A 65,416-nucleotide genomic window follows, 5' to 3' on the forward strand; every position below is an offset into this window, starting at 1 on the left:
CTTCCTTCCTTCCTTCCTTCCTTCCTTCCTTCCTTCCTTCCTGCCTTCCTTCCTTCCGGCCTTCCTTCTTTCCTTTCCCTTACTTAGGGTTGTATTATATTATTGTATTATATGTTGTATTATACTATTATATTAATGTATACAATATGTATACACTAATGTATACAATACAATAATAATGTATACAATATACTATTCCAAGGCAGAAGAGCAATAAGGTCTTGGCAATGAAAGTTAAATTACTTTGTCTAGGGCACATAATTAGTAAATGTCTGAGGCCATATTTGAACCCCAAACCTCCTATTTCCGGGCTTGATTCTCAATCCACTGAGCCACCTAGCTGCCCCTTCCCTTCCAGTTCTAAGTGGATGACTCCAAGACACAAGAATAATAAATAGAATCATTTACATTTACATTAGATTCAGTTTAATGAGTCAGTGCCCACTATTGAAATATTTATTTTTATTTTTTGCCAATTACATGCAATATGGAATTTCCACACAAGTTTTCCTAAGTTATATGATTGAACTTATCTCCCTCCTTTCCTCCCCTCCCTCTTCCCAGTGCTGGCAGGTGATTCAATCTGAGTTATCCATGTATTATTATGATGCAAAACATGCTTCCATATTATTCATTTTTGTAAGTAAATAATCTTATAAAACCTAAACCCCCAAACCCAGACCCAAATGAACAATTGAAAAATCACATGCTTTTATCTGCATTCTGACTCCAACAGTTCTTTCTCTGGAGGTGGAGAGCATTCTTTGTCCTATGTCCACCAGAATTGTCCTGAATCATTGCATTGCTAGAGTAGCTAAGTCTATCACAGTTGACCATCCCACAATACTGCTGTTACTGTGTATGATGTTTTCCTGATTCTGCTCATTTCACTCTGCATCAGTTCACATAGGTCTTTCCAGTTCTTTCTGAAATCAGCCTGTTCATCATTTCTTATAGCATAATAATATTCTGTAACCATTATATCCCACAATTTGTTCGGTCATTCACCAATTGATAGACATCCCTTCAATTTCCAATTCTTTGCCACCACAAAAAGAACAGTTATAAATATTTTTATTTCCTTTTTTTTTTTTAATCTCCTTGGGATACAGACCTAGTCATGGTATTACTGGATCAAAGTGCCTACTATTTAAGAGTGGACAGTATGGCATAATAGAGAGCAAGTTGAAGTCAGGAGACCTGGGTTCAAATCCTACCCATGAGCTGTTCTAGCTGTGTGTTTTTGTTTTTCAATCATGTCTGAATCTTCACAAGCCCATTTTGGATTTTCCTGACAAAGATACTGGAGGACAAATCACTTAATTTCTCCTTATCTCAACTTTTCTAATACTGCCTTTTGGATAGTATTATCCAAATAAAACTCTACCAGAGGAGGGCAGATGCCAATGAAATCCAAGACTTGTCAAGAAAATGACAGCCCTGGCTGAACAAAGCTAAAAAATGACCCAGGTTTTGCTTTCTAGGAGCTTGTGAACCTCTAGTACTTTCCCATCCCTTATTTCATTTAATCTTTACCTTAGCCCAGTAATGCTATTATTACCCCCACCCCACCCCCATTTTACAGTGGAGGAAACTAAGGCATAGAGAGACTAAAATGGTTTATCATATACATTTAGTTAGCGGTAGAGCTAAGATTAGAACCTGTTTCTCCTGAAGTTGAGGCCAGTTTTATTTCCATCTTAATATAATGGCTAGGGTGTGCCTCTAGCAATTACCCTTATGCATATGGGATAGGGGCCAGCTCCATAGTACAGTGGATAGAGCATCAGGCCTAGATTTGAGAGGACCTGGGTTCAAATTTAGCTGTGTGACCCTGGGTAAGTCACTTAAAAAAAAACTTCCATATTGGTCATTGGGTAACTCACTTAACCTCTAATAAGAAGATACCTTCGATCCATTGGAGAAGGAAATGGCAAATCACTCGTATCCTTGCCAAGAAAATCCCCTGGATAGCTGTGGTACGTACAGGAGGTCAAGAAGAGTTGGACAAGGATACAACTGAACAGCATCAATAAAGGGCTAGTCAGGGTTGTGGTCTTTAACCCTTTTCTTTCCTCTAGTTGGGGAAGGGGAACAATCATAAAACATATTGGACCTGAAAGGGTGCCTTGAAGTCGTCTCATTCTCTAGGCTTACTCTCCATCGGAAGATGAAAAAATGGACATAGAAATAGATGAAGTGATTTGTACAAGGTCAGACTTTGGAAGGAAGGGTCCCCACAATTCCCACTAGCCCTGATTCTCTCCTTGAAATTCATTAGACACACTTTTCAGGTGTCTAGCTGATATAGTGCCGGGCCTGGAGTTAAGGAGACTCATCTTCTTCAAATCCAGCCTCAGACATTATAAATATAGACTAGCTATATGACCCTGGGCAAGTCACTTAACCCTGTTTGCCTAGGTTTCTTTATCTATAAAACAAGCTGGAGAAGGAAATGGCAAACCACTCCAGTTTCTTTGCCAAGAAAACCCCAAATAGGGTCACAAAAAGTTGGATACAACTGAACAACAACAAAGCTGACGTATGGAAACTAGATAAGTCTGTCCCTAGATCTACCTGGATCTCCCCAAGGAGGTACCTCATGCCTCTTCTCTTCCCACTTTTCCAGCTATAAATTGTTGTTGTTTAGTCACCTGCAACTCTTTGTGACCCCATTTGGGTATTTCTTCGCAAAGATACTAGAGTGGTTTGCCATTTCCTTCTCCCGCTCATTTTACAGATGAGGAAACTGAGGCACCCAGGGAATGCATTATGTGGTAATGGGAGAAAATTTCCCTCAATGATTCCCATATTCAAAAGGACTCTGAGAAAGACACCTGAAAGCTATTTTGTGCTCCTTATAAGCTATTTTCTCCCATAACAAGCTTGTCTCTCGGGCCTGTGACCCACAGCTCTTCCCTCCCTGTCTTCCCCTTCCCTCTTCATAGTCTTGCCTGCGGCTATGGGGCAGGCTCTCAGCCAGGAAACTAGGGAGTTGGGTTCATGAGAAACCTGGTGGGACATGAGTCATCCTTCCATCTGAGCCTCCTTAGTCTCAGGGACCTCTAGAGCGCTCCCTGCTGTCCCATAGACCTAGATTCAGCCTAGGTCCCAGAAGAAGGCCAAACAGATGGGAGGAGACTGTGGGAAGCCTCCTTATGGATTATCTTTGTATTTCAGAGCCAAGGCCTAGGTAGACAACATGATCTGGGGTTCAGGAAACTTGGGTTCTACCCTATCTTTGATCCCCACTTGCCGAGTGACTCTGGGCAAGTTACACCCTTTCACTTGCAATATCTCAAGTATCTTCCCATCTATAAAAAAAAAAAAAAAAAAAAAAAAAGGGTAATGATTCCTGCCCCTCCCTAGCTCCCTGGGATCCTCTCAGGATAAGGAAAATAACAGATGAGGACATGCTTTGAAGGAAGCCAGGGAGACCTTGGGTATCAGTGTATGCATTTCCATGGAATGAAATATATTTGTTAAGCACATAGCAGAATGTCTGGCACACAGTAGACCCTTGATAAATGCTCATTCCCTTCTTTTGGGGCACCTCCCCCACTCCCCATTGTATGAATGGATGACTTTTGATACCTCCAAATGGATACTCATTTTGTTAGCATCTGGGCATCTAGGTGGCACTATGGATAGAGTGCCAGGTCCAAAGTCAGGAAGATGAATCTTCCTGAGTTCAAATCTGGCCTCAGACCCACACTTACTAACTGTGTGACCCTAGACAAGTCACTTAACCCTGTTTGCCTCAGTTTCCTCATCTGTAAAATGACATGGAGAAGGAAATGGCAAACCACTCCAGTATCTTTGCCAAGAAAACCCCAAATGGAGTCACAGAGTCGATCATAACTGAAATGAATGAACAATGACATTCCTAGACTAGATGGCCCTTTTGCCATCTTGTCCTAGAGGATCCTCTCTCCTCAGATGCTTGCTAACTGATCTGTGGTGAACCACAGTAGAGAGAGTATGTGACCACATGCTGGAATGTCAGGAGGTGATCCCTCTGGTAACCCCAAGAGTCCAAACCACAGGGAAGTCTGTGGGAGTGTACAGAGCTCTGGGGTGGGAGGAAGTGGAATTCACTGGATCACATATTTAGAGCTAGAAAGGACATCTATTCCAATCTCTTCTTTTTACAAATGAGGAAACTGAGTCTCATAGAGATGAAGTGACCTGTCCAAAGTCATTCTGGTAGTAAGTGGCAGAGCAGGACTTAAACTCAGATTCTTTGATTCCAAATTCAGCCCTCTTTCTACTCTCCCCTAACTGGAAGAGAACTCTATGAATTGTTTAGGGATCAAAGTGAGTCTTTCTCTTTCTTTCTTTCTTTCTTTATTTCTTTCTTTCTTTCTTTCTTTCTTTCTTTCTTTCTTTCTTTCTTTCTTTCTTTCTTCATTTATTTATTTGTTTGGGTAGTTAAGAAAAATTTTCTATGGTTACACGATTCATGTTCTTTCTCTCCCCTCCTCTCACCCCCATTGAGTACCAACATGCAATTCCACTAGATTAAAAGTGAGTCTTCTGTTTTCTACGGTGTTCACATGGGAGCTGAGGACCCTTTTACCTACAAATTTGAAAACCCAAATATAAGGTATACATGAGGGCAGCTATGTGCCGCAGTAGATGGAGTTTGAGGTCTGGAGTGAGGAAGACTCATCTTTCTGGGTCCAAATCTGATTTCAGATGTTTAATAGCTTGTGACTCCAGGCAGTTTTCCTCATTTGTAAAATGAGCTGGAGAAGGAAATGGCAAACCACTTTGGTATCTTTCACAAAACCCCAAATGAGATCAAGAAGAGTTGGACATGGGGGGTAGCTATGTGGCTCAGTGGATTGAGAGCCAGGCCTAGAAACAGGAGGTCCTGGGTTCAAATCTAGCCTCAGACACTGCCTAGCTGTGTGATCCTGAGCAAGTCACTTAACCCCCCACTGCCTAGACCCTACTGCTCTTTTCCTTGGAACCACTACACAGTGTTGATTCTAAGATGGAAGACAAGGGTTTTTTAAAAATGGGGTCATAAAGAATTGGATAGGACTGAAATAATGCCTAAACATAATAAAAAGAGGTATAGTCTTTTTAAAAAATCCTTATCTTCCATCTTTTAGGAGCCAAGTTGCCATTTTGATTGGTTTGATTTCATCTATCATCTTTGTTATGAGAATTCGGGGTTGGGATTCAGGAAGGTATATCAGGCAGTGAGACCTAGACTGTCAGATATTTCCAGGGTGGCCAACTTGTTTAACTGTTTTCTTGTTAGGGAGGAAGAGCCTTTGGGAGTACAGAGTTGTGGCTTTTTAAAGCATCAATAAAACATTTAAAAAAGAACTTGGAGTCTGGTCTGGGTTCCGAGGCCACCTCAAGCACTTAGCAGCTGTGTGACAAACGACAAATTATATAAGCTGAGAGCCTCCGTTTTCTCCTCTGTAACAGCCATAATAGTATAATAATAATATGAGTGCTTGCTGTTCTGATTAAAGAAAAGGTTAGCCTGAGAAGGTAAGGAGTTTCATGTTATTGACCACAAGGGGGAACATCTGAGAGAGTAGAAAAATCGGTGTCAACCAGTCTTTCTGTTGGAATAACTAAAGAATTGTAAGCTGATGGTGGAAGGGAGGCAGGATGGAGATCTTTTCTAATTGCTTAAGATGCAAGAGATAGCGAGTTCCACAGGCAGCATGGGGCAGTGGAAATCTCTTCTCCATTCTAACTACTGACCTTCCAGGCTTCCTTTAAGTCTTTTTTTTTTTTTTTAAACCCTTAACTTCTGTGTATTGGTTTATAGGTGGAAGAGTGGTAAGGGTGGGCAATGAGGGTCAGGTGACTTGCCCAGGGTCACACAGCTGGGAAGTGTCTGAGGCCAGATTTGAACCTTTTCCTTTAAGTCTTAACAAAAATCCCACGTCCTCCAGGAAGCCTTCCCGGAGCTTGCTTGATTCTAGGCCCTTCCTTTGGTTACTTATTTCCTTCTGATCTTGTGGATAGCCTGTTTTGTATATATTTGTTTGCATGTTGCCTTCCTTGTGTCTTTTGCTGCTGTGGTATCCACAGTGCTTTGCACATTGATTGCTGTCATGTCCAACTTTTCCCAACCCCACGAATCATAGTCCATCAACTTTTCATGCCAGAGATACTGGGGGTGCAGCTGGGTAGCTCAGTGGATTGAGAGCCAGGCCTAGAGACAGGAGGTCCTAGGTTCAAACCTGGCCTCAGACACTTCCCAGCTGTGTGACCCTGGGCAAGTCACTTGACCCCCATTGCCTACCCTTACCACTCTTCTGCCTTGGAGCCTATACACAGTATTGCCTCTAAGATGGAAGGTAAGGCTTTAAAAATATATATATACTGGAGTGGTTTTCCATTTCCCTCTCCAGTGAATTAAGGCAAACAGAGGCAAACAGAGCTAGCTAGGAAATGTCCAAGTCTATATTTGACCTCAGGCCTTGACTCCAGGCTCAGAGTTCTGTCTACTGACCCACCCAATTGCCTCCAGCTTTACACCCAGTAGGCATTTAATAAGTGCTTATTGAAGTATTAAAAAGCTACCCAACAGGGCAGCTGGGTAGCTCAGTGGATTGAGAGCCAGGCCTAGAGATGGGAGGTCTTCGAGTTCAAATCTGGCCTCAGACACTTCCTAGCTGTGTGACCCTGGGCAAGTCACTTGACTCCCCTTACCACTCTTCTGCCTTGGAGCCAATACACAGTATTGACTAGAAGACTGAAGGTAAGGGTTAAAAACAACAACAAAAAACCCCCAAACAAATAAATAAATAAAAAGTTGCTCAATTAACAATAAGAGATTCTTGTTCAAAATTCACCTCATCTGCTTAATATCTGAGCAACATCAGACAAGTCGCTTAATCTCTCTGGGCCTCAATTTTCTCATCTGTAAAATGGGTAGGTCTGGCTGACTCCCACCCTCCCCTTTCTACCCCAGCCCTTTCCAGCTCTAAATCTGTTTCTCTTCATGGGGGGGCTGCTTGCTGAGATGTAGAGAAAATGGTCACTTCTGAGCTTAGATGAAGCAGCATGTTCCAGGGACAAGGATGCTGGAAATTAGAGGATGGAAGTTGGGATCCCAGTTCTGCCACTTACTGGCCGTATGGATCCGGACACAGCCCTCCCTACAGTCCTCTTTCCTCATCTATAAAATAACAGGGTCTAGAAGGCTAGCAAGAGCATTTCCCCCCATGATTCTATGTTCTGCTCTAGCTGTAAATAGAATTTGGATATTCCTCCACACTGAGGGTTCTCTTGTTTAAGGATGGTAAGAATGCCCCCTCCTGACCCAAGATGAAACTACAGTGCCTACGCCTCTTCCGACTAGCTCTTGACGGCCAAGGAGACATTTTTCCAGGCAGACTAGGCAGTGTTTTCTTACCATTCTCATGTCAGGCTCACAACCTGTGAGACAGGTACTCTATTTTCTAATCTCCCACCGCTAGAAAGGTATTGAATTGGACAGGGTACTTAGGTTCAGGAAGGTCTGAATTCAAATCCTGACTGTCACACACTTACTGTGTGGCTCTAGGCAAATCACTTAAACTCTCATCCTCAGTTTCTGTAAAATGGTGGGGTGGGGGGTGGTCAGTGGTAGGATTTTATGATCTCTAAGTTCCTTTCCAACACTAAACATCTATGACCCTAGGGCAGCTAGGTGGCTCAGTGGATTGAGAATCAAACCCAGAGAAGGGAGGTTCTGGGTTCAAATATGACCTTGGACACTTTCTAGATGTGTGACCCTGGGTAAGGCACTTTACCCTCATTTTAGCCCTTATTACTCCTCTGCCTTGGAACCAATATGCAGTATTGATTCTGAAATGGAAGTTAAGGCTTTAAAAAAAAAATCTACAACCCCCTAGACAAGGAGACACAAACCAAGGTGGGGGAGAGGGGCTTGCTTTTCCCCACTTTCCCCAAGAATCATTTGAAGTAAAAGTCCTAGAGACAACAGTGAAACAAACAGGTCACCTTCTGACAGAGAAGTGATGGACTCTGGGTACAAAATGAGGCTTAAATTTTTGACTATGGCCATCAGAATTTCTTTACTATGCATTTGCTATTATAAGGTCTTTTTTTTTTCCTCAATGGGTTTAAAAAAATTAAAAAAATAAATAAACCCTTACCTTCTGTCTTGGAGTCAATACTGTATATTGGCTCCAAGACAGACTAACGATAAGGGCTAGGCAATGGAAGTTAAGTGACTTGCCCAGGGTCACACAGCTAGGAAGTGTCTGAGGTCAAATTTGAACCCAGGACCTTGTCTCTAGGCTTGGCTCTCAATCCACGGAGCTACCCAGCTGCCCCCCTCAATGGGTTTTGAGGTCAATTGAAAAAAATGTTTTAAATGAGATGCTGGACCACGTACACACACACAAATAGTAAAGCCCTAAGTCAGAGAAATCTCCTAGCAATCCCAGACTCCCACTGGTTGTCAGCCTGTACCAGATCAAGACCTCTTGGTATTCCACTTGGCCACAGAAAGAGTAAAGCAAAGAACTCACTTCTCTGCTGACGCTGTCAATCCCCCTTTTCTCCCCTCCCCCTGGGGTGGTCAAACTTGGCACTTCTCTCCTCCCACGTGGGCTGGGGCAGTTTCGGGAGAGGCAGGGGAACCTGTTGAACAGGGCAGCCTGAGTCTGAACCGGTCAGACAGGAGAGGTCCCCACTGAGGCATCAGCTCTCCTCCTCCTCCCTCCATCCCTCCCCCACACCCCAGACACCAAGTAGAAAGAGGCACCTCGGACCCAAAGGTTTTTATTACAATGAGGGAAGAGGTGGCAAAGACTGGGCAGTGGGGGGATGAGGACCCCCCCTGGAGGAAATGACCATCCCTTCCTTCACTGAGGAAGAGACCAAGGGAAGAAGGAGGCAGTTTTTACCCATCCTTGTCCACCCAGCCCTTTGACACACACCATTATGTTCAAGCCCAGTCCTTCAGATTAACAGCTGCCACCCCTCTTCAGGTCCAGAAAAGGAAGTAGATTTAGAGAAAGGGACGGAGACACAGGTTCCAGTCCCTACTCATTAAATAAACAAATACATACTGTTTATAGCACAAATGTACAGCCCGGGCAGGGTAGTGCCCAGGACTGGGAGGGGTAGGGGAGAGGGAACATAATGAGGTAATAAGGGAGAAAGGGACAGTCCCTGAGGGCAGGGGCAGCTTCCACCCCACCCCCATTGTCCTCTACCCTGTAGGAGCTGAGAGCTCTGGGGAAGTAGGGGAAAGGGTAGAATCACAGACCATTTTGAAAAGGAAAGAGAATCTCAACTTTCCCTAGTCCTCAGAAGTTGGCATGACCTCCTGAGCAAGGGCGTGCTGTCTGCTGTTGCCTACTCAAGTCTCCTGCAATGCCAACTGTGTTTCCAGCTCCAGGGCCAAGGCAGCTCTGTCAAGATGGGGGCAGGAGATTTAGGGTCCAAGGCAGAACGGGGTTAGGGAACAGGGCGAGTGACCCCGAGCCCAATCTTTCTCTGTCCTGTCCTTCATTCGTGATGGGGACAGAAACTAAGGAGGGGACAAAGTCAAGTTAGAGCTGGCCAGAACTCTTGGCCCACAGCACCCAGGGAAGCCCCCGGCTCAGAGGGGTCTGGTGGTATGATTGTAGACCAAGTGCTCCGTGTCCTCAGTGGTGGAGATCGGGTTGCTGGTTGGCATTGGAGGAGGGCGGTGGTGATGAAGGGGATGATGGCGTCGGAGGCTTCTGTTCAATTGGTTTTTGAAGAGGCAATAGCCTAGGATGGCGACCACAATCAGAATACAGATCCCCAGCAGCACGGCCACAGTCACCTCCATAGAACCTGAGAAGAGACATAATGGGGGGGGACGCAGAGATGTAAGTGCCCTTTGGCTTGGACTCCTTCTGTCCACTTGCCACTCTCTTCCTGGTGCCAAAGGGGGACGAAGAGAGTAGAATAGTGAGGCCAGAGACACGGCCTGGGCTAGGAAGGAATATGGCCCTGTTGAAGAGTAAGACTCACCTGAGTTTCCATGCAGGGATTCCCGCCTCAGGCCAAACACATCTTTCTCTGCGAATATAGGGGGAAATTGCGATTTTATTTTATTTTTCAAAAAGATGATTTATTACAAAGTACACGTAATAACACATTTCCACATGCGTTTCCCAAAGTTAGATGAGCCAGATTGTCTTCCTCCCTTTTCTCTCCCCTGTCCTAGAGCTGGCAAGCAGAAATCAAGCTCCCTAATTCTAGAGTTGCTCTATCAACACAGACTGAGGCATAAAGTTCCAGACATGGCCAGTGCCTTAAGGTGTTAGTAGTAGCAGCTGAGTTACTACTTGTAAATACTCATTACGAGGAAGGGTGTTATCGCTGGGGCGTAAAAAATGTAAGTTTTTACAGGAGTCAAAGGGAGTAAGGGAGTAAAAAATGGTTAGTAAAAAAACATTATTGCTTCTGGAGGAGACCAAGGTTCCAGATCAACTAAATTCAGGAGTTCTGATCTGGATTCCCCTATTGGGGGAAGTGATATGTCTGATGGACTATTTTGGAAATATAACTTGCTGCTACCCTCTCCTCTACCACCTTCCTCAACTCCAAGTCATTCCTTGAAGGAAACAGTGGGATTTTGAGTAGATGGGACAGAATAGTGGGGCCAGACAATTTTTCAGGATGATAGGCTTAGCACTGGATCCCCTCATTTTACATTTGAAGAAACTGAGGCTTAAAGAAACCAAATAAATTGCAGAGCTAGTTAACCATGGAGATTTGAAAGCAAGCTTTCTGACTTCCAAATCAACCCTTCTCTCTCTCTCCCTCCTGGTCTCCCTCTTTCCTTCTCACCTTCTTCCTTTATTTACCTTCTTTTTTCCTCCCTCCCTCTTTCTTTCCTTTCATTTTCCTTCTCTCTTCTTTCCTCCCTCCCTCCCTTTCTTCACCTTCCTCCCTTCCCTTCCTCTTTTTCCTTCCTCCTTTCCTCCCTTCCTTCCTTCCTCCCTCCCTCCATCCCTTCCTTCCTCTATCTCTGCTGCCTTCTTTCCTTCCTTCCTCTCTCCCTCTCTCCCTTCCTTCTTGCATCATGGTCCCCCCTAAGTAAATCCCTTTTCCCAACTGATCCCTTAGACTACCCCACCTCCCCCAACTGCCTGCTCACTAGAGATGCCTTCACAGGACTTGAGACATTTTTCCTCATCTGGGAAGTTATTCTGGTTGCCGCCACAACCTCCATAGGTGAAGAGACCACAACGCTCAACAAAGGGGTTATAGTACCATCGAGGAATACGTTCTTGGCACAGCCCTGTTTCCGGCAAGTCTACACAGTGTCCTACGGAAGAAAGGGAAGAGAGGGTCAGGTAAGAACCTTTGGCTTTCCTAGATTCCACCCTGCTGTATTCCATCAGGGCAGACAGAGCTCAGAAGAAGGACTGGATCTGTGATTTCTTTGAAATAGGGAACTCCAAGAAATCCACTTGTCCAATGCAGGTCTACAACTTACAGTCTTAGGGAGTTTCCCAGAATACAAAGAGGTTAAATTACTTGCTCAGGCTCACATACAGCCAGTAAGAGTCAGAGGCTTACCTTGAACCCAGGTCTTCCTGATTGCAAAGCCTGCTCTCTACCCACTACATACCAGAGCTCCCTCTTAGAGCTTAGAATGTGAATATGAATGCTATTGTTCCATCATTTTTCAGTTGTGTCTGACTCTTCGTGAATCCATTTGGGGTTTTCTTTGAAAGGATTCTAGGGCTATTTGCCATTTACTTCTCTAGCTCATTTTACAAAAAGGAAAAGGAGGCAAACAGGGTTAAATGACTTGCCCAGGGTCACACAGCTAGTAGATGTCTGAGGCCAGTTTTAAACTCATGTCTTCCTGATACCAGGCCAGGCACTGGGTCCCCCTGCACCACCTAGCTGCCTCTGAAAACACTATTGAATCTGAATGCACCAGTACAAGGACCTGGGTCATCTGTCCTATTCCCCACCTCATCCTGGGACTAGGTCACAGTCTAAGCTGCATAGGAAGGGGCAGAGAGATTGATGTGGTTCTGGGAAATTCTATAAGGACATCTGGGTCTGGAGCAGGTATAGGAATAAGACACATTCTTTTATTTATTTTTTAACCCTTACCTTCCTTCTTAGAATCAATACTAAGTATTGGTTCCAAGGCAGAAGAGCAGTAAGTAAGGGTTAGGCAGTTGGTGTTAAGTGACTTGCCGGGGGTCACACAGATAGGAAGTGTCTGAGGCCAGATTTGAACTCAGAACCTCCTATCTCTAGACCTGGCTCTCAATCCACTGAGCCACCTAACTGCCCCCAGGACACATTCTTAAAAAGGAAGGGACCCAGAGGACAGTCAGGTAGCTCAGTGGATTGAGAGTCAGACTTAGAGATTGGAGGTCCTGCCTGGGTTCAAATTTGGCCTCAGACACTTCCTAGCTATGTGACTCTGGGCAAGTCACTTAACTCTCATGGCCTAGCCCTTATCGCTCTTCTGCCTTGGAACTATTTTGATTCTAAGATGAAAGGTAAGGGTTAGGAAAAAAAAAGAAAAAGAAAAGGAAAGAACCCAGTTCTTTTCTGCTTGAGATAGATCATACTGTTGAGTCTGGCTGACGGTACTTGGAGTTGGTCCTGTTAAGAGTCAGAAGGGCTGGGAAAAGATAATCAACCCAAAGCCCCCCAGTTCTTGGCCTTTACCTTTGTTGCTAGGAAAGTGGATGCTTTGGAGCTCATGGAAGCCTGTGGTATCTGCAAAAGGAGAAAGGCATTTAGACTCAGCCTTTATTACAAAGCTTAGCCAAGGAAGACACTTCAGTAGAATTTCCTCTGTTTCTGTGAATTGGTCTCCATCCCTCCTTTCCTTTTAATCCTCAACCCAGTTCTTCCAAGGCACCTGACCCAGGAGACCTGCTCGGTTTAGAGGGTCAGAGCTGTGCCCTTCCCAAGGGTTCATGGGCTTCTGGAGGGGTGCTAGTAAGAAGATTCCAGGGACTCCCCTTCCTGAAGCCTTACACTTGTCACAAGTAGCCTCATCTGAGGCATCCAGGCAGTCAGCTGTGTCATCACACTCCAGGAAGCCATCGATGCAGCAGCCATCACGACAGCGGAACTGCGAGGGCTGGCAGGCTTCAGAGCACACTTTATGGGGAGGAGAGAAAGCATGGGCAGTCAGGCTCCATAAGTACTTGGTGAGCAGCTGATAATTGGAATGAGAGGGAAATGGTATTGGGGACCCCACTCAAAGGGGCTGGAATCAGAGAACAGGACCTCAGAAATGAGAAACTAATCTGAGTTCATTGCTGAGGAATCTAGAGAAGGGGAAGGATGGGCGACTGGAGGAAACCACATGGTACAGAGAAAGGAACCTACCTGGATGTTGCCTTTGGATCGAAGGACCTGAAAGAGAGAAAGGAGTGAGTGATGGCCGTCAAATCCCTAGCAAAAAAGAGAATATGATGGCGGCCTGGAATCTGGGGAAATTTTACTTCTCTCTTATTCTCTTCTGAATTTGGTGTACCAGGGGACTCCCTCAGAATATCCCGTTAAATTTCATATTTGATGAAATACAAAGGGGATAAAAGTGAAGCCTTATACTTGAGATTAAAAAAAAATCAATCATGCGCAGAAGATGAGGGAAGACCTGGCTACTAACCCTTAGAGGACTTGTATTACCAGTTAGAATATAAACTCCTTGAAAATGAGTTTCCGATTACTTGTTAAACTAGGAAATGATTTTATAAAGTATTTTGTTTGTATCAATAAATTTTCTTTTAAAAGCATCTGATATTTCAAACAATCAAACCAACAATCCCTGCCCCAAAACATGATGGGACTGTGTTTGTCCCTCTTACCGAGCAAGGTGCTTTGAACATGGATACTCATCAATTCATTTGTTCATTTAGTCATTCAGCAGCAACCCACCCCCTTTACTTAGCAACATGCTTTGAAAATCAATATTCATTCATCTGTTCACTCATTCACTCAATAGCAATGAGATGCGATAGCCAAAAAATTTAACTCAAACTTGCATGCTTTAACAGAGACAGTTGAGAGCACTGAGCCTGGAAAACAGGAAGACCTGAGTTCAAATACACCTTTAGACACTTTTTAGTTCTGAGGTTGTGGGCAAGTCACTTAACCTCTGTTTGGTTCAGTTTCTTCATCAGGAAAATGGGGATAATAATAGCACCTACTTTCCCAGGATCATTGTGAGGATCAAATGAGATAATAATTATAATGCATTTAGCATTGCCTAGTGCATAGTAGAGACCAAATTATTATTATTTTTAAACCCTTACCTTCCATCTTGTAACCAATACCAATTATTGATTCCAAGGCAAAAGAGCAGTAAGGACTAGGCAATGAGAACTAATGTTTAGGGTCACATAACTAGGAAGTGTTTGAGGTCAGATTTGAAACCAGAATCCCCTATCTCTCCACCTGGCTCTCAACCCACTGAGCCACCCAACTGCTCCAACATTATATTATATTAATAATTTTGCTTTGTTCTACCTTCGCCATGGCATTATATTACATTGATAATTTTGCTATGTTCTGCCCTCATCATGCCGATCTTGATTATTATATTTCCTTCTATGTACCACTGTACATCTAAGGAAATTTAAAGCATCTAAAGGTGTGGGGGGACAAATAGAATGACCAAGGACTTAAAGCAGATGTCACAAAAGGATCAGCTGAAGAATGATACGAAGGGAAGGGTGATGGGGAGAAGATGGCTTTCCTTATATATGGGAAGGGGCTATAATGCGGTAGAAGGATTGGACTTGTTCTTTTTGGTCCCAGATGCCAAAACTAAGAATGAGTAGAAGGTCCAGTGAAAGGAGGGCTAAATTTGGAGTTGAAGGATCTGAGCTCAAATCTGGACTCTGCCACTTACTATGTGTCTTTCGGTAAGCCATTCGACCTATCCTGCCCTATAGTTTCTATAAAATGAGAAGTTAGACTAGATAATCTCTAAGGCTTCTTTCTTCCATCTCTAAATTTGTGATTTTGTGAGAGAGTAGCAAAGAGTTAAGAAAACTGAGGTTCAATGTCAGAAAAACAACTTTCCTAACAATTAAAACTGTCTAAAGAGGAATTTGGTGCCTCTAGATGAACTGAAAGACCACTTTTCATTCATGTAATGGGGATTCCTTTTGGGTCTGGGTCAAATTAGATGGCCAACTGAAAAGCTCCCCACCCCCAAATGATGTGACTCTATATTGTGGTCCAGGGTAGTTGTTGAAGGAAGCTCATTTTAACTCTCTAGTTCTGATCAACTATACTCTCTTTAAAAAAAAGAAAAAAAAAGTTGAGAGAATCTGAACCATAAAATGTCTGAAAACAATTGTCAAAAATTGTTTCTACATGTAATTGAAAATTTTTTAAAATAAGCACTGGTATAACCTATATCAGACTATTTACTGCCTTAGTGGGATTTGATAGGGAGAGGAGGGAAGAGAACCTGAGTCATAAAATGTCTGAAAATAAGTGTCAAAAATTGTTTCTACATGAAAAAAAAATTTTTTTAAAGCATTGGTATAAGAGGTAGGGATCAGTGGATTGAGAGCCAAGCCTAGAGATAGGAGGTCCTGTGTTCAAATCTGTTCTCAGACCCTTGCTACCTGTGTGACCCTAGGCAAGTCATTTAACCTCAATTGTTTAGTCATTATCACTTGTCTGTCTTGGAACCAATCCACAGTATTGATTCTAAGACAGAAGGTAAGGGTTTAAAAAAAAAAGTATTGGTATAATCCAGTGATGTCGAACCTTTTAGAGATGGAATGTAGCTACCCCCCCAAAGTCCATGAGCTGTGCCCCATCTTCCCACCAAGTGCTAGGTGTACCCCACTTTCCCTACAAAGGGGAGGGAGGAAGCGCTCCCATTAAGCTGCTGGGCAGAGGGGCAGGTGAAGTGAGAAATGTCATCCTCTCCAGCTCTGCCGCCTGTGAGCTGCCCACCTTACCCTGTTGTGAGCTCCCATTGGATGCTGGCAGAGGGGTTGGGGATGTGAAAAATGCCATCAGGCATGGTGGGGAGAGGAAGGGGAGCAGCTCTGCCCGAGTCCCTCTGCCTTTCTAGTAACAAACTCTGGGTGGGAGGGAGGGTGGCTGAGTGCCCACAGAGAGTGCTCTGCATGCCATCTTTGGCACCCGTGCCATAGGTTCAACATCACGGGTATAACCTATATCAGACTATTTACTATGTTGGTGGGAGGAGGGGGAGGAGAGAGAGAATCTAAATCATAAAATGTCAAAAAACAATTGCCAAAATTTGCTTCTATATGTAATTGAAAAAAAATGTTTTTAAATTTTAAAATACTAAAGTTTTTTTTTTTTTAATATCACTATCACTCCTTTTCCCTAGCACCTCCTCTTGCCATCAGACTCTCTCTATTCCCTAGCCCAATCACTGACTCAACTTCTTCCCACTTTCTTTTCCCATCCCAATTCTCCTCACCAACCTCACCTTGTACATCTTTGCAGGCCATCTTGCACTCCTCCTCCCGAATGTAGTTGTTCTTGTTGCCAAGGCAACCACCATAGACGTACTGTTTGCATTGCTGCTCAGTGGGGTCATAGAACCATCTGGGAAAAGAGCCTCTGCAACGGCCCACCTTCTTGGGTGCCAGGCAGTATTCTGGGAAAAGAAGGAGCAAGCTTGGGGCAGCCAGCTAAGGGTGATATTTGGCCATTTGGGCTCTATGCCCCTCTTCTTTCGGTCCCTTCCCCTCCTTCCCCTGGGCTAATTCCGTACCTTCTGTCTGCTTAGGTGATAGGACGGTGATCGTGAAATTGGCAGTATCCTGCTTTTGGTCAGAGTCCTTCACAGTCAACTGAAAGATGTAAGTCCCCTCCTTTAACTGTGAGAGCTCTAGATGATCTGTATCTTTTTTCTATAGGGAAAAAAGAAAAGGTTTCAGACTTATTCTCTCCCCTCTGAAATAGGTCCCTGCAGATCTGAAAATTTCTTTGTCCCCTTCCTCTGTAATCACTAAAGACATGTTGTGATGTCAGAGGAGAGAGAGATCATAGATGGAGAACAGAAGAAGGACAGGGCTGTCTGAGGGAATTTTTAATTAATGAGGTTATAGAAATCATTTGAGGCAGTAATATGCTGGTAAAATTTTAGCAATTGGCTGCCCCCAGCAAAAATGTATGCATAACACACTTTTAGGTTTATTCTGCATTAGTAATATTTTCCCAGTCACATTCTTAAGTCTAGACAACCCAAAATCAAGCCCATATTTGTAGTGTTTGCCAATTTCCAAGGTGTAAGTGCTCATACTGAAGATTTAACCATCAGCTTTCTTGAGCTGGTTCCAACACAACTCTGGTTTTAGGACACCTAAAAGCAATTGTTCCTGGGACTCAGGCGTCTCCCAAGCAGATCAAGGACTTCAAGGGGACATGGATAAAAGTTAGGAGAGAATCCGAAGGATGCTCTCAAAGACCAGCCACCCCAGACCCCACTTCAGTTCCTCACCTCCACCTTCACATTGGCATCTCCCTGGAGAAGGTGCCACTCGGTATTTTCTGTGCCCTGGAGCACCAAAGGCTCCTGAGGTTGCACCTTTATTTCCATGCCAGCCCAGGACTTGGGAAGGCGAGCTCCTGGGGGGAGATGGAGAAATGATTAGGGTAAAATCTCTTTACAACAAATGAATCTCCTTTACTGTATGAATGATATCCAGACACACACAGATGAGTTTAGAAAATGGATCAAATCCAAGATGAACCCAAAGACTCATGATAAAAAATGCCATCTACCTCCAAAGAAAGAACTGGTCGAGTCTAACTGCTGACCAAAACATATAATATTTTCCTTTCTTTCTTCTTCAAGATCTCTTCCACAAAATGACTAATAAAGAAAAATGTTTTATATGATAGCATGTATAAAATCTATATTAGATTCTTACCATGTCAAGGGAGTGGGGAGAGGAAAAAGAAGGTGGGATGAAGAGATTTTGGAACTCAAAAATGAATATTAAAATTTTTTACATGTAATTGGGGGAAACATAAAACATTATTTAAAATAATAAAATATATAAACCATTTAAAAAAGTCAATTAAATCAGTCAACAAATATTTTTTAATTTTGTACTGTGTGCCAGGAACTATGCTAGTCATTGAAGATTCAAAAATAAAAATGTAATGGTCCTCAAGGAGATTACATTCTATGAAGGGCATTAGAAAACAATGGAAATGGGTCAACTTCCACAGTCATTCAAAATGCAAGGCAGAAACTGGCTAGGGATGATGGGGAGGGGAGAAATGTTTTATTATTTATTTTATTATATTTTATATATTCTTATTTACAGTTATTTGATTTAAATGTGTTTTAATAAGTTATCTTACAAATTATTTATAAATTATTATTTAATATTTGTATATTATTTTATTATTTATTGCTATCAGCTTTACCCCTTCTATGATTCTTGTTTTTTTCTTGATGTAGAATCTAACTACCTTCCCCAATTTTCCTCTACCTGAGGAATTATTCATTTGACAAATATTTACTGAGACCCACCCTATGCACTAATAATGTGGAGAATGCTACCCCTCACACGCATACACAAAAAAGAATAGGGATCACTGAACCTCAGAGTTGGAAGGGACCTCTGAGTCCATCAAATCTAACTCAAGGGTAAAAAAGAATCCCCCACACATGGTTATGCAGCTTTTGCTTAAAGACTTCCAGTGATGAGGAACTCTCTTACCTCTTAAGGCAGCTTCTTCAACCTTTGATGTTTATAATTAAATATATGTACACAGACATTATATGAATTGGTGGAAGAATTTGAACCTGGCTGACAGATGGAATATTTTATTCTTCTTGTTTTGTCTTCTGTTAAGTAAATGTTTCTGATTAAGATTTAATGGAATTGGGGGCAGGTGGGTGGCTCAGTGGATAGAGAGCCAGGCCTAGAGGTGGGAGGTCCTGGGTTCAAATGTAGCTTCAGACACTTTCTAGCTGTGTGACCCTGAGCAGGTCACTTAACCCCCATTGCCCAGCCCTTACCGCTCTTCTGCCTTGGAGCCAATACAAGTATTGATTCTAAGAAGGAAGGTAAGAGTTAAAAAAAAAAAAAAAAGATTAAATGGAGTTCAGCTGAGGCATATGTTGAATGGGAAATATGCAGGTGGGGGCTCAGGAGCTAGTAGTATATTCTTGTCAGCAAGGTTACTCCTAGAATCTCATAAAAATAAGCTGTAGTTGTATGATTGCTTCCACCTAAGAACCAGCAAGTGTGTAAGGGTAGGTTGGGATGGTCAAGCCAACCCAGAGAGAGATGAAATCAGGGTTGGGTGCCAAGTCCAGCACTACATACAGACAAATCTTTCCCCTAATATGAGGTAACATATACCAAAGACCAAATGAGTTACACAGATAAGATATGTTATTGCTGTTGAAGGAAAGGAGGCAGAGGTCACAGGAGCCTAGAATGGCCAAAGATCTGCCCGGAGAGTTGAACCTTGACGTGAGCCATAGACTCGAGTTGAACCTTGGAATGATATTACTGTGACCACTGGAATGAACCTTAGAGTTCATTTAATCCAGCTTCTGTTGGATTCAGGAGCAGGCCTATAGAAGTTAAGCAAATTGCCCAAGGTCATACAGTTGTATGACACAGATCCAGAGGAAAGAACCTTACCCACCCTCTAAACTCTAGAGGGCTGGGAATCAGAAGTCCTGGGTCCAAAGTCAAGCCAAACCCATCCACTTGCTATTCTGGGTGTTGATGCTCCATCTTCCATCTCTGTGCTTTTGTATTCCTCATGCATTTAATACATTCCCTCTTATCTTGTCCTTTCTCCAGCTCTTTAAGGCTTGGCTCAAGTACTATTGCCTGGTTGTTCAGTTGTTTTTCAGTCATGTCTGACTCTTCATGACTCGATTTGGGGTTTTTTCAGCAAAGATACTAAAGTGGTTTGCCATTTCCTTATCCAGTTCATTTTACAGATGAGGAAACTGAGGCAAACATGAGTGGCTATCATACTGGCTACTATCTGGGCTTAAAATAACGTAAAAAATAAGGACAACACCAGCACTTCAATCGAGGAGTAAATTTGCTCAGGATCCCACAGTTCCTAAGTGTCTGAGGCTAGAATTGAACTCAGGAAGATGAGTCTTCCTGATTCTAGACCTGGTACTCTATCCACTGAGCCACCTGGAGGCCCTAAGGCCACCATCTCCAAAAGGAAGCTTTTTTCTGATCTCTCTTGTTCTTAAGTATCCTCCCAAATCTGAAATTTCTTTGTGTATCTTCTGTATACATATGGTCCCATTCAGTAGAAAATATAAGTCCCTAAAGGGCAAAGATTATTTTGCTTTTGTCTTTTGGATCCCAAGCAAAGGGGAGAGAGAGCTGGAGCAGAAATTTCATGTAGCAGAATAATGAAAGATAATTCTGGTACCAGGTTAAGAAGTTCAAATTTTATCATTGTGGGTAAAAGGAAAGTGGGAAATGTTTGTGCAGCAGTAATACAAGTAATGTATTAAGAAAAGCATGACTGTAGTACATGTATAACCTAAATCAGATTGATTGCCACCTCGGAGATGGGGGAGAATTTAGATTTTAGAATGTTAGAAAACAAATGTTAAAAATTATTTCTGTATACGAGCAGAGAAAAAATACAATAAAGAAGAAAGAAAATTATAACTTGGAGTGGGGGAAAGGCAAGGAGATCAGCTAGGTCCCAATTTTCTGAATGGGTGGAATAGCAGAAGTAATTGAAAGGAAGAGTAGGAAATGCTGTGTGATACATGTAGAAATGGAAGTTGAACCCTGGACATTGATGGGAGAAGTCAGAGATGCCAGATATTGAGACTAGTACTGCTAGGGAAGGAGGGAGAGAGGGATGGCAATTTAAGACAATGGTGGGAATTTTACTATTCAGAGTACTGGGGGGTGAGGTGTGGCTGGGTGGTTCACTGAACTGAGAGTCTGGTTCATAGATGGGAGATCCTAGGTTAAAATCTGGTCTCAGATACTTCCTAGCTATAAGACCTTAGGCAAGTCACTTAACCCCCATTACCTAGCCTTTACCACTCTTCTGCCTTGGAACCAATCCACAGTATTAATTCTAAGACAGAAGGCAAGGGTTAAAAAAAAAAAAAAAAAAAGAGTCATTAGGGCAACTAGGTCGCTCAGTAGATAGAGCACCAGGCCTGAAGTCAGTCAGATCTGAATTCAAATGTGGCCTCAGAAACTTCCTAGTTGTGTTACCCTGGACAAGGCACTTTAACACTGTTTGCCTAACCCTCACCCTTTTGTCTTAGAATTGTTACTAAGGCAGACAATAAGAGTTAAAAAAACAACAACAAAAACCCCAGTTCTTTATACGTGGTGTGGGCGTTTGCTTTTGACAACACTGATGACAACAGTGAGGCATCATAATTTAGATTTCGTGTCAGAGAACCTGGGTTTAAATTCTGTTCTCCTTCCTATCTGAGTGACTTCAGGCAAGTCACTAAACTTCCCTGACTTTCAGCTTCCACTGAAGTTTAGACTAAATGGACTCTGAGGTCCCTTCCAACTCTAAATCTATGATCCAATTAGAAAAGTTCAGCAGGCAGCTGGATACTTGGGACTAGAGCTCACCTGAGATCCCACCTGGTAGAATGGATGGTCCCGTTACCATCTCCACCCAATGAGAGGGTCAGGGTCAGGGCCAGGGTCAGAAGGAATCCCAGGGTATAACACTACTTTCTGTATGTATAGGACTTGGTAGTCATGTACCTAGAGGTGAGATTTGAGGCGTGGGAGGTGATGAGATGGAAGGATAGAGAAGGTGGAGGGCAGAAGGCCTGACATTTTGACCACGCCTGAATTTATGGGTCAGGAAGAAGGTCCAGCAAAAGTGGTGGTTAGAGAGATGGGAAGACTAGGGTAGTGTCAGGAAAACTGAGGGAGAAAGGTTAACACGGTTGGTTCCTGTAGCAAATTAAGAGAGAAGAAGCAAATTGTCTGCACTGGAATGGGAAAGAGGAAAAGGGCAGAATGTGTCTCATTTCAGGATTATTCCCATCTACCCCCTCCTTTCTATTCCACCATCTGCCACTGCCCTAGAGAGTATAGTTATCACCTGTTAAATTTGCTGGGATATCTTCCCGCTAATGGTCTTCAAACCACTATTTTCACTCTCTTCCAAAACACACTTCACACCTTCACTCTCCTCTAATAGTCACTTAAACCTTCACTTTCCTCCAATATACACTTCCAACTTTTGTATAATTTTCATTTGAACACATTGGATCATGTGCTTTCTCTTCCAGGACCCTACTATCTGGGAAATAAAGGTCAAGTATCTTTGACTAGTATTCCATGCCCTCCAAAATCTGGTAGTGAGTCAACAAACATTTTATGGAGTACCTACCATCAAATGGGGGCAGCCAGGTAACCCAGTGGATAGAGCATTTCCTTTGGAATTAGGGAGACTCATCTTTTTAAGTACAAACCTGGCCTCAGACACTTCCTAGTTATGTGATGTTGGGCAACTCACTTAACCCTGTTTGCTTCCATTTCCCCATCTGTAAAATGAGCTTGAGAAGGAAGTGGCAAACCGATGTAGTATCTTTGCCAACAAATCCCCAAAATGGGGTCATAAAGAGTGAAACGGGACTGAGAACAAATGAAGAACACCACCAAGATAATAGTTGTAAAGCTCTCAGTATGGCACCTAAAACACAGTAGGTGCTTAATAAAAGCTTGTTTCCTTCTCCCTCTCACCACCCCATGTTCTAGGTTCCGTGCTAAGCACTGGAGATGCTCCCAAGGGCATGCCCCCTCAATTCTAATGGAGGAAACAACATGCAAACAGTAATTATGGACATATAAAATTCATACCCGGTAGGGGCAGCTAGGTAGCTTGGTGGATAGAGAGCCAGTCTTGGAGTCAAGAGGACCTGGGTTCACATCTGGCCTCAGACACTTCCTAGCTTTGTGATCCTAGCCGAGTCACTTAACCGGCTTGCCTAGCCCTTGCAGCTTTTGTTTTAGAATTGACACTAAGAAGATAAGGATTTAAAAAAATTAGACCGGGTAAATTGGAGGTCATCCCAGAGGGAAGCAGAGGTATCTCTTGACCTTTTGGGCTTTATCTTGGTTCAAGTATGTATACTTTACTCTGGATAATCTGGCCCGTGTCCAGGCTCCGGAACACATCCTTCGCAGGAGTAGGAATTGTTCCATTCTTTATTCACATCACCAGAAGCACCCAGCCCACAGTAGGTATTTAATCAATACTTGTTCATTATGCTGTGCCTTTGTGTAGCTGTTACTCACTGGAGCCCCCTTGGATGAAGACTGGGAATGGGGCAAAGTCTCAGTTAACTTGTAAGAGGCGGCGCTAGGACACTAGGGTTGTTTTCTCCCGTGACCCCAAAGGCATCTTTGCTGGTATTCCACTCTACCTAGACCTATATGACAAAGCACCCCAAGTGAGGCAGGGAGAGCCCCGGAAAAGGAGAACAGAAGGTTCAGTTACATCCCCTCCACTGCACAGACAGGAAAAACTCAATACACTTTTCCCTCCCAGGCAGGGACCCCAGTGGGTAGAGGCAGATCAAAGAGGGGCACTGTGGCACCTAACCTAAAGAACCTTCCCAGGGAGTCTTTCTCACCGCCTTTGGAGGCTGATGGGATAACTCCCAATCCTTCTCCTTCCTCTTCCCCTCCTCCACCCAGAGAGCAAAGGGCTAGCCCGGCAATAATGGGTCCCTCCCCCAGGAGCCTGGGCCCCAGGATGTCCCCATAGCAACCACAGGCCCCACCTCTCGATTCCACTCACCAAAAGGGGAAGAAAAGAAAGGGAAGAGGGGAGGGTGGGAAAGGAGGAGATGGAATAGAAGCTCCTCCCTTTCCTTTCTGAAATCGGGACTGACTTCAGGCAGGGAAAAGGAAGAAAAATTTTAAAACCTGCTAGGAGGGGGACATTTTCTTCCCCAGTGGAGGAAAGGAAGAGATTTTTCCTCTAGATACCTGCGGCAAAGTTCTTCCTACCCAACAGCTCTTTATATAGGGATGCTACTATGCCAACTCCTAATCTACTTGGTCTCAGCCCCTCAGATACTCAATAGCTGGCCTCTACTCAATCCATTCTGCTCAGTTGCCCTCAAAATGGCCACAGAGGGGCAGCTGGGTAGCTCAGGGGATTGAGAGCCAGGACCAGAGACAGTAGGTCCTAAGTTCAAATCTGGTCTCATATACTTCCTAGCTGTGTGACCCTGGGCAAGTCACTTCACCCCCATTGCCTAGCCCTTACCACTCTTCTGCCTTGGAACCAATACACAGTATGGATTCTAAGGTGGAAGGTAAGAGTTTAAAAAAAAATGCTCCCCAGAGAAGCTCCTTCCCAGGTGCCAGTATTCCTGCTTGGATGGAGGACGAGGGTTCTGGGATTTTCCCAAAGAAGAAGAAAAGACCCCAAGAGCCTTTCCACATCTGTTGATTCCCTAGCTCAGTTCACCCAGGCCTAGGAGCCATTTCCTATCAGTCAATGGTCTTAGGTAGAAAATCTGCAGCCAGGGACAGGAAGTGCACAGTCAGTGGTGGGGCCAATTACAGCCAATTACCACCCACCTGACCTGCCACTTCCTCGTGGAACAGGCTTAGTCTCTAGTTCAGCGGGACCTGGTAGGTTAACCAGGCTCCAAGAGGGAGGCATCCATCCTCAGGCTTTCCTCTGAACCTCAGAGGGTCATCTGGAATGGTGGAAAAGGAGGAGCAGGGAAAGACAAAGGGGCCAACAAAGAAGGCTGAAAGCTGTAAGAACTCGGATCAAAGCAGTGAACCACCATAATTCCAGAGGCCCAATGAAGAAACATGTAACCACCTCTAGACAGAGATTCAGTGGAATCAGGATATCAGACATATCTTTTTTGGATCAGGCTAATGCAGGAATTTATTTTGTTTCATTAAGAATGGTACAAAGTTCTTGTTTTTCTTTTCTTTTTTCTTTTTTAATCTAAGGGGGAAGTATAAAGGAAGGAAAGTAGATTAAAAAACAACTACAACAATCCTTACCTTCTATCTTAGAATCAATACTAAAAATTGGTTTTAAGGCAGAAGAATAGTAAGGGTTAGGCAGTGGGGGTTAAGTGACTTTTTCAGAGTCACACAGCTAGGACATGTCTTGAGTTTCGATTTGAACCCAGAAGCTCTTATCTTCAGGCTTGGCTGTCTATCCACTGAATCATCTAGCTGCCCTGAAAACCAATTTTTTTTAATAAAAAAAAATTTTAAATGAAATAAAAAAAAATTATAAGGTGCCAGATTTGGGAAGGAGAAAAAAGGTCAATGAGAATTTATTAGGTGTATATTATATGTCAGGTACCCTGCTGGCTATTCTAATCAGTCTCTAGTGTTCTAGTCTCTCATTCCATAGTCCACTCAACTACCCAAGGGATATGCTAAAGTCCACACCTGACCAGGTTACCCTCCTGTCCAAGAATCACTAATGAACCATCTTTAACCTCTATGATCAAAATAAAATGCTTCTGGTTTTTTTTTAATCCTTACTTTCTATTCTAGTAGCAATTCTAAGACAGAAGGGAAAGGAAGGGCTAGGCAAATAGAGTTAAGTGACTTTCCAGAATTATACAGCTGAGGTAGGAAGTATATGAGGTAAGATTTGAACCTAGGTCCTCTCAATACCCAAGCCAGGTCTCTGTCCACTGCACTCCCCTGTTTGTTTTTTGAAGCTCTTCAGACCTGGACTATCGTCTACCTTTCCAGATTTATTACATGTTCCTTTGCTTCATGAATTCTTTCCCAGACCAACTATTGCTCAGGACTTTCTACTTCTTGTCTTTCCTTAAATTCACACAGGCCTGGAACTAGATCTCTCTTCAACTCTTTTTTTTTAACCATTTTATTTTAAACTCTTACATTCCATCTTAGAATCAATACTGTGTTTTGGTTCTAAGGCAGAAGAGTGGTAAAAGCTAGGCAATGGAGGTCAAGTGACTTGCCCAGGGTCACACAGCTAGGAAGTATCTGAGGTCACATTTGAACCTAGTGCATCCCATCTCTGGGCCTGGCTCTCAATTCACTGAGCCACCTAGCTGCCCCACTCTCTTCGACTCTTGTAAGATGCATCTTAAAAATCCTTAACTTTGCTTTAGAGTTTAGCACAAATGCCACCAAGGCTTTTCTTGATTCCATTCAGAAGAATTCCAATTACTTTTTATTTTCTATTTATTCATAAGGTCAGAGAATAGACTTAGGACTTGATTGGTATAGGGAATTCTTGGAAGAGGAAAGCCTGTTCAGAGGTCAAGTGACTTTTCTAGGGTCACCCAATTCAGCATGTATCAAAGACCCTGGACTTAAACTCATCTTCCTAGCTTTTTTTTCCCCCCTTTCTTTTTTGCATTCTTTTGAAAAATATATAGGGTCAGGTCTAGTGTGACCATTGCATTTTCTTAGCAGTTGTGAATAAGTGGCTAAAACTTTGAAGGCAGGAAGGGAGGGAGAATAAAAAAGATTTTTCATCCTTTCATTCCATCCCTTTCATTCTGCCACCCTTTTCCTTCCTTTGCAGTAAGTTCTTGCCCTTGCTCAGAGCAGGCCAGTTCTGTAAACATTGCATCCCCTCATCTACTTATTAGTATACAAAAGCTCTCCCCAAAACACACACACACACACACACACTGAATCACTGAAGGTAAGCTACTTGAGGGGAGGAACTGTTTATGTCTTTGTATCATCAGCTGGGTATATAAAAACAAAGTGGAAACTGTCCTTGCCTTCAAGGAACTTACATTCCACCAGGAGGAAATAAGTATATGATATATAAATACAAACTGCCTACAAAATAAACAAAGTCATTTGGGGGGAGGGAGGAGGAGCACATCTTATAGAAGTGGCACTTGAGCTGAGCTTTGTAGAGAATTAAGGGTTCCAAGAGACAGAGGTGAGGAGAGAGAACATCCTAGGCATGGGAGACATAGAATGAATAGAGGAAAGTTTTCTCCAGTTCCAGCTTGGTGACATCACCTCTGGACTCGGCCTCTAGTCCAATTACTCTATCATTGCTGTTTCTAGACCCTAGAATGGCTAGTCATACTAGATGTGATATTAAGATTGTGGAAGGGGCAGGTGGGAGAAAGGAGGTCGATAGGTAGGGAGGTAGGTGCTAGGTTCTCCTTCCACAGATGTCTAAGAAGCAGGGTGGGGTTGACAATGAACCAGAAGTCTGTGGACGGCCCCTAATCCCCAGACTGGTTCCCCTGGCTGCCAGCTCAGAGGCAGGAGGGGAGGTGGGCTGGATCCATGGGCTTGACTTCATCCCCAGAAATAAACAAAGATTAACCATGCCAGAAGCAGGGGCTCAGGTTCATTCTGGAAATCTTAGCCAACACACACAAACACTGACACACAGACACACACACCCCTAAACAGCTGACAACCTTTTCCGACCAGGTATACCACACCATTTGGCTGACTCACTCCAATCCTCCTCTCCCCCAACCCTAACAAACTGAAAGCCAGTCTACTTCTAAGGAGATTAAGCTCAAGTGCTCTCTCACTCATGTTCTCTCTCTCTGTCTCTCTCTCCCTCCCTCTTCTTTTTTTCCTCCTTTCCTCCCTCACTCAATCCCCCCTCTTATCCTCCCTCCCTTTCTCTCTCCTCTTCCTTCTCTCTCCCTTTCCCTTCCTTCTCCGTCCCTCTCTTTCTCTCTGTCTGTCTCTTACCAACTTCAACCTGGGTAGGAGACTCCTTTGGTGACTTTGCTGTCATCATTGGTAGTTTGGGAAAGATTTCTTATTCTCATAGATCTGAGGGGACTCAGTTTTTGGAATGCCATTCGTCCATACTGCTTTGGGTCCCCTGGGAATTCCTCCAAGCCACCATACAGAAACCATAGGGACAATCAAATACAGGGGGTCTCATCTCTGATACTATTTCCTTAGACTTGTTTTCTAAAAATGAAGAGGCTTTGTAGGTCCTTGCACCCCCATTTCTTTGTTCCTATAATCCTATGACCTTTTATCATTGGAACAGCTCCTCTCCAAGACAGAAGCAGATTCTACATAGGTTTGAGTGTAGTACAACCTAGAAAACACTCAGAGTAAATAAAACACCATGCAGCTGACAATATTTGGCTGCACTGCCCCAGCTTAGCTGTTTCAGGGAAAATGTGATAGGATCCTAGTGGGTAAGTCACTTAAGCTCACTAGATTTCAGTTTGCTCTTCTACAAAAAGAAGTCAGTTGGATTAGTTCGCTTCGGAAACATCCTCCTGCCTTAGATTGATGAGCCTATAACAGATAAGATACCATATTGTCTATTATCAAAATATACCTGCATGGCACCAATAAAACATAAGCTCTCTGAGGAAAGGAGCTGTTTGTTTCTCTTATCTTTTTCAGTGCCTTGTACACAGTAGGCACTTAATAAATGTTTGTTAGATTGGTTTGAATCAGGAAATTCCAGGTTTTTAGTCCAATTTTAACGGGACATATAGTGCTCCTTTCACTGATTTAAAGCTAGACTGTAGGGGGGTGGGGGGTGGACTCATATGCAAGGAAAGGGCTGGCCTCAACATCATTTCATTTCATCCAAAGGGTCAGAACTCCAACCAAGGTAATACTCCATTACGAAACTAGAGTATATAACAACACTTTAGAGTTTACAAAATGCTTTCACACCCATTATCACATTTCATCTTTACAACACCCTGATGAAGTAAGTACAGGTATTGTCATTTCCAGTTGACAAATAAAGAAACTGAGGCCGGTTTGGTTAAGTGCCTTAGCCCAAGGTAATATATACAGCTACTAAGTGGTGGAATCAAAACTAAAACCCTTCTCTTTCCATTGTCCCAAGGCAAGTATCCCATCTTTGAATACCAGCTCCTCCCCTTCTTCCCTGGTGGAATCTCCCTTCTTTACCTAGGATCCCTAATCTTGGATTCGAGAATTCCCCACCCTAGAGAATTCTCCACTTTCTCTTCAGAACTTTGCTGCTGCTCATCACTCTTGGTGTTTCTGTGCTCCCTCCCACCTGCAATGATTTAGTCCTCACAAATACTCTCCCTCCATTTCTGTGTGTTGGGACTTGGGAGTTGGGGCGGGGGTCGGGGATGCTTCTAGGTCTTCTCTGTCCTTTCCTCCGTGCCCCCCCTCCCCCCCCCCCCGCGTCCCAATCCCTCCTCCCCTTTTACCTCCGAAGCCTTGTTTCCTCAGCTCTCGGTAGGACTGGTAAACATCCCGCGTAAGGTAGTTAAGGAAACCCTCTTTTCTGGAGAACTTGCAAACAAAAGTCTGCTCATACAGGCAGTTGAGAAGGAAGCAGGCAGAGATGGCGTCCTCACCCTCGCCTGGCTTCTGTTCCACCAGGGCCAGGTTGCAGGATGGAGTGGAACAGCAGGCACGGACACAATCCCAGCCCCTGCGCACCTCGGGGGAGCCCAGGAAAGTAGCCCCATTGCTAACAGAGGCGTCTGTGTCCAGTACAAAGTCTGGTACCCCAACTGTATACTGTTCCAAGCAGGTAGAGCCAGCCGGTTTCCCAGGGGCCACAGGTGGCTGCCCAGTCATCGAGGCTGGAAGGCTGAACGTCACCAGGAGCCATAGGGTCGTAGTGATCCAAGCCTCGGGGCATCCAAGTCTGGGGGTCATCTTCCTCCCGGGGAGGATCACCTTCCTCCCAAGGAGGGTCACCTTTCTAGTGTTGCTCTGTGCTCTGAGGGTGTCTGGGACCTGTAGGGCGGGGAAAGGAGGGGAGGAGAGAATGTGACATACCTGATCAGTAAGCCAGAAAGAGGTAGGGAGTGCGGAAGTGAAAGGGGGGAGGATCTGGGACAAATGGGGGTACACAGATGTGCGTGGTGGGGGGGCACCTGGCCACGTCGGGCCATCAGGGGGTCACAAACACTCCCTTCCCAGCGAAAAAGTCAGAGTAGGAAGATTGAGCACGCCATTAGACCGGTAAAGCTGGGCTGAACAAAGGATCAGCCTCGGTCCTGTTCCCTGCCTTGACACGCTCTGGGTCGCGAGTCTCCCTCGTTTACCTGCGCAGGTGAGTGGGACGGGGTGGGGCCGATCCTGGTGCCCCCAGAGCGACTCTTTCCCCGACCACAAGTCCTTCGGACCCAGGCAGCTGCCTCCCGCGGAGTTTCAGGTGAAACTGAGTCAGCCGCCACCAGGTCGGGGCGGGGCCGGACATTAACCCTTGCGATGCTGGCTCCGCCCCTGCCCCTGTCCCTTGGCTCCCCAGCCCAGCCGGTTCTCCCTCCCTCAATCCCTCCAGACCAGCTTCCGGGACCTTCTTCCTCGACCTCATTGTCCCAGACCCCCACGCCCCCGCGCAAGTTGGCCCGGGTGGGGCGCTCCCCGGACTTCGAGGATCGTCACAGTCCAACCCCGCGCCCTCTCGTGGCTGTTATACGCTGGATTAACAGCCGCTCCTAAAGGTGCCCCACCTTTCACCTAAGGGTCCTGGAGGGGAAACCGATTCCTCGGGCTTGATGGGAGTGGGGTCCATGAATCATCCAGCCTAGTCCTTTGCACGCCACCACCGACGCTGAGGCGGACAGCTAAGGAGGCGTAAAGTCCCTCTACACTGTGGGTCCTGGAGTGATATTTCAAACCCTTCCGCCCCCAAACATTCCTAAGTCTCTACCTTAGGTCATGTTTGGAACTGGGAGGGTGAAAAAGAGAAAAAATCACGAGGAGTTTCGAGGTGCCAAAGATGCAAATTGGCCACTACATAGTAAACGATTTCAGGTTTTCATAGGAAGTTATTTCCGTGTCCATTTATAAGTAGGAAATCAGACAGTTGTGAAGTTCCCCTTTTCATCCCCAGGCTTTAGGCGGAAGCGGAGCCAGACCATTCACTTTTAATCTTCCCGCACACTCCCCGGAGCTATTCTCGCTATTGCGAGCCCACTTCATTCACTTCCAGGCATCCCATCCACCCCTCGCAGCTACTCTCGCTATTGCTTTGAGCGGGAAACTGAGGCTGGGGAAGGAATTTTGTTGTAATCTCACTACTTACTTGAATTCCAACCTTCCTTTCCTCTCAGTCTTGCCTGGAGCATTTCCTCACCGTGCTATATTAATGCTTGTATCAGTGTCTGACATCTAGGAGCCTAGGCTTCTGCGGTTGAGTTTTTGGTTCCTCTGGCTCCCACACTGCTCCTTCTACCTTTCAGGAAATCAAGATAGCAGTTAAGCTCCTCCTAAGTTATCTTCTCGAGGATAAACATCCACAGTTCCTTCAATAATTCTTCAACAAATTGATATTTATGTGGCATGAACTCAAGAATCTATACTGGTTGCCCTCTTTTGGACTGTCTTTCTAGCTTATCAATGCTTTTCTTAAATCAGTGATGGGCAACCTTTTGAGCTTGGTGTGTCAAAATTCACTGAAAAACTGAGCATAAGTAGGGTGGTGTGTCATTTCGAGAAAAAAACCCATAATTTTGGGATATTTATAGTTTAACAAAATGTAGAATTGTAATATATAACTGTATTTAATAAACCAAAATAGGTAAATTAATATAGGTAGAATTGTCATCTATAGTACACAGAGTGTCTACACTACACTACAGCAAATGTTTCATCCTTGGCATGCGGCCCCTACTTCTCTGTATGCCAGGGCATATGTCTGCGTGTTAGTGCTGACATGCATGTTATAGGTTTGCCATCACCTTTAAATTATGGTACCCAGAATAGAATGTAATACTTCAAAGTATAGAGTGATTATCACTTCATTATTTCTAGAAGCTATATATTACACTTACTACAGCTCAAGGTCAAATTAGCTTTTTTGTTCACCGCCCCACACTGCAGGTTCATATTGAACTTATAATCTTCTATATAACTGGATTTTTAAATAGTAAATTAATTTTCTTCCAGCTTAATTGTCACTACAATTTAAAAATATTTGCCTTTCTGATGTTTTGCAATCCATGTTCTCTCTCTCTCTCTCTCCCTCCCACCTTTCCCTCCTCCCCAAGAAGGCAGGAAATATGATATAGATTTTAATATTTCCAGGTTTGTCATGTTGTGAGAGAAAACATATATTGCTAACACTAGAGAAAAATTCATGGAGGAAATAAAGTAAAAAATGGTATATTTCAATCTGCATTGGATTCCGTCTGTTCCTTCTGTGGTGGCAAATATCCTTTTTTTGGTCACGTTTCTTAGAGTTGTCCTGGATTCTTTCCTTGTTGATGATAGTTAAGTCATTCACAGTTGATCATCATATCTTATTGTTACTGTGTATAATGTTCTTGTTTTGCTTCTTTGCATCACTTTATATGTCTTTATAGGGTTTTTTTTGGTGATCATCTTGTTTGCCATTTCTTATGTCATAGTTATGTTCCATTACAAGCATATACTAGCCATTCCCCAATTGATGAACATCTTTTCGGTTTCCAGTTCTTTGCCAGCACAAAAAGAGTTGCTCTAAGCATTTTTGTACCTGAAGATTCTTTTTCTTTATCTTTAATCTCTTTGGGATACAGACCTAGGAGCAATGTTTTCACAAGTCTTTTTGCATCTAACCATACCTCCATTAAAAAAAATTTTTTTTAAACCCTGACCTTCTGTTTTAGAATCAATACTGTGTTCTGCCTTTTTCATTCTGCATCAATTCATGGAGGTCTTTCCAGTTCATATAGAAATCAAGCAGTTCATCATTCCTTGAGAAAAATCTTTTTATTGTACTTTATATTTTAAACGCAAGTCTGCCAGAAACAAGTTATCATTATTCTATATCCAAGTCATTCTAGCTTATAGAGAAATGGCCACACTGGCATAGTCCTCCCATTCCATACCCTTGGATGTGATTCTTCATTCCCCAAGAAGATTTGAGGTAACAATTATAGCAATCCTGATCAAAGAAAAGACCATCAAATGCAAAAATACAGTTTGCGGTTAACATTCCAGAATGGTCACCATTCAATTCCTCCCTTGACCACTGTTGTAAAAGATTGCAATGATCTTCTTTCTGTAATCGATATTGATATTGGCAAACTTTTTCTGAATGGAGAAAGATGGAATCAGAGTGCCATGGATCCAGAGGATGGGAAGGCAATGATCTCATCTAGACAAGAGTTAGAGTTTGACCCTTACTTTGGGTCTATTTCCTGGGACCATGCCTTTTGTTCCAACCACTTTTCTCTAGATGAAAGTTGGCTTCTGGGCTTCTAACTATAGAAAATATTATTTTTCAATATTTTTGGCTGAACTAAAAAGGATGTTTTTTAATATAATTCACACATTTTGTGTATCTTATACAGTTATTTTTAAGCATAATCTCTATTAATTTGAGGTTCTCAACTTTATGTGTTCTAATTGGTAGCAAGATACACTATGTTGATTCAAAATATGGAGTTCTCTATGATTTGCTTCAATACAGAAACGCAGTAAGACACTAAGACAAAAATCATTCTATTATTACAGTACACCAAATGACATAATAGGGTTGAGGCCATTGCTTTGAATTGGGGTGCAGAAAACAATGCAGTGGGTGGAGACAAAACCCTGTCTTCAAACATACTCGAGTCTATTGCCAGCCCTTTAATCTCCTGAACATTAGTCAGAAGTCTATGAAGATTAACAAAGCTATCTAGGGTCAAAGTAGTTTACTTTAAAGGCATTTGGAATTTTATTCAGCTGGCCAGTAGAGAATCTACTCCTTTTAGTTATAGAACACATATTTTGAATCCATATACTGATTCTTTTTTTTTTAAACCCTTACATTCCATCTTAGAATCAGTACTAAGTACAGTTACACTTTCCTCGCTGCCATTTTCCCCATCAAGGTTTCAGAATATGGAGGATCATCATAAGAAATTAAATGGAAATCTTGGGAGAGTTTTTGTAGCAGTTGCAGATGACAAGTGAAGGCCAGCAGACACAAAAAAAAGTTTAGGCACTCAGAAATGCATTAAGTATATGTATAGTATTGTATAATATCAACATATTTTTATCTTTTAATTCCATAAGCACACCCAATATCTTTTTAAAAGTTAAAATAGATAAAAAAGTTAAACTTTGTTGGGGGCATCTAGGTGGCTCAGTGGATTGAGAGCCAGGCCTAGAGACAGGAGGTCCTGGGTTCAAATCTGGCCTCAGATACTTCCTAGCTATGTGACCCTGGGCAAGTCACTTAATCCCCATTGCCTGCCCTTATTGCTCTTCTGCCTTAGATAGAAGATAAGGGTCTTTAAAAAAATTCCCTTGGACTTGGTATTTCTTACAACACAGTAAAAATAAATCCAAAGGTGGGGCAGCTGGGTAGCTCAGTGGATTGAGAGCCAGGCCTAGAGACGGGAATAAATTATGTCATTTGTCTTGGCTATAGTGGTACATGCTACCATAAGGTACCTTAGTGGCTGGAGTCAGGAAAACCTGAGTTCAAATTAAACCTTAGATATTTCTAGCTGTGCGACTCTGGACAAGTCACTTAATCTCTGTTTGCCTCTGTTTCCTCATCAGTAAAATGGGGATAATAATAGCACCTATCTCTCAGGGGCATTGTGAGAATCAAATGAGATAATTGTAAACTGTTTAGTGTGGTGACTAGCACATAGTATAAATATTATACTGTAAATGTTAGCTATTATTATTATTAATAATACATAGAATTGTCATATAAATGTTAGCTATTATTAGAGGAAGTAGATACAGTAATATTATTTGTTTGTTTTTCATCCTTACCTTCAGTCTTAGAATCCATACAAAATATCAGTTCTAAAGCAGAACAGTGGTGACTAGGCGAGTGGAATTAAATGACTTGCCTAGTATTACACGGATAGATAGTGTCTGAGGACAGATTTGAACCTGAGTCCTCCTGACTCTGGGCCTGAATCTCCACCCCTTGAGCTATTTAGCTGTAATATCCTTACAGTATATCGTTAAGCTAGCAGAGAAAAGTTTTAACCAGTCTTTTTTTTTTTTTTCAACCAATTTGTTTGAGTTGCAGCAACACCTATAAACATCGGTCTCCCCTTTTGTTCAATGATATTATTTCACCAGCTGGAGCAAAATAAGGACCATTTTAGGGAAGAAAAATACCAAGGTCTTATAGTCAGGCTAATAAATACTGGAAAGAAATAAAATTAAACCACAATTGTTCAGCCTGAGGGGATTAAAAAAACAACAACAAAAAACGACAGTTGTGGAGATTGCTTCAGTTTAGATCTTTTAAAAATCCTAGTTATTTATGGCAGCTGGGTGGCTCAGTGGATTGAGAGCCATACCTAGAGATGGGAGGTCCTAGGTTCAAATCTGACCTCAGACACATCCTAGCTGTGTGACCCTGGACAAGTCACTTAACCTCCATTGCCTAGCCCTTGCCACTCTTCTGCCTTGGAATCAATACTGTGTATTGTCTCCAAGACAGAAGGTAAGGGTTTAAAACAACAACAACAACAACAACAACTAAAATCCCAGTCATTCCCAGGATGCCCTTGGACTACACTTCTGAAATATCCCTCTGCACAGGCTTCACAAAGTCTATAAAACAACAGCACCAAGGTGAATTTTCCTTTGTAACTTTTTCACTGTTCTGAATCTATCTCCCATTCATATTTATATCCACTCTGAGAGAGGTCTCCTCAGTTCTTCACATATTGAAATGTCTCATGTCTCTTTCCCTGGCCCCACCACTCTGGTTTGGGTTCTCATTATCTCCCCCTTCTGATTGTCTCTCTACCATGACTCTCTCCCTGCACCAATCCACCCTCCTATCAACTCTTAAGCTGGTCTTCCTAAAGCTCAAGTCTGACCATGCCACCCTCTCCACTGTCAATAAATTTTAGTGGCTCCCTACTGCATCCAGAATCAAATAGAAAATCTTCTGTTTGGCTTTTAAAGACTTCTATAACTTGGCCCTCTCCCACCTTGCCAGTCTTCTTATAACTTGCTCCCTTTTCTCTTGCCATCTAGAAACTGGCCTCTTTATTGTTCCTCAAACAGGACCACTCCATGCATTTTATTTTTGAAAATAGTAAAGTTTTATTTAGATGTTATATTTTGATATTACATTTTTCGGTTACTCCTGCTTCACGAGAGGCCTTGTATAACAAATTTAAAACAATTAAGTAAAATTGAAAATACAGTAACCTCACCTGTGTAAAAGAGAATTCTTTATTGTCTATCCTGAGTTAACACTAATTTAAGTACCCCTACTTGGTACCCCACTAGACTGAAGACAGGATTAACTCCCCCTAGTCTACTTTTGAATTAACGAAAGATTAAACACCCTACTTGGTACTAGGTGAGAAGCTAACAAGGTACTTAGAGAATTCACACCCTTAGAAATTCAATCAAATCAGGAAACTATAAACCTGTTTGATGACCCTCTCTTCTTGCTTACCTCCTCCCAGAGATAGAAAGCAATTCAATCTGGGTTATACAGGTATTATCATACAAAACATGTTTCCATATCATTAATTTTTGTAAAATAATAATCTTATAAAACCCAAATCCTAAAACATAAATCCAAATAAACAATTGAAAAATCATATGCTTTCATATACATTCTGATTCCTACAATTCTTTCTCTAGAGGTGGAGAGCATTCTTTTCATAAGTCTCTCAGAATTGTCCTGGATCTTTGTATTGCTGATTAGTAGCCAAGTCTTTTGAAGTTGATCATTCTACAATATTGCTGTTACTATGTACAATGCTTTCCTGGTTCTGCTTATTTCACTCTGCATCAGTCCATGAAGATGTTTCCAGATCTTTCTGAAGTCATCTTGTTCATCATTCCTTATAACATGATAGTATTCCATTACCATTATGTACCACAATTTGTTTAGCCATTCCCCAGTTGAGGAACATCTCTTTAGTTTCCAATTCTTTGCCACCTCAAAGAGAGCAGCTATAAATATTTTGTGTACAAACAGCTCCTTTCTCAATATTTTTTTTATTTTGGGGAAATACAGACCTAGTAATGGCATTACTGGATCAAAGGGTATACATTATTTTTAAAGCCCTTTGGGCATAATTCTGAATTGCCCTTCAGAATGATTGGATCAGTTCACAACTCCACCAGCAATGCATTAGTGGATTTTTGACACATTCCCTCCAACATTTATCATTTTCCTTTACTTTCATATTAGCCAATCTGCTAGGTGTGAGGTGGCACCTCAGGATTGTTTTATTTGCATTCTCTAATCAAGAGGGATTTACAGTATTTTTCATATGATTATTGATAAGCTTTGATTTCTTTTTCTGAAAACTTTATTCATATCCTTTGACCATTTATCAATTGGGGAATGACTTGCATTCTTATAAATTTGATTTAATTCTTTATATATTTGAGAAATGAGACCTTTATCAAAAAGATATATTTTAAAATTTCCCCCCAGTTTGCTGTTTCTCTTCTAATATTGGCTGCATTGGCTTTGTATAAAACCTTTTAAATTTTATATAATCAAAATTATTAAATTTAAATCTTGTAATGTCCTCTCTATTTTTTGGTCATAAACTCATCCCTTCTCCATAAATCTGAAAGGTAAACTATTCTATGTTCCCCTAATTTATTTATGATATCACCCTTTATGTCTAAATCATATATATGCCCATTTTGATCTTATCTTGGTATAGGGTGTGAAATATTGATCTGTATCTAATTTTTGCCAAACTGTTTTCCAATTTTCTCAGCAATTTTTTTCAAATAGTGAGTTTTTATTCCTAAACCTGGGATCTTTGGGTTTACGAAACACTAGCTTGCTGAGGTCATTTACCAATAATCTATTCCATTGATCTACTCTTCTATTTCATAGTCAGTACCAGATTGTTTTGATGATTACTGCTTCATTCTTCACTTGATGGGCATCCTTTTAGTTTTCAGTTTTTTGTCACCACAAAAAGAGCTGCTACAAATAATTTTGTACATTATTATTTTATTTATGGATATAAGCCCAACAGTAGTATAGCTATGCAAGAAGATATGTACTGTTTATGACTTTTTGTGTATAATTCCAAATTGCTTTTCAGAATGGTTGTACCCATTCACAGCTCCACTACCATGACATTATTGTGTCAGTCTTCTCATAGACCTTCCGACATTTATCATTTGAATTTTTTGTCATTCATTCATTTTCACTGGTTATCCTCTATGCCTGCAATTCTCTCCTTCTTCATCTCTGCTTTTTGGCTTCTTTGTCTTCCTTCAAGTTTCAGTTAAAATTCATCTTCTGCTAGAAACTTTCCCAATCCACCTTAAAACTAATGCCTTTCCTCTGGGTTTTTTGGCTCTGCAATTTATTATGTGTACTTATATAAAAATATATTGTATATATATGCAAATATCTTTTTTTCTATAGAGATGTTTGCATGTTGCCTCCACCATTAAACTCTGAGTTCCTTGAGAGCAGAGATTGGCTTTTCCCTGTCTTTAGCTAGCACTTAGCATGGCGTTTGGTACATATTAGGCGCTTTAATAAATGCTTGTTGACTCGACATCTTTGTGAGATGATATCTACAAGCAAATGGTAGCGGTTGGAAATTATCCAATCACTTACATCCATGAAAACAAATTTAACTGTCTCAAAGAATCTGAGTAGACTTCTGCAATGAGCTTGGAATTTCTATGGAATAATCACCAAATTTATCACATCATCAATATGGGATCTGCAAATTGGTAGGGGTTCTAAATTAGCCAATATCCATTAATACAAATGTAATTGCCTCAAAGCCAATATCCATTAATACAAATGTAATTGCCTCAAAGAATAGTCATCTGAATAGACTCTGGCAGTGAGATTTGAATTTCTATGGAATAATCACCAAATTTATAACTTAAATAAAGTACAAACAATCTATTTTACATTTTGATTATGTTCCAATTATTCCCAGCTCTTTCAAACTTTTACTGTTTTCAATTATGCTTTCTGATAGCAATTCCAACTTCCCACCATCTGCTCTACTGTTTACCCAAGGCAAATTAACTCTTTGACAAATTGAGTACCCAAGACAATCATTAACCAGAAGAGCTCTGAATATTGCAGCATATAGATGTCATTGGGGACAGAGTACTAGACTTGAAGTCAGAAAGACTTGAGAGTGTGACCCTGGATAAATCACTTAATCTTTCCATACCTCAATTTCCTCATCTGTAAAGCAAGAATAATACCACCTACATCCCAGAATTGTTGTGAGAGTTAAATAAGAATAATATTTTTTATTTAACATTTAAAAATTGTATTTTCAGTTCCAAGTTGTCTCTCTCCATTTACTCCTCTCCCACTTATTGAAAAGTCAAGAAATAAGATTATTCATTTTACATATGAAGTCACATTTTCACATTAGCTATATTGAGATAATATTTTTAAAGCATTTCAAAAAACTTACAGCATTTCATAAATGCTAGCTATTATTATTCCAGACAAAGATCTCTACTAACAGTGATCTTAATTCATAAATAAATCAGCATTCAGAACAAAAGGGATTTAATTTCTTAATGTTATAAAAGCATCTCACTAAGTACCATTCCCCAAATCAATGGCACTTTAATATAATAATTTCCAGAATCACAATCCAAGAAAAGATTAACACAGCACTAACATAAAACAGACTTACAATATAAGCATGAAATAAGACTTATTGTTGGTCTAATAATTAAGTTGAATGCATGTCCAATAATCTACCCATTTTGGCATTCACTACTCATTCTATTCAGAAACCAGTATGAGGTAGTTATCACATTGGCTCTCACCTCTATAAACCTGTAGCAGCAGCTGTTATTATTCAGAGTCGGAAGCAAAATAATAATTGCTTCTAATTAATTATCAAAACTCAACATAAATCCAAATTTTCAACTATTCAATTTTAAAGGTTGTTACATAATTCCAGCTATTTTTTCAAGTCTACAGGAATACCAGAATAATTGCCTCCAATTACTTGATCAAAATCTAATATAAATTCAGATTTTAAATGGCTCAGTTTTAAAGGTTGCTATGTGATTTAAGGTATTTTTCCAAATCCACAAGAATACCAGTATTTCTGGTTAAGTTTGGAAATTACAAGAAATCTCAAAATTAATCCTAACTCTTCGAGAAGAAAACAAGCATTTTTTTCCCTTAAAAAACAAAAATAAAAACAAAAAACCCCACAAGCTTTACCTTCAGCTTAGAACCAATTTTTTTTTTATTCCTTACCTTCCGTCTTAGAGTCAATATTATATTGGCTCCAAGGCAGAAGAGTGGTAAGGGTAGGCAATGGGGGTTAAGTGACTTGCCCAGGGTCACATAGCTAGGAAGTGTCTGAGGTCAGATTTGAACCTAGGAACTCCCGTCTCTAAATCCACTAAGCTACCCAGCTGCCCCCAGAACCAATTCCAAGGCAGAAGTTTGGTGAGGGGAAGGCAGTTAGAGTTAAATGTCTTGCCCAGGCTCACAAAACTAAGAAGTGTCAGAGGTCACATTTGACCCCAGGACTTTCCATCTCTAAACCTGGCTCTCAATTCACTGAGCCACCTAGCTACCTCCCAAAACAGGCATTTCTCCAAGTGGCATCTACAGGCAAGACAATCTCTCTCTCTCTTGCTATACACTGTCTAAAAACTTCCTTAAACTTTCTGTCAGAAATACTTTCATATTTTCTAAAATCTTGAGCTTTTTTCTGCCTCCTCTTTCCCACCCCCCAATCCCCCAATAAATTGGCTCTTGCTGAAGATTCTGATAAGTGCTTGGGAATGAGAAATTGAAGTCATCTTAGAGGATCCTAGAGTAGTATACCACTGTATATAGAACTGAATTTTAAACATTTGTGCTATAAGGAATGATAAGCAGGATGATTTCAGAAAGAACTGGAAAGACCTACGTGAACTGATGCAGAGTGAAATAAGCAGAACCGGGAGAACACTGTACACAGTAACAGCAATGTTGTGAACAGATCAATGTGACAGACTTTGCTATTAACAGCAACACAATGATCCCGGACAATTCTGAGGGACTTCAGACAAAGGATGCTCTCCACCTCCAGAGAAAGAACTGGTGGAGTCAGAATGCAGATGATAATAAATGATTTATTACTTGTTTATTTGGGTATGTGTTTGGGGGCTTGGGTTTATATTCATTTACAAAAATGAAAAATATGGGAATATGTTTTGTGTGATAATGCATGTACAACCCAGATTGAATTGCTCATCAACTCCAGGAGGTGGAAAGTGAAGAGGGGAGGGAGACAACATGAATAAGTAACTTTGGAAAACTTATGCGTAAATTTGTTATTAAAATAAATATAAAACTTAAAAGAGAGATAATTTTGTTTCTAATTTCTAGGCAATTAAGTTCTGCCAAATCATTCAGAAGCCTGGAATGGTATTTTTTCTCAAAATATTTTAATCTTTTTTTTTCCTGAGGTAACTCCTTTTTCCTAAATTGGAGAGAAAAGATGAGAGGACAGTACCTTCAGAGCCAAATTCTTAAAGCACAAATGACTTAAAAACAAACAAAACAAAAATCCAACCTCTTTCCTTCTGTCTTAATGTCAGTTCTTCTTCTTTTTTTTTTTTTTTAAACCCTTACTTTCAGTCTTGGAGTGAATACTGTGTATTGGCTCCAAGGCAGAAGAGTGGTAAGGGCTAGGCAATGGGGGGGTCAAGTGACTTGCCCAAGGTCACACAGCTGGGAAGTTTCTGAGGCCAGATTTGAACTTAGGACCTCCCATCTCTAGGCCTGGCTCTCAATCCACTGAGCTACCCAGCTGCCCTCTTTCATGTCAATTCTAAAAGAGAAGAGCAGCAAGGCTTAGGCAATCTGGTTAAGTGACTTGCCCAGGATCACACAGATAGAAAATATCTGAGGCCAGCTTGGCACCCTAGTCCATCTGACTCCAGGCTTAGTACTCTATTCACTGTGTTACCTGGCGGTCGCAAGCAGACATCTTTTGAGGCTCTTTTTCCATTATAATTTTTTCTTTTAAATCATCATCAGTTCAATTGTGAGCAGCTATTGAATAACGGCTGTGTGAATCCAGGCAAGTCTCTTAACTCCTATTGCCTAACCCTTATGGCTCATCTTAGTATACTTAATATCAATTTTAAGACAGAAGGTAAGGTTTAAAAAAAAAAAAAGGAAAAATATCCCATTCTGTAACATGCTTTAAGTCTTCTTTCCGGGTCTACATTGTGCATCTTTGCAAAGGTTATTTCTCATGCCTAGAATGGACTCCTTTCTCTCACGTTACCTGTAAGAATCCCTGGCTTCCTTCAAAGATCATCTTGTGGTCTCTTCTCTCCCCACTTCCAGATTGGATTGGATTTATCTGTTTTCTTTACTCATGCTATTTCATGTTTATTTCCCCCCAAAAGAAAATAAGCTCCTTGAAGGCAGGAACTATTCTATCTGGGTGTCCTTACTGTCTAGCAGTGCCCAGGCTCAATGCATATGCTTAATAAATGTTTGTTGAATGACTGAATGGGAATGGCAGCTATTGTAATAAAAGATTAGGGAAAGCTAATTTGACTAATTATCTCAGCTACTCAAGCATGGTGCTAATAGGAGCAACATCCAAGTTCTGGCTATTCCTGTCCTACTATGGGCCACTGAATTTTGCATAGAGAAAAACTTCATTTCATGGCTTACGAATTCATTTATAACTTTCACTATTTCACAGATATCCTTGTTCATCAAGGGGAACATAGATATGAATAATTTAGCTGGCCAATTCATTCACGGGGTGTCTCATTATGATTTAGAGGTGACCCCGAGTTCTCAGAGGTTATACCAGAGGAATGCAAGCAGGTTTTCCTAAGCTAGAAAGTCTTTAAAACATTTTTTATTGTTATCTTTTGTTGTTGTTGTTGTCGTTGTCGTCATCATCATCAGTCATTTTAGGTTGTGTGCAACTCTTCATGATGTCTTTTGGGGTTTTGTTGGCAAAGATGCTAGAGGACTTTGCTATTGCCTTCTTGAGCTCATTTTACAGAAGAGGAACTTAAGGCAAATAGGGTCAAGTAACTGCCTAGGGTCACACAACTAGTGTCTAACGACAGTTTTGAACTCAAGAAGATGAGTCTTCCTGACTCCAGGTCTAGCACTCTATCCATGTCAGCACCTTAGCTGTCCTTTTTATTTTTACATTGCCTCAATTTCCTCTCTTCATTCCTTCCTGGGTTCCTTTCCAGACAGCCAAACTGTATAACAACAACAAATTTAAGAATACAAGAAAAAGAGGAAAATTTAAAATATTGTTAATGCCAATCAATAAACCAAAGAAGTCTAAAAATATAGGTGACATTTCACCCTCATGGGCCTTCTGCCTCTGTGGGAGAGTTGGAGGAAGGTAGTATTTTCTTAGATTTCTTCTTTTGGATCATGCTTGTTCTATGTAAACTAGAGAAGGCTCTTTTGATTTATATTTTTCTTATTAGTAATTAGTGCATTTTTTCACATAGTTGCTATTAGTTTGTAATTCCCTTGAAAATTGTTTATTAATATCCTTCACACACTTGTCTATGGAAAAATAGTTTTTGATGACATTTCATCAATACTAAAAGGTCAGATGTCTTAGATAAATATACCTCATGTATCCTGGATACCGAACTCCTGTCTAAGAAATCTGATAGAAAGATTTTTTCCATTTTTTTTACCTTAAAAAAAAAAACTTTAAGAGGGCAGCTGGGTAGCTCAGTGGATTGAGAGCCAGGCCTACAGACAGGAAATCCTGGGGTCAAATCTGGCCTCAGATACTTCCTAGCTGTGTGACCCTGGGCAAGTCATTTAACCCACATTGCTTAGGCCTTACCCTTCTTCTGCCTTGGAACCAATATATAGTATTGATTCTAAGACGGAAGGTAAGGGTTTAAAAAATAAAATAAAATAAAATAAAATAAAACTTTGGTAATCTATCATACAACTAAGAAAAGTATAAAGTCAGAAGTTTGTGTGCTTTGTAAATGTGTTAACATTGTTCCAGAAATTAGAAAAAGTATCAAAATGGCCAATTTCACTTTTTAGCACCTCTGAGTACTGGAGGTATTGAAGAGTCATGAAAAAGCAACAATTCTGGATGTCTAATTATGAAGAATAAAGCATGAGACTCATGTAGCAGTTGGTCTTACTGGATTTTTTTCCTGATATTTCATGGAAGACATGGTTAGTGGAGAGAATGTGTAATGAACATTTCTACATTAAAAAAAATCAGAAGGCTTTACCATTCCAAGGAAGTTAAACTGACAGCTCAAAGGTGCTGAGTGCACAGTATATGGTCTTATCTTCACATCACATAGTGTAGCTTCCATACCTAACATCATCCCCAAAGCAAGAACTTGCTATGGTACAGGCAGTCTAGTTTCTTCTTTACATAGCATACCTTAGGGCCCCAGCATCCATGAGGGTTCCAAGAACTACTTCAGATGGCTGAAACCTTGGATATAAACAAACACCTGCTGATTTTATGTTTAATGTGATTTTCTTGTACACACATATGTATAATAGAGTTTAATTGATAAATTAAACACCCAGTGAGACATTACCAATATTAAATTCAGTAAAAAATTAAGTAGATTATACCTTATTGAACAGTACTATACTTTCTTGGGTGTTTGGGTGTCCAAAGAGGACTGATATCTCTGGTACAAGGGCTTGCTGAGCCCTTTTCAGGGTTGCTCATCCACCTTTGGTGTCCACCTGGCACTCAGTTCTCACTTGTGGCTCAAAGAAAGCAGCCACACCCAGCTAAACCATCCTGGCAGATGGGTTCAACCAGGTTGAGGATAACCAACAGGCCTCGAGTCTATTGGTGAATTCGGAGGAGTGTCTACCCCAAGCATGGGAAAGCTTTCTAAGAGAGGAATGGGTGGATAAGAACAATTTGTTCCGATGGCCATGAAGGTGCTGAAGCAGATGCTGTGGAGTGCTTATAGCTTGGTCAGACATCAAAGTGGCCATGGTCATCCACTACATCCTGGGCCATCACCAGCCATCTTGGTTTTGGTCTTACCAATGGACTTCCGTGACTCTGAAGGAAAGAGTGAGGCTGACAATTTTGTGCAACTCTGTCTCAAGTAAATCCATTTTTTTCCCCTCTGTGTAGTTAACTTTGTGTAAGTGAATCATTGGATCCTGAATCAGCAGATACAGTGGCCCTGCTGTATTTAAATAGTTTCTTCAGCTCGGTAAGTTGACTTAAAGTTTGTTCCAGTATATTTGTGGTCCACGGATTCACTTTATGGTGTTGCTAAGCATTATCCCCAATTACACTTTCTATGGACTCATGCTGTTCACTCATTAACCATAAAAGAAGTTTCCTTGGAAACATCATAATTATCCATCTCCCCTCTAATTTTTCTGTCTAGGCAAATACTATTCAAATACTGACCTTAACTTAGATATATTAATTTTGTTTGTGCAGAAGTGGGAAGGCTTTTAGTACAAGACCAGTGACAGATTGTATGTCCGTATCAACCTAGCCAAGTTTAGGGGGATTCATTATCACGTTCACCATAGCATGATTGTTTTGTGATTAACAACTCTTTAAAAAAAAGTTTTGTCAATTCTTTTGATTTCTTCTTCTTTTTTTTTTAAAAGCCCTTATCTTCCATCTTAGAATTAATACTGTGTTCCAAGGCAGAGGAGCATAAAGGGCTAGGCAATGGGGGATTGAGTGACTTGCCCAGGTTCACACAGCTAGGAACTGTCTGAGGTCAGATTTGAACCCAGGACCTCCCATCTCTGGGCCAGTTCCTCTATTCACTAAGCCACCTAGCTGCCTCCTTTTGACTTTTTGTTATACTCCTTCCTTTTCCATTCGATAAATGATCAAAAGATATAAACAGGCAGTTCTCAGATGTAGAAATTAAAACTCTCTGTAGTCATATAAAAAATGTTCCAAATCATTATTGATTAGAGAAATTCAAATTAAAATAACTGAGGTACCACCTTACACCTATCAGATCGGCTAATATGACCAAAAGGAAAAGGATAAATGTTGGAGGGGATGTGGTAAAATTGGGACCCTAACATACTGTTGATAGAACTGTGAACTGATATAACTATTTTGGAAAGCAATATTGAACCACAACCAAGAGGCCATAAAACTATGGATAACTTTTGACCTAGCAATACCACTCCTGGGTCTGTATCCCAAAGAGATCAGAGAGAGGAGGATACTTGTACAAAAACAATTTTAGCAGCTTTTTTGTAGTGATGAAGAATTGGAAACTAAGAGGATATTCATCAATTGGGGAATGACTGAACAAGTAATGGCATATGGTTGTAATGGAATACTATAAGTATTTATACTATACTATACTATACTATACTATACTATACTATACTATACTATACTATATTATACGCACTATAAGAAATAGTTAACAGGATCAGTACCAAAAAACTTGGAGAAACATGTGAACTGATACAAAGTGAAGTGAGCAGAACCAGGAGAACACTGTATACAGTAATAGAAATAGTGTACGATAATCAACTGTGAACAACTTAGCTATTATCAGCAAAGTAAGTTTCCAAGATAATTCCAAGGGACTCATGATCAAAAATGTTATCAGCCAAAAAAGGAACAGTTGGAGTCTGATTACAGATCAAAACATGCCATCTTTTGCTTTATTTTCTTCATGATTTTTTTTATTACATGTGTGATATGTGTTTTCTGTTACAACATAAGGAATATGGCATGACAGCACTGATATAATCTATATGAAACTATTTACTACTTTGTGGAGGGAAGGAAGGAGGGAAGGACAGCATCCGAATCACAAAACATCAGATAACAATTGTCAAAAATTGTTTACACATATGATTTTAAAAATTGTAAATTAAAAAAAAGATATACTCCTTCCTGCATCATATACATCTTGAATCCTCCCCTATAGCAAAAAACAGCAAAGCAATCTCATCAGGTAGTGTGTGTGACATTACCATGCATTGCCTCCCAGATCTCTATAGAAAGGAAACATACTTGATCATCAGTCCTTCAAAACCAACATTGATTGCTGCAATAAAAAAAACCATCTTCAGGAGGGTAGAGGCTATAATCTGTTAATGGAAGGAAGAACCACTTCAATGGAGTCACAAATCTTTGCAATATTGAAGCATTCACTAATGCACTCATTGGGCAAACTTTATTAGATGCCTGTTAAGAGCAAGGCACTCTTCTAGTTGCTGGAGGGTAAGAAGATATAGTAAAATATATTTCTTGCCCTTAATAATTTATATTTTCTTAGGAGAAATATTGTAACAACAATAACTGTAATTTTGTAAAGGACAGTCTCAGAGAGTTTTTTTAGTTATACAAAAATAAATGATTCTACATAAAAAGTTAGGTGCCTGCTGCTAGAACTAGGAATTAATGCAACCATTTTAGAAAACAGTTTGTTATCTTAAAAGAAAAGTTACAAAATTATTCACACCTGTTGACCCATCAATCCCACAATTTATTGGTAAGAAGATCTCTTTGTGCTAAGATATTTGGTTCAATTCATAATAGAAAAAATTGGAAACAAACTGTATATTCAACAACAAATTAAATCGTGGTAGAATAATGTAATGTAATGTTGTTGCACCATAAGAATGACAAATATGAAGAATTCTGAGAAACTCCAGAAGTCATAGAGCCTGGAGAATGATTTACATAATAACATAAACAAAGACAATGTTGAAAGACTTCAGAATGCTGATTAATGCAATTCCCAAAAAGTGATGGGCAATAGGAGAAGCATGAGGTAAGCATTTTCAGGTAAGACCAATGTGTTAGTTTTACTTGAAAACAAAGTTCTGTTGTGCAATGACAGGAATCCTTGGCAAATAACAATGATGTTTTTAAAAAGAGCATCAATGAATCATTTTTCTTTTCTTTATTTTCATTTCTTTCATTAAATATTTCTCAATTACATGTAACAATCATTTTAAAAATTCTTTTGAGGGACAGCTGGGTAGCTCAGTGGAGTGAGAGTCAGGCCTAGAGACAGGAGGTCCTAGGTTCAAACCCTGCCTCAGCCACTTCCCAACTGTGTGACCCTGGGCAAGTCACTTGACCCCCATTGCCCACCCTTACCAATCTTCCACCTATGAGACAATACACCGAAGTACAAGGGTTTAAAAAAAAAATTCTTTTGAGTTCCAAATTCTCTCCTTCCCTCCTGTCCCTGCTCCCTCCTTGATATTGATTATAAGTGTGAAATTATTCAAAATATACTTCCATATTAGCCACATTGCAAAAGAAAACATAAACAAAATAAAGCTTTAAAAATAAAGTGAAAAAAGTATGCTTCAATCCGCATTCGGAGTTCATCAGTTCTCTCTCTGGAGGTGGATAGGATTTTTCATCATGGGTCCTTTGGAACTGTCTTGGATTCTTGTCTTGATCAGTGTAGCCAAGATTTTCATGGTTGATAATTGTTATGATATTGCTGTTACTATGTACAATGTTCTCCTGGTCCTCCTCACTTCATTTTGCTTGAGTTCATGTAAGTCTTCCCAGGTTTTTCTAAAACTATCCCACTTGTCATTCCTTATAGCAACAGTATTCCATCACAATCATATACCACAACTTGTTCAGCCGTTCCCCAGTTGATGGGTATTCCCTCAATTTCCAGTTCTTTGCCACCACAAAAAGAGCAGCTATGCATATTTTTGTTTAAATAGGTCCTTTTCCCTTTTATTTCTTTGGGATATAAACCAAGTAATGATATTGCTGGGTCAAAGGGTATGCACAATTTTATAGCCTTTTGGGCATAGTTCTAAATCGTTCTCCAGAATGGTCAGACTAGTTCACCAACAGTGCATTAGTGCCCCTATTTTCCCACAACTCTTCCAACATTTTTCGTTTTCCTTTTCTGTCATGTTAGCCAATCAGATAGGTGTGAGGTAGTATCCAGCATTGTTTTAATTTTAATTTCTCTAATCAGTAATAATTTAGAGCATTTTCCCATGTGACTTGATAGCTTTGATTTCTTTTTCTGAAAACTGCCTGTTTATATCCTCTGATCATTTGTCAGTTGGAGAATGGTTCATATTTTTATAAATTTGGTTCAGTTCCTTATATATTTGAGAAATGAGGCCTTCATCAGAGAAATCTGCTTTAAAAATTTCCCTTATTTCCTATTTTCCTTCTAATTTTGGTTGCATTCATTTTGTTTGTGCAAAACCTTTTTAATTCGAGGTAATCAAAATTATCTATTTTATTTCTCATAATCCTCTAATCCATCTCTTGTTTGGTCATAAATTCTTCTCTTACCCATAGATCTGACAAGTGCATTTTTCTATTCTCCTCTAATTTACTTATGATGTCACCTTTTATATGGAAAGCATTTATCAATTTTGACCTTATCTTGCTTATGGATGAGGTATTGATTTATGCCTAGTTTTTGTCAAACCATTTTCTAGTTTTTCCAGAAATTTTTGTCAAATGTTGAGTTCTTACCCCAAAAACTTTGGATCTTTGGATTTATCATTTATAACTTTGGTAAATTACTACTATGTATTACACACCCAATCTATTTCACTGGCCTAGTTATTCCTTAGCCAGTGCCAGATTTTTTTTTTGATGATTACTACTTTGTAATATAGTTTTAAATCTGGTAGTGTTGAGCCACACTCCTTAACATTTATTTTTTATTGATTTTCCTTTATATTCTTGGCCTTTTGTTTTTCTAAATAAATTTTACTTTTTTTTCCAGCTCTATAAAATAATTTTTTGGTAGCCTGGCATGGTAATAAGCAAATTAACAGGAAAAATTGTCATTTTTATTATATGGGTTCAGCCTAGCCATGAGTAGTTAATATTTGTCCAATTGTTTAGATCCGTCTTTATTTGTGTGAAAAGTGTTTTGTAATTATGTCATATAATCCCTGGATTTGTCTTGGCAGATAGACTCCCAAGTATTTTGAATTGTTTGCAGTTATTTGTAATGGGATTTCTCTTTCTATGTCTTCCTTCTGGGTTTTGTTGGTGGTATATAGAAATGCTGATGATTTCTGTGAATTTATCTTATATCTTGCAACTTTGCTAAAGTTGTCAACTATTTCAATTAGTTTTTTAATTGATTTTTTAGGGTTCTCCAAATATTCCATCATGTCATCTGCAAAGGGTAATAGTTTTTTGTTTCCTCATTACCTATTTTTATCCCTTCAATTTTTTTTCTTGCCTTATTTTATTGAATAATAGCATGATGATGGACATCCTTGCTTTACTCCTGATCTTACTGGGAAGGATTTAGATTTATTCTTCTAATACAGGGGTCGGCAACCTTTTTGGCCGTGAGAGCCATAAATGCCACATTTTTTAAAATGTAATTTTGTGAGAGCTGTACAGTGCTCACAGTGTGCACTCCTGTAACACTGAAAAAAAAATTGACTTTATGGCTCCTGCAGAAAGAGCCATATCTGGCCCTCAAAAGAGCCAGATATGGCTCGAGAGCCATATGTTGCCAACCCCTGGTCTAATGGATAATGCTTCCTCTTGGTTTTAGATAGATACTACTTATCATTTTAAGAAAGGTTCATTTATCTACATTCTTTCTATTATTTTTTTTTAAACCCTTACCTTCTGTCTTAGAACCGATACTGGGTATTGGTTCTAAAGCAGAAGAGTGATAAGGGCTAAGCAATGGGGGTTAAGTGACTTGCCCAGGGTCACATAGCTAGGAAGTGTCTGAGACCAGATTTGAACCCAGGACCTCCCATCTCTGGGCCTGGCTCTCAATTCACTGAGCCGTCTAGCTGCCCCCATTTTTACTGTTTTTCAAAGGAATTGGTATTATATTTTGACAAAAGCTTTTTCTCCATCTATTGATATAATTGTATGATTTTGATTTTTATTGTTACTGATGTGGTCAGTTGTGCTGATAATTTTCCTAATATTGAACCAGTCCTACATTCCTGATATAAATTCCACTTGGCTACAGTGTATGATCTCTGTGATATATTGCTATAATCTCCTTATTAGTATTCTATTTAAAATTTTTTGCATCAATACTCATTAGGAAAATTGCTCAATTATTTTCTTTCTCTGGTTTTGCTTTCCTTGGTTTAGGTATCAAATCTGGCCTCAGCCATTTCCCAGCTGTGTGACCCTGGGCAAGTCACTTGACCCCCATTGCCTACCCTTACCACTCTTCTGCCTTGGAGCCAATACACAGTATTGACTTCAAAACAGAAGGTAAGGGTTTTAATAAAACAAACAAACAAACAAACAAAAACTATATTTGTAGGGGTGGCTAAGTGGTTCAGTGATTAAGACCCAGGCCTAGATATGGGGATCCTGACCTCAGATACTTCCTAGCTGTGTGAGACTGAGCAAGTCACTTAACACCCCCATTGCCTAACCCTTACCCTTCTTTTAGCTTGAGACAATACACAGGAGTGATTCTAAAACAGAAGATAAGGGCTTTATTTCACTTTATTTTACTTTTATTTTTTAATTTTTTTTAAATTTAGAATATTTTCCCATGGATACCTGATTCATGCTTTTTCCTTCTCCCCCAAACACTCCCCACTCCCCATCCCCATAGCAGCAATGCAAGGATCCAGAACAATGCTGAGGGACTTATGAGAAAGAACACTATCCACATTCAGAGGAAGAACTGTGGGAGTAGAAACACAGAAGAAAAACAACTGCTTTAATACATGGGCTGATGGAAATATTATTGGGGATGTAGATGCTGAACGATCACCCTAGTGCAACTATCAATACTATGGAAACAGGTCTTGATCAAAGATAAGGATTATAAAAAACAACAACAATATTTATGTCATAAAAGGAATTTGGTAGGACTCCTTTTCCTATTTTTTCCAATAGTTTATATAGTATTGTGATTAATTGTTCCTTAAATGTTTGGTAGAATTCAGTTGTGAATTCATCTGAACTTGGGGATTTTTCCTTAGGGAGCTTATTGATGGCTTATTCAATATAATTTACTAAGGTAGAGTTATTTAAGTATTCTATTTCTTCTTCTGTTAATCTGGGCAGCTTATTTTTTGTAAAAATTCATACACTTCACTTAAGGGTCAGTTGTTCAACCAGAAGAGATGCTATAAATATTTTTTGACCAGATAGGTTTTTTCCTTTTCCTTTGATCTCTTTGTGATATAGACCTAGTAGTTTTACTGGCATATAACTGGCCAAAATAATTCCCAATAATTACTTTAATTATTTTATTTTCATTGGGGATACATATACTCTTTTCATTTTTTTATTTAGAAAATTTTTCCATGGTTCCATGATTCACGATTCCTCTCCCCACTCTTTTTCCTCCCCCTTCCCAAAGCTAACAAGCAGCTCCACTGGGTTATACATATATCATTGTTCAAAACCTATTTCTATGTTATTCATATTTGTAGTAGAGTGGTCTTTTAACATCAAAACCCTAATCATATCCTCATCAAACTATGTGATCAATCATATGTTTTTCTTCTGCATTTCTATTTTCACAGTTCTTTCTCTGGATATGGATAGCATTCTTTCTCATAAGTTCCTCTGGATTGAACTGGGTCATTACATTACTTCTAGTAGAGAAGTCCATTACATTCAATTGTGCCATAGTGTATCCGTCTCTATGTACAGTGTTCTCCTGGTTCTGCTCCTTTTGCTCTGCATCAATTGCTACAGGTCTTTCCAGTTCACATGAAATTCCTCCAGTTCATTATTCCTTTCAGCACAATAATATTCCATCACCATCAGATTTTATTAATATTGCCTTTGATTTTCCGGATTTCCATTTTGGTGTTTAATTATTAATTTTAAATTTATTATTTTTCTAGTTTTTTTAATTGCACACGCAATTCATTGATCTATTCTTTCCCTCTTTTGTTGATGTAAATATTTAGAGATATAAATATTTCCCTTAAGTATTGCTTTGACTGAATCTTACAAAATTGGAATGTTGTCTCATTGTTGTCATTCTCTTTAATGAAATTATTAATTTATTCTTCAACCCACTTCCTTTTAGTAAGATATATTCTCCTGCTTATCCCTTTTAATTAGGTCTTTTTTTTGTTTTTTGCTTTTGCTTTTGCTTTGTCTGAGATCATGATGGCAACCCATACCTTTTTTACTTCAGCTGAAGCATAATAGATTCTGTTCTAGCCCCTTATTTTAACTTTATAAGTCTCTGTTTCAAGTGTTATTTTTGTGAATAACATATTGTTGGATTCTGGTCACTCTTCCATTCTGCAATTAGCTTCCATTTAATGAGTGAATTCATCGCATTCACATTCATAGTTATGATAATTAACTATGAATTGCCCTGTTGGGAGCTATTAAGAGAAATTAGAATCTCAAGTAGATATTTTTATCTGGACCCCCTCAAAAGATCAATACAGACTGGCAGAGCCGTGTATTATCTTTCCGCCCTAAATAGGGACGAGACAGGTGTGGGATATCTAAGATAAAAATCTGAGATTCCTCTTTTGATTCCTTTCATAATTCTCACCTTCCTTCAAAATACATTATAGTCTTATTGAAAAAGCTTTGGACTCTCAGCACTCCAGCAGGAGGGGGGCTAACTCTGTTCCCCTTTGCCCAAGAACACAGATGGCTGGTACGGCCAAGGCCGAACCCTTGGCAAGGCATTTTGCCCAGAATTAAAGTAAAATAATGAGGCTCAAAAAATTGTTTAATACCATCAAGGCTGAGAAACTGACGGGGCTTTCCGACCTAACGGAGATGTCCCAGGCTCCACTTAAAGATAACACATGTAGTTGATAGTTTAGCATAGGTTTTTGTCTACACCTTGGAGGCTTCTAAGGCTTTTGTTTTGACTATAGTAAAAATCTTGCTCTCTGTAACTGTGGGAAACTTTCTTGGCTTTTGGGGGAAGGGGATCTTTAATTTCCTTTATAATAAAGTGGCTACTTCAGTATTTCTTGAAGTACAATGAGCTAACAAGCCATGCTTCCAATCTGTTTCATTCTTTGCGTCTGACAACCACCCAGGCCACTCAGATTATTCTCTGGTTATAGAGTATCGATCTCTATATTTCCCTCCATTTTTTATTTCTTCTGTTTATCATTCTCTCTCTTTTTATCCTGTCCCTTCTTAAAGTCTGTTTTGCTTCTGTCTACTTCTTTTATCTGCCTTTCCTTTTATCATATACCCCCTCCTTTCTCTCACATACTTTTCCTCCCATTTCCTTATTGGGTAAGAAAGATTTCTATTACCAACTGAATTCAAGGCCAGGTGAGTAGAGAGAAGACAAATATGAGAAATATTATGGAAAAAGAATCAATAATTCAGTATTTGAAAAATCATCATAATAATTTATGTACTTATCTTTCCCTATTAGACTGTGAGCTTCTTGAGAGAAGGGTCTTATCCATCTTTGCACTGCCATTGCCTAACCCAGTACACATAGTAGAAGCTTCATAAATATGATATACGGGGTTAGAAGGGAGTGTCAAAACTAACAGTGGGACATCTGTTATTGATAGCTTATTAACTTCCTCAATAAGGCAGAAATATTTTTGATAAGCTTGTTTGTTAAAAGGGTGGAATAGTTTCCCATGTTTAGACATTTACTTTCTTCTGATCTGTTTTTAGAAATAGTACAGACTTAATTTCCTACTCAGGGCTCTCCTGGTGCCCTCCCTTACCCGTTGCTTATCTTGGGTCCCTGACCTCCCTTATCTTGGATAAACTCATTGATGAATGGAGGCTTGTGTAAGCCCGTAGAAATTTGAGTATTGAAGGGGACCTATCTGAGCTGTATGGAGATGCATTCATTTATGCAAAGGCTTTAGTATATCTTTGTACAAATATATATTTATATGTCTAGCCCATCTTTTGAAACACTACCAAAAGACTTGGTGGTGGAAAAAGACAAAACAGGGGCAGGATTGCCTAAAGGCACAAAGTTTTCTTCCCAGTGTTCTTTAAACTTCAGGGGAATTCAGACATGACTTGAAAGTAGAGTACCTAGTATGCCATTGACCCTGACCTTGGGTAGGGGCTTGTGAGTGAGAGAGGTAGAAGTCAAGTCAGAAAAATAAGATGGGAAGAAGCAAGCAGGAAGGAGAAAGTTGGGCGCCTTGGTAAACAGCTCATGGATGAGCACAGCTACAAGGAGTCCTGAGGCAGGGTCATAACACAAACACAAACACAAACTATGTCTAAGGCAAATCCTGCACTGTTGATCAAGTCTAGGCTAGGGACAAAAACAGGTAACATTCTTCCCACTCCAATACCTTCCTTATACTTACAGAGAGCCATTCTATGTGGGTTATTTTTGCATTCTGACCCTAATACTTATCTCTGGGTTTCAGAGGCATTTATTTTATAGATTAAGCCAACAAATATGATAAAGCTACTGTTTAATAGAAATGCTAATGTGTGTATATAGTTTATTTAAAGTTTATCAGCTTATCACAGAGAAGGGGATAAGAACATATTCCTTGATCTAGAAAGACTAAAATATTTGATTCATATTGAATCAAGGGACTTAGGAACTAATTTAGGACATGTAGACAAAGTGAAAGTGCTATATGCCAGACATAAATTTGGGATTCACATACATTTAGATTAGTTTGTTGTTGTTTTTTAACCTTTTTGGTGTCATGCATCCCTTTAGCATCTAAGTGTCACAGTCTTTAAGAGTGTTAGGCCTGAAGTCAGAAAGATTTGTCTTTATAAATTCAAATCTGGTCTCACATAGTACGTGTGTCCTTAAGTAAGCCATTAACCCTGTTTGTGTCAGTTCCTTATGTGTAAAATGAACTGGAAAGGAAATGGTAAACTTCTCCAGTATCTTTAACAAAACAAAACAAAACAAAACAAAAAAACAACTTCCAGATGAGGTCATGAAGAGTTAGATACAACTGAACAACATTCCCTTTGTCAGTCTAGTCTATGGATCTCTTCTCAGAATAACATTTGTTCTCTAAAAAAATATTCATTTTAAAAATTCTTTAAAAAAAATTTTGAGTTCCAAATTCTTTTCTTCCTTCTTCCTTTTTCCCCTTCCCCTTTCATAAGAAAATAAGCAATTTGATCTAGTTTATGCATGTATAGTCATGCAAAACATTTCCACATTAGCTAGATTGCAAAAGAAAACATAGACCCCCCCAAAATCATGAATAATAAAGAAAGTTTAAAAATATATGCTTCACTCTGCATTCAGACTCCATTAGTTCTTTCTCTGGGAGTGGATAGCATTTTTCTTTGAGTCCTATGGGATTGTCTTGACTCATTGCCATGATCAGAGTAGCTAAGCCTTTCACAGTTGATCGTTGGAACAATATTGCTGTTACTGTGCACAAGGTTTCCCTGGTTCTTGCGTCAGTTCATTTAAGTCTTCCCAGGCTTTTCTGGAACTATCTCATTGGTTATTTCTTATAACATAATAGTATTCCATCACAATCATGTCACAACTTTTTTAGCCATTCCCATTTGGTAGGCTTCCCCATAATTTCCAGTTCTTCGCCACCACAAAAAAAGCTACTATATATATTTTGGTACAAACAGGTCCTTTTCCTTTTCCTTTTCCTTTGATCTCTTTGTCATATAGATCTAGTAGTTTTATTGCTGAACCAAAAGATGGACATAGTTTCAAATTATTCTCAGAATGACTGGGCCAGTTCACAACACCACCAACAATCCCTTCTAAAGGAAGCAAGGCATATCTTTGAAAAAGGGAGAAGTGCCCACAGAACAGGGGATTTGGGTACATCAAGTTGTAGGGGAGACTCAATAGGTCCCTTAGCTCAGTGGATGATTGACAGCTCAGTCTACTTTGGTTTCTGATGTCACCTTCTGTCTACATAGGCAGCTGGTTTTCTCTATGTGTGTAATCATTTAAAAAATTACTATTATGAACTTTAGCACATACACACAAAAGAACATTCCCACAGCAGAACATGAGAAGATTCCATATGGAGCCAGGGATCTCCATTTCACATTTCTTGCTTAAAAAAAATGTAATAAATTCTAAATGTTACAAGACTATCTTGCTTGCCTGTATTTCACCTATCCAAAAGTGAGAAATAATAACTGATATCTTATGTAATTTTAAAGTTTGCAAAACACTTTACATGTACCATTTCATTTTAGCCTTATAACAACTCTGTGAGATAAAAGCTATAGGAACTTCCCCCATTTTACAGATGAGAAAATTCAGGCTCAGAGAATTTAAATAATTTACCCTGAGCTACAGAGATGGTGCCTGGGGTGTAATATGAACCGAGGTCTTAGTGCCTCCAAGTCTAAAACTTAGTACACTTAGTACATTATACCATGTATTTCTATGCTTCATTCCCTCTATTAGAATCAATGTCTTTCCTTCTTGTAGTATCAATCATTTCAGTTTTGTTTGACTCTTCATGACCCCACTTCTTGGCTAAAATCCTGGAGTGATTTGCCATTTCCTTCTCCAGATCATTTTATGGATGAGGAAACTGAGGCAAACAGAGTTAAGTGACTTGCCCAGGGCCTTACAGCTAGTGAGTGTCTAAGGCCAGATTCCTTTCAAAGAAAAAGGAAATGAACTAAGAAGAGAATTCCTACATCTGTTGGTATGGCCTTCTCTGAAACGTTCCTCTGGCCTCCAAATAAAGTGGGCCGGGAAAGAAAAAGAGGGAGTGACCGAAAAAATGACAGCATTACGGTTACTGGCCAGGAGGGCTGAGAAAACCTCTAGCCTCAAAATTCTGGTCTCCATCAAAAGTCACAATATCTAAAACTTCCCTTTTAGACATTTATCTGTTGGTCCTGAACCTTATAAAAATGCAAATATTCCTTTGCTAGTTGGGGCCAGCTAACAGTTTCAGTGTGAACATTCACTATGAATTAGGGCTTGACTTGTTGTTTTGTTGATTGTCTAGTCTTTACCACGTAGACTAAACTTAAAAGTGTAGTTGCAGATATTCCTCTCCCCAGTCCTGTTAACCACTTACCAGCACAGTGCTGTATTATTGCTCTATAAACATTGAGCTCAGCATGAGGCCAGCAGAAAGCTCTGGGAATGAAAGCGCTGGGGACTGTAGGCTAATCGTAAGAATAATAATAAATAGTCGTTTATGAAGAGTCAGACAGGATCGAAATGGCTGAACAACAGAAAATGGTAGTTTAGGGCTAGCAAAGTGTTTTATAACCATTAACTCATTGGAGCTCATAACACCTGTTTGGGTGCCTTTAGACCTTCTTCTTTTAGATTAGGGAATCTAAGATGGTTGAGAACATCTCTGGGAAGGGGAAAGGAATCTGAGAATGGAGAACAGGACTGAGAAGGATTATCCCTCTTTAAGCAACAGTTAGCCTTAGCTGGAAGAGTCGGGATATGTTTTGGCTCAACGTTAGGAAGACTTTTCCAGGACCAAGCTAACTCTTCCTCCCCAAAGTCAGATCTAATAGGAAGCCAATTGAATTGAACAAATTCAATTTAACAAACTTTTATTAATCCTCCGTTGTATTTAAGTGGTTGCATTGGGCACTAGAGGAAAAGTTGACAAATGGCATTGTTTTGTCCTTGGGGGATTTCTAACTTATGGGGTCAGGGAGAGAAATAGGTCATGTGTACAAATACCCATGATGCAAAGTGGAATGTGATAGGGGTAAGGGAGAGGCATGAAGCGTGCTAAGAGATATTTGGAGAGCATTTTCACCAGAGCTTGTGCCGGGGAAAACAATATTTTAAAAGTTGCTTCTGAGTGGGACCTCGAAGGAAGGGAGGATCTTTAGCTACCTTGGGGAAAGGAATCTGGCAGTAGTTCTGCCAGATAACCATGACAGATTCTATCCAATTCAATAGACATCTGTCAGTGAGTCAAGAATTATTTATTGAGGGGGCAGCTGGGTAGCTCAGTGGATTGAGAACCAGGCCCAGAGATGGGAAGTTCTGGGTTCAAATCTGGTCTCAGACACTTTCTAGCTGTGTGACCCTGGGCAAGTCACTTAACCCTTATCGCCTGGCCCTTACCGCTCTTCTGCTTTAGAACCAGTACACAGTATTGATTCTAAGATGGAAGGTAAGAGTCTAAAAAAGAGTCTACTGTGTCTCTCTATTCAATAGTGGTTTGGAGTATTTTTTCATGTGACTGTAGACAGTTTTGATTTTTTCCTCTGAGAGCTGTCTGTTCATATCCTTTGACCATGTCCCAGCAGGTTGTTGAGATATTCAGGGAGGACTAGTCCTTTTTTTATTTTTATTTTATTTTTTTTATTTTAAACCCTTAACTTCTGTGTATTGACTTATAGGTGGAAGAGTGGTAAGGGTAGGCAATGGGGGTCAAGTGACTTGCCCAGGGTCACACAGCTGGGAAGCGTCTGAGGCCGGATTTGAACCTAGGACCTCCCGTCTCTAGGCCTGGCTCTCAATCCACTGAGCTACCCAGCTGCCCCTTGGGACTAGTCCTTCTGGTGAGAGACCTTTTCATAGCTGCTCATCCTTGGTGTACACCTTTCACCCAACTCTCACCTGTGGCTCCAAGAAGCTGTAGCATTCATAGTGGTCACCTCCAGACTTTTCTAGGTATAACAGCCTTGGCAGGTGGGCTAAACCGGGCTGAGGGTAACTGACAGTTCTCAGACTTGTTGTGAGTTTGGGGAAGATGTCTATTCCGAGCTCCTGCCATGGAAGACTTCTCCCAGTGGAATGGGCAGATGGAAACAATTTGTTCCAATAACCATTAAGGCAGCTGAAGCTGGTGCTGTGGAGTGCCTAGAGCTGGTCAGACATCGAAGAAGCCAAGGTCACTTATTGCATCCTGGGCCACAGGGCCTTTGTCAGGCATCCTGATTTTAGTCTTGACACTGGTCTTCCATAACTGAAAGATAGTGAGGCTGATGACTTTATGTAACTCTGAATTACTTAAATCTAATTCACAAACATATCAAGACATCATCCAGTGAAAAAAAGAGTGGGGGCAACTAGGTAGCACTGTGACTAGAGCACAAGGCCTGGAGTTGAGAGAACCTGGGTTCAAATCTGACCTCAGACTCTTCTTAGCTATGTCACCCTGGGCAAGTCACTTAACCCCAGTCCTTATCATTCTGCCTTAGAATTGATACATGGTATACTTAATATCAATTCCAAGACAGAAAATGAGGGTTTAAAAAAAAAAAAAAAGGACAAACAACTATCTTGTCTCAAACACTGTTCTAAGTACTGGGGATACAAATATTTAAAAGTAAGATAATCTCTCATCATATCTTATAATCCAATGTGTGTGTGTGTGTGTGTGTGTAGCTAGAAATATCTTTTATCCCTAAAAACTATATTACCCAAACTTCCTTTCTATATTACCTACAATGCTTTTCCTTTTGTCTACGTTTGCATGGTCACGTTTTGTATGAGTTCTGAGGCTCTACCTCATTCTTCTTCTTTTTGTAGCAATTATTTATTTTGTTCTCTTTTCGTTTTATCCACAAATTATTGCAATTGATAAGTTAGTTTTCAGGATCCATTGGGGAGACTGGTCTTCCAAAGGATCACAGCGGGGTATGTATAAATGGATAGTTTGAACCTTGGACTGCATCCCCCATAAGTCCTTAGTATTTCCCAAAATTCCCTTTAATCTCTCCTACGTCTTGACATTAGGGTGGTCACATTATTGTTTTATGGTTAACTACACAGTATGCAAATAACACTTAAAAGGAAGCTGAAAACATATGGGGGTCTGGGGATGGGGCCAGAGGCATGATGGAAAAGTTTATTGGACTGCAGTCTGTAGAAAATGAAAAGACGATTGGCCTGGGTGATCTCTTCAAATAGAGGTTCAGGGAGGAGCTCTTCTCTGTGCCCTTGAATCAGAGGGGCTCCAAAAGCAGAGAATATGCCTATGAGGTGCCTAAATGTAAAGTTCTGTGCTAGTTCCTGGGATCCAAAGAAATGTCTTTGCCCTTGGGAAGTCCCCTTGGGGTAGGGTTAAAGAAGTATATTGCCTCTCACCCAGCGGCGGCGCCATAAGGGACTCCTACTCTGCTCTCTTGGAGGATCAAGTTTAATGATGGGAGAACCTGACCCTAAAGAGAAGGAATCAGGCCTTTCTCAAACTCTGGAGCTCATTTTGCCCTCCTCATCTTAGAGTTCCTAGGAAAATCTTTACGACAAAGCTTAAGTATGGATCTCCTCTAAAAGAGATGAACAAAATTTCCTTCTAGAAAAGGTGCCTAACATGCAAAATAGATATTAAATAGAGATCAGTATTTTCTCTATCACAAATGAAAAAATTTAAATACAAAGCACATATTAACAAATACTTAAAAACATAAAACATTAATGCATCACAGGTACTTTCTTGGGAGATAAAGACAATCTTGGGGCTGCTGAAAAAATTCTAAGACTTATATATGTGTATATATACCTATATATGAAAACACATCTATATATGTTTGTATAGCTATCTTGGATCTAATAATATTTGATCAACTCAACCTGCACATATGGATGATTCTTTAATTTCTTTGGTAATTTCCTCCTCTGAGAAGTGGAGTAGTTACAAGAAGGACCTCCCATTGAGTACTTGGCACTGATTCCAGGAATTTTGAACCCATGTGGTAGTTGACAAGGCTGGAAACCCCCATCTCTAAGGATAACTTCAGTAACGTGTGCTCAGGGAAAGAAACAGAAAGCAGAGGTGGCTGCCAAAGACTTCAGTTCCAGTTTTTGGCTCACCAAGACAAATCCATGTTCTTAAGACCACACACATGTAAACTCCCACAGCTCACTAGAAGTTCTAAGGAGAGGTGGCAGAACCCCAAGCACCATGTTCGAATGAGAGAGGTAGAACTTTTCTATAACTATTTATTCTAAACCCTTTCCTTCTGTCTTAGAAGCAATACTGTGTATTGGTTCCAAAGCAGCAGAGCAGGAAGGTGTAGGCTATTGGGGTTAAGTGGCTTGCCCAGGGTCACACAGGTAGGAAGTGTCTGAGGTGACATTGGAACCCAGGACGTCCTGTCTCCAGGCCTGGCTCTCTAACCACTGAGTCACTTAGCTGCCCCTTTCTATAGCTTTAAAAGTCTGGTAAAGGGGTAGCTCTGCCTGACTCAGTCACCAATCATCTTCAATGAAACCTCCCAGTCATGAGGACTAAGAATTAGCTCATCCTTCTAGGCTAATGCATACAGTAGCCTGAGTGATTGCTCTTTGGGATAGCTCCTTTTACTTGTACAATACAAATGAGTCATTACAAAATATACACAAAAGAACACAAAGGCATTTCATGAGAAAGAGGGCACTGACAATTGGCATCAGGCAATAAATGCCTTTTGAAGGAAGCTGTAGGTATTCCACAAGGCAGAAGTGAGAAGAGAGAGCATTCCCAACACAGGGAAACACCTGTGCATAGTAGAGGCAACAAATGAAGTACCATGAAAGGGGGGACAGCATCCAGGCAAGTTTGGCTGGAAGAAAAAGTATTTGAGGATGTAAAAGGAGCATCATATTTCTTCTCAATGAGTAGGAGAGGGCCTGGAGAAAAGGAGAGAATTTGGAAATGTATATAAAAATTAACACCCCCCCCCAAAAAAAACAGAGAAGAAAGTAATTGAAGAGGAATAATTTGAATGAACACTCGAGAACTAGTGGTGGATCATAGTAGACAGAGAATCAAATGAAACATTTATCTATAAAGTAGAGGAGAAAAATAATCCTCTGTGTTGTGTCTCCTAAGACAAATAATTCTATTAGGATCACATTTACTATTATATTCCATGCAACTTCAAAGAGAGTGTTCTTCCAGACCAGGGGTCGGCAACCTTTTTGGCTGTGAGAGTCATAAATGCCACATTTTTTTAAAATGTAATTTCGTGAGAGCTGTACAGTGCTCACAGTGCGGCTCCTGTAACAGTGCCTGAAAAAAAAATTGACTTTATGGCTCCTGCAGAAAGAGCCATACGTTGCCGACCCCTGTTCCAGACCAATGTATAGACACTTTGTGGTCAAAGAGATTGCTGAGCAGATGTGACCTAGTTGTTCCAATACATTCTTAAGGCTATAAAAATGGTTATTTCTGGGGGGCAGCTGGGTAGCTCAGTGGAGTGAGAGTCAGGCCTAGAGACAGGAGGTCCTAGGTTCAAACCCTGCCTCAGCCACTTCCCAACTGTGTGACCCTGGGCAAGTCACTTGACCCCCATTGCCCACCCTTACCAATCTTCCACCTATGAGACAATACACCGAAGTACAAGGGTTAAAAAAAAATGTAAAAGGCTATAAATCAAGATAAGAGTTTTTTATCGAAAGAAAGGGCAAAGTACAAACAAGATAGGAGATAAAATAGAATCTTAAGGATCCTTGGATGTGGCATCAATAACGTCAAAGACTTCTAAACATCATTCTTAGAGTTCTTGTTTACTGAACTCTCTCCAGAGGCATACTAGCAAATGTTTAACAACTGGCTCTCCAAAAAACAAACAAACAAACAAAAACACAAACCAAAACTACAGTGGCCATATTCATATTTATATTTCTGCATCGCTTTCCTAAATCTGGACAATCAACAAAACAATAATGTAAACCCTAATTTGCAGGGCTTACCTCTCTCTGTTTGCCTATTTCTTAGGTGTAAATGCTCACATTGAAAATTCAATCAAATCCAAACTATAGAAACTAACCCCAGACTCTCTCCCTCTACACAAGCACATATGTAATACAGCTTAACAATAATATGAGGCCTTCATTTCTTAGTTTCTATAGGAAACTGATATTTCTTTTGCAGTCTGGTATTTCCCTGTGGTCTAGCACATTTTGGAGACCAGAGAGGAGAGAAGGTGGGAGTTGAATTGCCTAGAAGACTGATGTCCAAGTTGGCAGACTACAAATGCTGCCTGGATAGAAAAATATCTTTTCTATAATAAGGGTTTACAGTGTGAGTTTGTGGGACATTAGGTCAATTCCTTTCCTTTCTCGTTGAGACCTTAATTACAGAGTGATTACTTAGGGAGAGTGTTTATTGTTTCGGTTGGTTGTGACTCTTCAGTGAGCCCATTTGGGGTTTTCTTGGCAAAGATACTGGAATGGTTTGCCTTTTTCTTTGCCAGCTCAATTTACAGATGAGGAAACTGAGGAAAACAAGGTTAAGTGACTTTTGCCCAGGCGCACATAGCTAGTAAGTGTCTGGGGTCAGATTTGAACTTAGGTCTTTATGATTCCAAGTCCCAACTCTCCACCTACTAGTACTATCTAGCTATCTCAAGGGAAAGTAGTTGGACTCAAATGACTGCAGTTCCTTCAGACCAGAATAGGGTGGAGAAATTGTGACTTGGACTCATAAAGGAGACAACTCCTATCCCTGGCAATAAAGATAGCGGGTCCTTTTATGTGAATTCCAGGTTTTTATTTTTGAATGAGTAAGCAGAGGAGGAAGAGGAAAAAAAAAACATGCCAGAAATATGAAGAAATATACACAGTCAAGCAAAATGAATTCCCATTCTGGCTACGTAAAAATATGTCTCTGTCAATGGGTGGATAGCCTGCTTCGTCATAGAACCTCTGGAATCATGGGTGATCATTGCATTCAATGGAGTTCTTAAGTCTTTCAGCGTTATTTGCCTTTATGATGTTGTCATTACAGTATTCATTGTTGTCCTGGTTCTTGAGCTAAGTTTTAATATTCTATCCATTTAATTCAATTTTATACAGCAACTGCACTCTCACCAATAATGTGAGTGTTTTCCTTTTGGTCACATGGAATTAGAAGGAGATCAGAATCTTAATGGGAAATAAGGTAAAAGTTCTATTTGGAGATTTTTCAGGAGTTCTGGATAGGAAAAGAATGAGCCAATTATGTGAGCACATTATTTGGGAAACATTATATGTGAATGCTTTGACATTTTAAATGCTAAACTGGGGAGAATCTGGGCAAAGGTTGGGAGGCAAGTGATTTTGCCTCAATATGGAGGTAGAAAATTTCCTATCACTAGAACATATCAATTCTTCACTAGTGAAGGGAACCTAACCAATCCCCTACTCTACATATGGGGATTCTTTTTTTTTTAATTAAGTTTTTATTGATGTCTTCTTGTTTTTTTTTTTACATCACAAAGGATATTTGCCAATATCCTTCAAGTAATGAAGACCTGAGTTCAAATGTGGCCTCTGACACTTACTATTTCCCCTTCCAAGAAAGCTATCCCTTAAAACAAATAGTAAATCGGCATAATTAAATGATATGTTGAAAAAGTTTGAATATAAGTATAATGTACATCAATGTGAGCCTCTCACTCAACAGTATACTACAGTCAGTTTGACCCAGTTCATGAATAGACTGCTACATTTTCAGTGTGTCTGCATCTGGAAATTGACAAACCTACAAATTAGCCCTTGATTTCTAGTTTTGATGATTTCCTAGATTTCAGAAAATAATGGATAAAATATTAACAATGCAGATTAAATTTAAGAATATATGAAGGAAATACATTTTCCCCCCGAAGAGCTGGTTGTTAAACTTTTACCAGCATATTCCTGCTTCCTGCAAATGGATGGCGTGAAGTATCTTTTCCTATTCCTCCTTCAAACCTTGCTTGTTGGGGACTTATTTTTAAAATAGGAAATATATATATATATATATACATATG

General features: G+C 40.4%; 1 protein-coding gene across 1 annotated transcript; it reads right to left on the bottom strand.

The window, feature by feature from the left end:
* Positions 1 to 8,753: 8,753 nt before the first annotated feature.
* On the bottom strand, positions 8,754 to 30,153 carry SPINT1 (serine peptidase inhibitor, Kunitz type 1). The gene is given in 12 exon segments (XM_044662202.1): positions 8,754 to 9,816; positions 9,997 to 10,044; positions 11,129 to 11,299; positions 12,673 to 12,723; positions 12,988 to 13,113; positions 13,345 to 13,371; positions 16,445 to 16,615; positions 16,733 to 16,871; positions 17,462 to 17,589; positions 29,150 to 29,687; positions 29,999 to 30,054; positions 30,057 to 30,153. Coding segments are annotated over 12 exon segments (1,773 nt in total). The 3' UTR covers positions 8,754 to 9,595.
* Between the last annotated feature and the right edge of the window lie 35,263 nt (positions 30,154 to 65,416).

This window comes from Gracilinanus agilis, chromosome 2 (assembly GCF_016433145.1).
Source record: "Gracilinanus agilis isolate LMUSP501 chromosome 2, AgileGrace, whole genome shotgun sequence".
Lineage (NCBI taxonomy): Eukaryota > Metazoa > Chordata > Mammalia > Didelphimorphia > Didelphidae > Gracilinanus > Gracilinanus agilis.